The sequence below is a fragment of the Ovis aries genome, chromosome 5 (assembly GCF_016772045.2).
Source record: "Ovis aries strain OAR_USU_Benz2616 breed Rambouillet chromosome 5, ARS-UI_Ramb_v3.0, whole genome shotgun sequence".
In the NCBI taxonomy this organism is placed as follows: domain Eukaryota; kingdom Metazoa; phylum Chordata; class Mammalia; order Artiodactyla; family Bovidae; genus Ovis; species Ovis aries.
In genome coordinates, this window is record NC_056058.1 from 6,553,193 (window position 1) to 6,614,140 (window position 60,948).

The 60,948-nt window shown below is 51.7% G+C and overlaps 2 protein-coding genes and 1 non-coding gene across 4 annotated transcripts; 1 reads left to right on the top strand and 2 right to left on the bottom strand.

Moving 5' to 3' along the window:
- Positions 1-11,294: 11,294 nt before the first annotated feature.
- Positions 11,295-11,418, top strand: LOC114115096 (U6atac minor spliceosomal RNA). Its single transcript, XR_003589593.1, has one exon. It is a non-coding gene; the product is annotated as a U6atac minor spliceosomal RNA (small nuclear RNA).
- A 9,138-nt stretch (positions 11,419-20,556) lies between these two features.
- AP1M1 (adaptor related protein complex 1 subunit mu 1) lies at positions 20,557-49,914 on the bottom strand. Its single transcript, XM_027969478.2, has 12 exons — positions 49,766-49,914; positions 44,091-44,247; positions 41,438-41,505; positions 39,666-39,796; positions 38,164-38,311; positions 29,310-29,436; positions 28,221-28,363; positions 27,706-27,777; positions 26,952-27,110; positions 22,366-22,491; positions 21,563-21,638; positions 20,557-21,392 (listed from the first exon to the last, which is right to left on the bottom strand). Exons 1-12 carry the CDS (start codon positions 49,805-49,807, stop codon positions 21,370-21,372), a joined length of 1,272 nt encoding a protein of 423 aa, XP_027825279.1. The 5' UTR covers positions 49,808-49,914; the 3' UTR covers positions 20,557-21,369.
- A 5,191-nt stretch (positions 49,915-55,105) lies between these two features.
- Positions 55,106-60,542, bottom strand: FAM32A (family with sequence similarity 32 member A). Of its 2 annotated transcripts, XM_004008450.6 has the most exons (4): positions 60,447-60,542; positions 60,187-60,328; positions 55,602-55,655; positions 55,106-55,359 (listed from the first exon to the last, which is right to left on the bottom strand). In XM_004008450.6, the coding sequence occupies exons 1-4, from the start codon at positions 60,518-60,520 to the stop codon at positions 55,291-55,293; spliced, it is 339 nt and encodes a 112-aa protein (XP_004008499.1). In that variant the 5' UTR covers positions 60,521-60,542; the 3' UTR covers positions 55,106-55,290. The 2 variants fall into 2 exon arrangements, with proteins under 2 accessions (XP_004008499.1, XP_012033120.1); XM_012177730.5 differs by lacking the exons at positions 55,106-55,359; positions 55,602-55,655 and adding an exon at positions 57,654-58,271.
- Between the last annotated feature and the right edge of the window lie 406 nt (positions 60,543-60,948).

Below are 60,948 nucleotides of genomic sequence, written 5' to 3' on the forward strand. Positions count from 1 at the left end.
GCTCTGCCTGCCTGCTGGACCTTGCGCTACACATGCCCCCCTCCAACAACCAGCTCCCAGTCCCCTCACAGAATCCTCCTAAGGGCCATTGTGAGCCCATTTTCCAGATGATGGGTTGAGGCTAAGATTCCCTTGGTCACCCAGACAGATGGCAAGCAGCCGAGTCCCGGTTGTTCTCAGGTCCAGCTGGCTCCAGCACTGTGTGCTTGGTATACCTCCCCAGCCCTCACTTTCGGATCTAGGGTCCCTCCCTCCCCCAGGCAGCGGTATGGTGGGGGCTGCAATGTGACCATATGCCTCCACACACACCCACTCACGTGGCTGGACTCCTGCTGCCCTGGGTCTTCTGGGAAGCCGTGCCAGGTGCAACCTGTTTCTCTTGGAAGGGAGCAGAGCCAGAAGTGGGATGGGAAATGCTCTCAGCACCTGATTGCAGGCGGGGTGGGGGATGGGCTCTGCGGGAACTGCTTGGGGGAGCAGCTGGGAACATTCTGAGCTTCGAGGGAGGAGGGCCAGGGCAGCCCCTGCTGGGTGAACACCAGGCACAACACTCCTGCTCTCCAACCTCAGTTTTCTGCCATGAAATGGGCTTTATGAGAGCTACTGCCTCTCAGAGCAAATCTGAAGGATTACTGTGGTTTAGTTGCTAGTTCGTGTCCGACTCTTTACAACCTCATGGACTATAGCCCGCCAGGCTCCTCTGTCCGTAGCATTTCCCAGCAAGAATTTTGGATCCTCTTCTCCAGGGGATCTTCTTGATCCTGAGATCAAACCCATGTGTCCTGCATTGGCAGGTGGATTCTTTACCACTGAGCCACCTGGGAAGCCCAGTGTGAGGGATGGATGAGACAACTAGGGGTTCAGGCAAGGGGGAGCCCTGCGTGGCAGGTGAAAGTTGGGACAGGGAGGACTGTTTGGATCCTAGATGGGACAAGCGAGAGACACTCTGGGCTTCAGATGGTAAAGAATCTGCCTGAGATGCAGGAGACCTGGGTTCAATCTCTGGGTCAGGGAGATCCCCTAGAGAAGGGAATGGCAACCCACTCCAGTATTCTTGCCTGGAGAATCCCACGGACAGAGGAACCTGGTGGGCTACAGTCCATGGGGTCGCAAAGAGCCGCACACCACTGAGCAATTAACACTTTCCCCGGGGGTCTTTGGTTAAAACTGCACTTCCACTGCAGGGGCCAGGGGTTCGATCTCTGGTCAGAGGAAGTTCCGCATGCCTCACGGTGCAGCCAAAAAGAAAAAAATAGCAAACAGTATGTTTTGGCAGTTCCTCAAAAAATGGAAAATAGCATTGCAACAGATGAATTGATAAACCCAATGTGGCATATATGTTTGATGAGCTATTATTCAGCCTTTAAAAGGAAGGAAATCCTGACACCTGCTGCAGGTGGAATGAACCGGGAGGCTGTTACACTGAGTGGAAGAAGCCGGTCGTGGAAGGACAGATACCGTGTGATCCCACTTATGTGAGAGCCCGAAGGTAGTCACGTTCGTAGAGACGGAAGTCAGATGGGAGTTGCCAGGGAAGGAGGGAAATGAGGGGGGTTAGCATTTAATGGGTACAGAGTTTCAGTTTTGCAAGACAAAACATTCTGGAGATGGACAGTGGCGGTGGTTGCACAACAGTGTGAATGTACTTAATGTCGTGACCTGTGCTCTTTAAAATGGCTAAGACGGCAGGACGGCCCTGGGGGTCCAGTGGCTGGCTGTGCTCCCCATGCAGGGGCCCGGGCTCGGGCCCTGGTCAGGGAACTCGATCTCACGCGCCGCAACCAGGAGCTCCCACGCTCCTAAACCAGACGATTCTGCATGCCACCACGAAAATCGGAGATGCCACATGCCGCAACGAAAACCTGGCAAGCCGAACAAATAAATGTGCATGGCGCGTGCGTGTGTGCGTGCTCTGGTCGCTCAGTAGTGTCCGACTGTGCGGCTTCACGGAACGTAACTCCTCTGTGCATGGAATTTTCCAGTCAAGAATACCAGAGTGGGTTGCGATGCCCTCCTTCAGAGGAATCTTCCCAACCCAGGAATCGAACCCTCATCTCTTGCATCTCCTGCGTTGGCAGGTGGATTCTTTACCACTAGTGCCACCTGGAAAATTTTTACAAATTGGCTAAGCTGGAGAATTGTACGTGTCTTATCACGATTTTAAGAAAGAAGGAAAGAGCCCAATGATCCCTCCTGTTGGGGCTGCTCTGGGCTCAGACTGCACTAGAGGAAGTTACCAGGTTTGTCTCTCTGAGTAGAAGACCCCCAAACCATCTGCCTGCCAAGCTCCAGCTCATCCTACAAAGCCCAGCTCAAACGCCCCTTCCTCCAGGCAGCCCTCTCAGATCTCCCAAGGAGATCCTGCTTTGCCATTGGGCCTCCCAGCTCTTCCCTTCTTCTGGCTCATCCCTGGCCTCTCTGAGATGGGGTGTGTGTGTTTGGCTAGTGGAGGGATGAGGCAGGACTGATGAGGAGTTGGGGAGGGAATCCTGCTTTGAGGATAGGAGACCACAGGGCACCAGCACGGGAGAGGCTCGGGAACCAAGACCATTTGTTCAGTGGACGTTGGCCGCCCCCACACACCTGCCCTGTGCCCTAAGGAGCTCCCACTGTGGGGGACAGAGCAGGACACAGCGTGTGGTCAGGACTGGGCTGGGGCTGAGCGGCAGGGGGGGCCCTTTGCCTCAGTGACTCCAGCACCTGGCCTGGCCCTGCCAGGGGGAGCTGGAGGCCCTGGCCGGGAGAGAGAGGGGCAGAAAGCGTTGTCCCTTAAGGGCTGGGTTGGAGAGGGTGAATGCGTGCCCGTGTCCTGCAGGTGTGAGCTGAGTGTGTGTCCTGTGTGTCTGTGTGCAGGTGTGTCTGTGTCTGCCGTGTGTATAACTGCTTTGCATGTGTCTCTGGGTGTGTGCGCATGTGTGTGTGTGTGTGCACATGCACACGTGCTTATGTGGCAATTTTGAGGAAGTGCCTCCCCCGCTCAGAGGTGCTTGCTGCCCAGAGACTGTGGGAAGCCTCTCCACGCCGTCATCACCCCCACACCCTCCGCATCCCACAGTCCCGTGTCGCCAGGCCCTCTTGGCTCTCGGGCCGCACTCCAAATCCGCCCTCTCCTCTCCATCACCCAGCACCTCTGGCCTCCCCACCTCCCTCCTGCCTGGGTTCACTGCTCTCCCATCAGCCACCAGGGGAAAACCTCAACCTCTCTGGGGCTCCCCATCCCCTTCTCCGGGGGCTCCTGGTCTTTGTCCTCCCTACCACGCCCAGCCTCGGCCTCTGCCCTGAGTTCCCTGGGGATGTCTCCCCACCCCCTGCCAGGCTGAGGCGTCCCTGCCCTCACACAGCCCCCCACATGCTGTGAGCATGGAGATAACTGTTGTCCCTGCCCCCTACCTCAAGCTCTCCAGAGTAGAGGTTTTTTGGTCTGGTACAGTTGCCTCTCTGCATCGAGAATGAGGTCTGGTACACAGCAGGTGCTCAATAAATGCCCAAATGAATGAATGAGTGTGGGAGGAGGGGCAGGAGAGGTCAGAGGAGCCAGATCCAGTAGGTATGCACCTGAGGGCCTAGGCGAGGGACCGATGCCGAGAAGCTATCTGAACACCTAAGGGGGACCACGCGTGGTCTTAGAAGCATCACTTTGCTGTGGGTTGGACAAGAGGCAAGTGCCAGGTATGGGAGGCTGTGTCAGGAGCGTGGCTCGTCCGGTGGAGATGGTGGAGATGCAGGGGCTTAGGCTAGGTGGGGATGGGAGGTGAGGGGAGGAGCGGGAGAGCTGAGATTAGGGAGGTGAAAAGGGCAGGGCAGTCAGTGATACACGCTCCTCACGTTCCTGCTTGTGCCTTGAGTTGGCTGGGCAACTGCTCACTCAGGCCGAGGAGGCAAAGTAGAATGAGTCTGTGGCCACTTCCTGTGAGGAGGGAGGACCTGGAGACTTTGTTTCCAGATCAAGCTGAGATAGAGGATCCCCTGAGGGAATGGAGAAGAAACACAGGTAGACAAAACACAGAAGGAGATGGTGGCCTGGAAGCCAAGGACAGAGGCCCCCCAGCCTTCAAAAATGTGGGTGTGGTCTGCACTCCTGTACTTCCCAGAGGGGAGCTTGGCATAGAATCCAGCAGGCAGGGACTTCCCTGGTGGTCCAATGGCTGAGACTCAGGGCTCCCAGTGCAGGGAGTCTGGGTTTGATCCCTGGTCAGGGAACTCGATCCCACATGCCACAGCTAGAGATCGTGCATTCCGCAGTGAAGATCAAAGGTCCCGTGTGTCTCAGCTAAGGCCCGGAGCAGCCAGATAAGTAAGTATATTAAAAAAAAAAAATCTGGTGGGCACAGAGCCCCAGTGCAGTGGAGTTGGAACATGCATGAACCACAGCCCCACCTGCAGGCATGAAATGGAAAAGACTGGTCCCTAAGTGCTGGTGAAGACACGGAGCAGATGGGACTCTCACTCACTGCTGTGGGAGGTAAAATGGTCCAGCCACTTTGCAAGACGGTGTGGCAGTGTCCACGGAGCATAGGTCTCCCCCTCCTCTATAACCGAGACGTCACACCCTTGAGTATTTACCCACAAGAAATGAAGACGTGCAGCAGCCACAAGACCTGGGCACACGTGCTCGGAGCGGCTCAACACAAACCAAACGCCCAGTGACCGGGGTGAGCCAACGAACCGCAGAGTTGTTGATATCCCACAGTTGTGCTGTGGGATAGTATACCGCAAAGAAAAAGGATAGGGGGAGGTGGGTGAGTCTTGAATTCATGATGATGAGCAAAAGTGGACAGATCCCAAACAGGACACATGGTGTGAGTCTGTGCATCTGAGGTTCAAGAACAGGCAAAATGAACCAATGGTGTTGGCCAACAGGATAGTTCCTTCTGGGAGATACTGCTCAGGGGATGGAAGGCTGTTATGTGTTGATTTGAACATCCACAGAGTGAAAAATGCATCAGCCCGCACACCTCAGATCTGAGTATTTGGCACGAATTTCTGTGTATCTCTCAATCCAAAGGTAAATATATACAGCCATTAAAAACTCAGATGGTAAAGAACCTGCCTGCAATGCAGGAGACCCGGTTTCGATCCCTGGGTCAGGGAGATCCCCTGGAGGAGGAAACGGCAACCCACTCCAGTATTCTTGCCTGGAGAATTCCATGGACACAGGAGCCTGGCAGGCTGTAGTCCCTGGGGTCGCAAAGAGTCAGACATGACTAAGCACTCACAGGCAAAAACAATTTGAACAGCACCTGACATACACGAGATTTGCTGGGGTAAGGAGGCTGGGCAGTGACTACTGAAAAGAACCTGCTGGAAATTTCCAAGCATGGTATTCCCAGTTTGGCCAAGAGCCATGACCTTTTAGTCTTATAAAAAAAACCCAATTGAATGCCTCAAAAAAACATGGAATTACCTTATGATCCAGAAGTTCCAGTCCTAGGTACATAACCTAAAGAACTGAAGGCAAGGATGCAAATAGATATTTTCACACCCACGTTATTAAGAGCACAATTCCCCTTAGCCAAAACGTGGAAGCAACTCAAGTATCCGTCGACAGATGAGTAAGTCCACCCAGTGGAGTATTATTCTGCCACGGAAAGCAGTGGCACACACTTCAGTGTGGATGTGTCTTGGAAGCAGCATGCCGAGTAAAAGCAGCCAGACACAAAAGAGACCACCCGGAGCGTGATTCCGTCTAGGTGAAATGAAGAGAACGGGCGAAGCCACAGAGACGGGAAGCAGACCGGTGGCTGCCAGGGCCTGAGGGCGGAGGGCGGGAGTGACTGCTCACGGGGACGGGTTTCCACTTGGGGTGGAGGAAGTTCTGGGATCCGACAGAGTCTGTGGTTGCACAAAGTTGTTCGCCTCTCACTCTTTGTTTCCTCTAGGTCCTTGTTGGCTGTGTCAGTGTCCTTCCTCATCGCTTATGAGATTCTTTAAGGGCTATTTCATCTGATACGAGAATTGCTATCCAGGCTCTTTTGAGCTCCGTTTGCAAGGAATATCTTTTTCCATCCTCTCACTTTCAGTCTGGATGGATCTCTGGTCTGAAGCTCCTGTCTCCTGTAGACAGCATATATATGCATCTCATTTTTCAGCCAGTCTGTGTCTTTTGGTTGAAGTGTTTAACCCATTTACATTTAAAGTAATTATTGATATATGTGTTCCTATTGGCATTTTCTTAATTGCTTTGGATTTATTTCTGTAGGTTTTTCCCCCTCCCTTATGTTTGCTGCCTACAGGAGTCCCTTCAGCATTTGTTGTAAAGCTGGCTTGGTGGTGGTGAATTCTCTTAACTTTTGCTTGTCTGTAAAGCTTTTCATTTCTCCATCAGTTCTGAATGAAGTCCTTGCCAGGCAGAGTAATCCTGGTTGCAGATTTTTCCCTTTCAGCACTTTGAATATATCCTGCCATTCCCTTCTGGCCTGCAGAGACTCTGCTGAAAGATCAGCTGTTAATCGCACAGGGTTTTCCTTTTATGTTACTTGTTTCTGCATAGTATTGTGGATGCACGAGATGCCATGGGATCACCCACGTCAAAAGGGTTGTGTGAGTGGCGACAGGGCATGTGGATTTCACCTCGGCTGAAAAAACAGCACTGCCTGCCAACGCAGGAGACTCAGGTTCAGCCCCTGGGTAGGGAAGATCCCCTGCATGAGGAAACGGCAACCCGCCCCAGTATTCTTGCTTGGAAAATGCCATGGACAGAGGAGGCAGTAGCCCTTGGTGGGCTACAGTCCATGGGGTCGCAAAGAGTCAGACATGACTGAGCACACAGCACACACACACACCGTGAATTGGCAACACCAAGGTCTTACACCTTCTCAAAGGACCTTGGCCCCTAGGAAAGGGCACCGAGTCATTCCTACTTGGTGGGCAACAACCTAGAACTCGCTTTCTTCTAACAAAATGGCATATAGAAGCTCCATGTAGTCATGGACACAGGCCCAGAGAGGGTCGGGAGTCTGCTTGAGGTCACACAGCAAGGCTCGGCTTTGGACTGGGGCTCCCAGGTGAGCTTGAATGAGGCACAGACCCAGTTCCCCATCTGTTGAATGGCTGGAAGGAAGCGGGTGAGGGGTACCCTGCCCACTCTCCCCCAGGAGCCCCCCATCCCCCCAGGGGGCAGCAATGGGTGTAGGGGACATGTGCAGTCCTGGTGCCCTGGGGATTGCTCCAGCCTGTCTTTGGGCCTCAGTTTCCCCATGTGTACAGCAGGGCTGCGAGGTTCAGGCAGGTACTGGGCCACCTACATGAGCTAAGTTCCTCTGAGTTTGGGAGAGTCAGCCTGAGCCCTTGGTGGCCCTGACTTGATCCTTCTAGCCAGGACAGGCTGCTCAGTGGGTATCACAGGCACTACCTGAGATCAGAGTCCCCAGCGACTCTGCCCATCCTCCATCCATCAGGGGCTGAGAGGGCATAACCAGGCAATCAGGGAGCAGTCAGAACCTGAGACCTTTCTGCTGCTGCTGCTGCTGCTAAGTCGCTTTAGTCGTATCCGACTTTGTGCGACCCCATAGACGGCAGCCCACCAGGCTCCGCCATCCCTGGGATTCTCCAGGCAAGAATCCTGGAGGAAATGGGTTGCCATTTCCTTCTCCAATGCATGAAAGTAAAAAGTGAAAGTGAAGTCACTCAGTCCTTAGCGACCCCATGGGCTGCACCCTACCAGGCTCCTCCGCCCATGGGATTTGCCAGGCAAGAGTACTGGAGTGGGTTGCCACTGCCCTCTCTGCCTGGGACGTACCCAAGCCTCAGTTTCTACGTCTGTCCTGCTCAGGCTGAATGAGAATCCCCCATACAGGATAACAGGTGTTTGGGGGCAGCTCTGTGCTCAGAGAGGGCCTGATCCTTCCCATCCCCAGGGCCTTCCCATTCCCATTCCCATCGCCCACCTTTCTCTGTGGCCTTGGACCTGCCCTATTCAAAGGTACCCAAGCATTTACTTATGACCTGTGGTGCCTCCTGGTGGTCACGACTGGCAGAGCTTTGTGGGAGTGTCCACAGGCTTGAAACAGCTCAGCACTGCCCTGGACCCTGAGGACACAGCAAGGATAAACCAGACAGGGGATCCTTCCCTTCAGGGGGCTTCTAGGCAGACTGGGGACACAGGAAATGTGGAACAAAGAACTACTGTTGCAGGAACAAGCTGGCGTGGCTGGGGGAAGTTGAGATTTGAGTTAAGCTGTGTCAGGAAAGAGGCGGCCGAGAGACGGGTACGCAAGGCAGAGGGACTAGCGAGCTCACGGGCTCCGAGGTGGAGACAAACCTGAGGCAGGGATGCGGGGATGGGGAGAGCACAAGGGAGGAGGGCAAGAGTGGGCATCTAGACGGAATGGGGCCGGACACTCAGGCCGAGAGGGACGGTCTCACTCTGAGGGCACTGGGGAGCCAAGGCAGGATTGGCAAGGGCGGGTCATGATCTCAATTACAGTCTTTACTGAGAGTGATCTCAGGGGCCTTCCCTGGTGGTGCAGTGGATAAGAATCCGCCGGCCAAAGCAGAGGATGTGGGTTCAAGCCCTGGTCTGGGAAGATTCCACATGTCAAGGAGGAATGTAGCCCCTGAGCCACAGCTACCGAGTCTGCTCTCTGCCTTTCTCGCAACTACAGAAAACCTGTGAGCAGCAACGAAGACCCAGCACAACCAAAAGTAAATTTTTTTTTTTAAAGAGTGATCCTAGGCTTGTCACAAAATCACTGGTGATAGTTTAACATGTATGCATCACTGAGCAGAAGAAATAAAACTTGACAAGTGCAGTCGAGGTTCATGGTCCCCAGCTCAGCCCTGGACACTCCTCTCCCTGCCCCAGACGGTGCTGTTGTCTAGAATTTGGAGTTAGTCTTTCTCTTGTGTATGTTAGTCGCTCAGTCGTGTCTGACTCTTTGCGACCCCATGGACTGTAGTCTGCCATATTCCTCTGTCCATGGGATTTCCCAGGCAAGAATGCTGAAGTAGGTTGCCATTCCCATTCCATTCCCTTCTCCAGGGGCTCTTCCTGACCCAGGGACCCAACCTGGGTCTCCCGAATTGCAGGCAGGTTCTTTACCATCTGAGCCAAGGAAGCCCCAGTCTCTCCCTTGTATGATTTTGCATTTTATTATATACTATGTGGCTGTAAGGGCCTCCCAGGTGGTACTGGAGCTGAAGAATCCGCCTGCCAGCGCAGGAGACGTGGGTTCGATCCCTGGGTCGGGAAGATCCCCTGGAGGAGGGCATGGCAACGCACTCCAGTATTCTGGCCTGCAGAATCCCATGGACAGAAGAGCCTGGCAGGCTACAGTCCACGGGGTCGCAGAGAGTCGACTGAGCACATGAACCAGTGAACCATGTGGCTAGCAATGCTGTAGTGCTGCTTTACGTGATTTTAAACTTTGTATGAATGGGCGGGGGGCGGGGACACATCCTCCTGCGGTTTGCTCATTTCATCAACAAGGTGGATAGATTTCCAGCTGTTAGTATTTTCCGTTGGTTTTCAAGCTTGGAAAAACCGAGGTGCAGCACGTGTACACCAAGTGTTTAAAGTGCACGTCTTCAGTGCACGTGAGCTGCCTGCCCGTAAGCGGCGCCCAGGTGACTATGTGGAAATGCATCTCCCATCATTCCAGAAGGTTCCGTCCGGTCAGTGGCCTCCTGGCCCCAGCGGCTGCTGCCTCTGCGTGTGGGCTGGTTCTGTGATGCTGTGGGTGGGCTCCTGTGGCTTTGCGTTCCTGCAACTCTTCCAGCGTGTGGCGCATCCACCCTTGCGCTTCTAGTCTGAAGCTGTCGTGTGCCAGGCTGCTGTGAACTTTGGAGCCCCTGTCTTTTGCACGCTCACTTGTCTGGGGTGAGTGCCCAGGGGTGGAATGGCAGAATCCCAGGCTGGGCAAATGGTCAACTTTGGTAAGACTACTGGGCGGAGCTGAGAGGTGTTTTAGCATTCCCAGCCCTGGGCCGTTCACTGAGTGAGCAGAATATTCGCGTGGATGAATTGACAACTGTTCTGCCATCATCCCACTGGTTCCCATTTAATTGTTTTCCACTGTTAGCTCTTACAGAGCCGTGGTGAGTGTTCTTGGACCGTTTGTGCTTATGTGAGGGGTATGGGGGGCCTGAGATGGAGTTTGGGCCTGGGCCAGGGGAAAACAATGGCATCATTACTTTAAGTTAATTAAAATTAATGAAAATTCGGGCTTCCCAGATGGCTCAGTGGTAAAGAATCAGCTTGCCAAGCAGGAGATGCAGGTTATATCCCTGGGTCAGGACAATACCCTGGAGGAGGAAATGGCAACCTGCTCCAGTATTCTTGCCTGAAAAATCCCACGGACAGAGGAGCCTCGAGGGCTATAGTGCATGTGGTCGCGAAGAGTCAGACATCACTGCACTCAGCGACTGAGCATGCAATTAAAATTCAGCATTTCTGAGCCAGGGCTACGAAATCTCAAAGGGCTTGTTGGGGTATTGATTCCTGGCCCTTCCCTGCTGTGAGCTCTTGCCAGAGAAGGCCATTAACGCAACTTTCCTTCTGTGCCTCAAGAAGCAAAGAACCTCCGAGGACCTCCAAGATGAGCACTCTCTGATGTGCGTGTTTGGATGCTCAGTCGTGTCTGACTCTGTGACCCCATGGACTGCAGCTCGCCAGGCTCCCCTGTCCATGGGATTCTCCAGGCAAGAATCCTGGAGTGGGTTGCCGTGCCCTCCTCCAGGGGGCTTCCTGACCCAGGGATGGAACCCACATCTCTTATGTCTCCTGCGCTGGCAGGTGGGTTCTTTACCACTAGCGCCACCTGGGAAGCACTTTCTCACGCTTGATGGTGAATGGGGCTCCTTTGTGAAGGGGAAGTAGCTTCTGACTACTCCTACACCTGTTCCTGTTATAAATGTCTGTTGTATCTAAGTATTCCTTTCCCAAATTTACTGATGTGGTTCAGTTTGGTGGTGGGATGAGTTATGTGGCTCAATTAGATTCTGTGGAAAGATATTTTCCTAAGAGTTAACCCTGCTTAGTCATGTTGTAATACTGACCGCCGCTCAATTCTGATTGCTAATATTCTATTTGCAAGCTCTAAACTAAGGCTCGTCTACAGTTGCCTTTTTTGCTATCTTTAACTTGTTTTGAGTGTTCAAGTGCTGGCTCCTTCAAAGAATGATTGGGGAGCTTCCCACCATTTTGGTTGCCTGGAATTAGAGTCATCTGATTTTAATACATTAAATTGGGGGGATTATAATATTGTACTTGTAACGTTCCTTTAAAAATGTACAATTTAACAGAATTATGAGGCAGACAGCTGTGTCACCACCACCCACTTGAGAAATAGAATATGGTGTTGTATGAAAGGAAAGAAGGTTAGCACTCTTTAACAAGGATGGAAGAGGCCCTTGGGCCTGACAACATCCATACCGTTAAGGCATTGCCTCCTACTTCCTGGCATTTACCCACTGTTTTCATTGGACCTGATTAAACTTAAAAGTTTTTGCACAGCAAAGGAAACCATAAACAAGATGAAAAGACAACCCCCAGAATGGGAGAAAATAATTGCAAGTGAAGCAACTGACATAGGATTAATCTCCAAAATATATATAAGCAGCTCATGCAGCTCAATATCAGAAAAACAAACAACCCAGTCAAAAGGTGGGTAGAAGATCTAAATAGATTTTTCTCCAAAGATGACATACAGATGGCTAATAAACACACGAAAAGATGCTCAGCACCACTTATTAGAGAAATGCAAATCAAAACCACAATAAGGTGTCACCTCACACCAGTCAGAATAGCCATCATCAAAAAATCTATAAACAATATGTGCTGGAGAGGATGTGGGGAAAAGGGAACCCTCTTGCACTGTTGGTGGGAATGTAAACTGATACAGCCACTATGAAGAATAGTACGAGATTTCTTTAAAAACTAAAAATAAAATGACCACATGATCCAACAATCCCACAACTGAGCAAAGTCCAAGAAAACCATCACTGAAAACGACACATGCCCAGTGTTCACTGCAGCACCGTTTACTGCAGCCAGGACGGGAAGTGACCTAGCTGTCTGTCTCCAGATGGATGGATAAAGAATTGGTGGTGCATATACATGATGGAATATTACTCAGCCATGAAAAGGAATGCATTTGAGTCAGCCTGAGTGAGGTGGATGAACCCAGAGCCTGTTATTACAGAGTGAAGTCAGTCAGAAAGAGGAAACACAAAAATCCTGTATTAATGCATAGATATGGAATCTAGAAAAAATAGTACTGATGAACCCATTTGCAGGGTAGAAATAGAGACTCAGATATAGAGAAGAGATTATGGACACAGAGAGGGCAGGAGAGGGTGGGACACATTGAGAGAGTAGCGCTGAAATATATATACATTACTGTATGTAAAATAGAGAGCTAATGGGAAGCTGCTGTATAACGCAGAGAGCTCCACCCGGGGCTCTGTGACAACCTGGAGGTGTGGAAGGTGGGAGGGAGGTTCAGGAGGCAGGGGACATATGTATACCTATGGCTGATTCATGCTGATGTAAAGCAATTATCCTGCAATCAAAAATAAATTAAAAAGGAAACAGAATACGGCCAGCATCCCAACCCACACCCTCTGGTCCTTCTCCTCTCCTCCCCGCTCCCCCAGGTAGCTGTGCTCTGACTTGATCTTCATCCCACTCTTTAGGGGTTTCCCCTTACCCTAGAAACATCCCTGAAGAATATAGTTCAGGTTAAGCCTGTTTTTAAACTTCATCCCAAAGGAATCACACTGTCTATGTTGCTTTGTGTCTGAATCACTGCTCACTGAGTAGGTCTTGAGTGAGTGAAGCCGCTCAGTCGTGTCCAACTCTTTGCGACCCCATGGACTGTAGCCCACCAGGCTCCTCCCTCCATGGGATTCTCCAGGCAAGAGTACTGGAGTGGGTTGCCATTTCCTTCTCCAGGGGATCTTCCCGACCCAGGGATCGAACCCAGGTCTCCTGCATTCCAGGCAGACGCTTTAACCTCTGAGCCACCAGCGAAGCCCGAGTAGGTCTTAGTGCCCAGCTAAGAAAGCCATCCCATCTTATTCTCTTTCAAGATTCCTCTTCTTGGCCCTTTGATCTTCTATGTACATTTAGTCAATTTTTGGGTGCACTGGGCTTTCTTCAGTTGCTGCAAGTGGGGGCTCCTCACTAGCTGCATAAGTGGGAGCTTCTCATAGCAGTGACTTCCTCGTTGTGGAGCACGGGCTTTACAGTGTGTGGGCTTCAGTACTTGTGGCCCGTGGGCTTGGTTGCTCCAAGGCAGGAGGAATCTTCCCAGACCAGGGATTGAACCCATGTCCCCTGCGCTGGCAGGTGGATTCTTGTCCACTGGACCACCGGAGAAGTCCTTCTATGTCCGTTTCCGAATTCGTTTGCCAAGTATCACGGAAAGCTGACTGAGATTTTATTGGGAAACGCATTTAATCTGTAGTTCAACTTGAGGAGTGTATTAGTTTCTTATTGCTCTGGTAACAAATTACCAGCTTCAAACAACACAGATGGGTGAACATAACAGTTCTGGAGGTCAGACGTCTAAAATGGGTCTTACCAGGCTAACAAGCAAGGTTATTAGCAGCAAAGTATCCTTTCTGGGGTCTCTAGAGGAGAATATGTCTCCTCAGTGTTTCTAGCTTCTAGAGGCTGCCTGTGTCCTTGGCCCCTTGACCCCTTTCTCCATCTTCAAAGCCCGGCCACACTAGGCAGAGTCCTTCTCACACTGCCACTTTCTTCCACATTTAAGGACTATAATTATGTTGGGCTCACCTAGGTTATTCAAGGCAATCTCTCTACTGAGGTCCGCTGATTAGCAATCAAGCCCATTGGCAAACTTAACTCCCCTCTGCCATATAACTTAACATATTCATAGATTTGATGGATTAGAACGTGGGCATCGAGTCGGGGCGGGGGAAGCACTCTTCTGCCTTCCACAAGAAGTGTTGCCGTTGCTGTTTAGTCGGTAAGTTGAGCCCACTCTTTGAGAACCCACAAGGGTGTTGGTGTGTTTGATATTTCGACTCTATACTTAGGGTATATCCAACCACGTGTGTGTGTCAGTCACTCAGTCGTGTCCGACTCTCGGCGACCCCATGGACTGTGGCACACCAGGCTCCTCTGTCCATGGAATTCTCCTTGCAAGAATACTGGAGTGGGTTGCCATTCCCTCCTCCAGGAGGTTCTAATGACCTGCGCGAAGTCCCCATGCAGATCTTGGATGGTTCTTTCAATTTAACCCTAGGGGCTTCATTTTTCACTGTTGCTTAGCTGCTGCAGTCCATGGGGTCGCGGAGTCGGACACGACTGAGCGACTTCACTTTCACTTTAGCTGTAGTTTGCTTCGTGCCTGTGCTCACTCGTGTCGGACTCTGTGACCCCAGGGACTGCAGCCCACCAGGCTTCTCTGTCCGTGACATTTCCTAGGCAAGAGTACTGGAGTGGGTTGCCATTTCCTCCTCCAGGGGATCTTTCCGACCAGGGATCGAACCCGCGTCTCCTGTGTCTCTAGGTGGGTTCTTTACCACTGAGCCACCCGGGAAGCCCTGTAGTTTGCTTAAGGGTTGTTTATTCATTTAAATCATGATGTTTAATTTTATCAAATACTTTACCTGCACCTACCTACTGAAATGATCACATATGCTTTCCTCCCTTACTTTTTTTTAAGACAGTGGATGGATTTGCCAGTATGAAGCCAACTTTGCCTTCCCAGGACTTAACCTGAATTTAGTCAAAACGCTATGCCCTTTCTATACAATGCCAACTCTATGCCTGCCCCCAAGCCCCTGGAATTTTATTTAGGATTTCCACATGTCTACGGTCACATCTAATCTCACTAACAGAGATTATAATTTTCTTGTCTTATATTGCTTCAGGGACATGCTAGTCTCATAACATGAGTGTTTTGTATTTATTTATTCTTTGGGGGAGTTTGTGAAATTCTTGTTTTTTTTTCCTTGAATGCTTGGTAGAACTTTCCCAATAAAGTCATATGGATTTGGAGTTCTGACTAGCTTAGTTTCTTTAGTAGTTATAGGACTATTTAGATTTTAATTTCTTTTGAGCTCCAGGAATTCATCCAAGGTATCTAAAATGTTCAAGTTTGCTTGCATAAAGTTGTTCATCGTCTCTCTTTATCCAGTGCTCTTCTTGCCCGTATGGCTTAATTCAGGAGGATCAGAAAAACATACCTCCCCAGTGTGGAGGAAGTCTGAGCCGGGCACACAACTTGGTGGGCAGAACGTGGACTGGGTGTCTTTGTGAAGTGGTACATGCCTGCGCTTGTCTTTTTAAATAGTTTTAAGCTGTAATAATGCTTCTCCCCCATTCCCAATAATAGCCTTAGTGCCTTTATCGTGCTCAAAATTTCCGGAAGATCTTCAATTTTAAATAGCCAACTTGTCTTGTTGATTCTCTTTATTGAAAGCTTTCTATTTCCCTCATATCTGTTCTTTGTTATTTCCTTTCTCTGCTCATAGGTTTATTTTACTCTTTTTCTAACTTTTTGAGATGGATGCTAAGCTCATTCTTTTCAGTCTTTCTTTTATATTTTATATACAGTGGGCTTCCCAGGTGGCTCAGTGGTAAAGAATCTGCCTGCCAGTGCAGGAGACGTGGGTTCAATCTCTGGGTCGGGAAGATCCCTGGAGAAGGAAGAGGCACCCATTCCAGTATTCCTGCCTGGGAAGTCCCATGGACAGAGGAGCCTGGCAGGCTACAGCCCATGAGGTTGCAAAGTCTTCCTTTTCCATTTTATACATAATGTCATAGTATACGGGGATCCCAGGTGGCACTGGTAGTGAAGCACCTGCCTGCCAGTGCAGGAGACGTAAGAGACGCCCTTCAATCCCTGGGTTGGGAAGATCCTCCCTGGAGGAGGGCACGGCAACCCACTCCAGTATTCTTGCCTGGAGAATCCCATGGGCAGGGGAGCCTGGCAGGCTACAGTCCATAGGGTCACAAAAAGCTGGACACGACTGAGGTGACTTAGCGTGCAGCATGCATTATGCTACATATGTGCAACATACATGACACAAACATGTATTGTAACGTCTAGTATTTCTAAACGTAAGGCCACACAAATTTCCTTCAAAGTGTTGGTTTAGCTGCATTGCAGGAGTTTTGAAATGCAGTATTTTCATTACTTTTCAGTTCAAAATCCGTAATTTTCCTAGAACTCCTTCCTCGATCAATGGATTATTTAGAACTGGTTCCCAAAGAATGGAGATTTTTCTCATTACTGTTTTTAAAACTGATTCCTGACTAAGCAGCATTTGGCCAAGGGACTATTTCCTTCAGTCTTGCTTTAAAACACAGTGTGTGCTTCAAAGGAAACTGTATTCTGTAGTTGCTGAATACTATGTTCCACAAATACAGGTCCATTAGTTAAAATTCATTACACCGTTCAAATATTCTCTTTACTTCTTTGGGTTTACTTGTTCTATCAGTTGCTGAGAGAGATGAATTTAAATTGCTCATTTTTACTGTGGACTTAACTATCCTTGTAGTTGTGTCAATTTCTGCTTTATGTATTTTGAGACCATGTTATTAGGGTCACACAAATTTTAAAAACTTTTATATTCCTAACGAAGTAAATCTTTTATTATTTTTATTATGATGTCCCTCTTTATCTCCAACAATGATTTTGTCTTAAAGCATATGTTGTCTAATATTAACTTAATTCCAGCTTTCTTTTGGTATTTCTATGGTTATTTTCCCCATCCTGTTATTTTTAAATTGTCTGCATCTTAACGGTTTTGATGCATCTCTTATAAATAACATAGAGTTGGAATTTTAAGAAATCCAGCGTGACAAACTGACCTTTAGCTGGAATATTTAGCCTGTCTACATTTAATGGAGGAACTGATCTGACACGTAAATCTAGGTTTAAATTTACTGTATTGTTTTGTTTGCTGTTTCTTCCCCTTAAGTTGTGTGTGTGTATGTGTGTGTGTGTTGGGGGGGGCGGTTTAAAAAAATCATTGCTTTCCCTTGGAACATTTGGAAATTGCAATTATTTTATTATTTTAGTGATTCCCTTAGCAAATATAGTGTGCTGTGCTTAGGTTCACAGTCGAGTCCGACTCTTCGCAACCCCATGGACTGTGGCCCGCCAGGCTCCTCTGCCCATGGGATTCTCCAGGCAAGAACACTGGAGTGGATCGCCATTTCCTCCTCCAGGGGATCTTCCCAACCCAGGGGTTTAGGTCTCCCACATTACAGGCGGATTCTTTACCAGCTGAGCCACAGGGGAGCCCTTAGAGACAATAATGCATGCTTAAAAAATGCAGATTCCATCCATGCTTTTCACTGTACTCTGTCAATCATGTACTGGGAAACTTTAACTCCATTTACTTCTTCAGGACGTGTGTTTTTTTCTTGTGTGTATGTTAATTCTATCATTTTTCTTAACTTCAGGAAACACTGTTTTAGGCAACCTAGGTTTACGTTTTCAAACATACTTTATTCCTTACTCCTTCTTGCGTCTGGACCTGCCATTACTTTCCTCTTGCCTGAAGTAATATAATTTAATATTTTCTTTACTGTGAGTTGGCTGCTGGCAAACTAATGGGTTTTGCCTGAAAAAGGTTTTATTCCAACCTCAGTCTTGAAATGTTTTTGCTGGGTGGGCAGTGTTCTTTCAGCACACTGAGAATGCCACTTTGCTTTCATCTGGCTTCCTTTGTTGCTGATGTAAAGTAAGCTGTTTACCTCACTGTCACACTTTTGAACTTAATATTTTTTCCCCTGGCTGCTTTAAAGGTTCTAATTTTTCTGTAAACATTTTACTGAAATGTTATATACAGAAGAGTGAGTAAATCATAAGTTGTTGATGCATTTTCAAAAGTAAGACCATTTTTGTAATCTGTATCCAGATTAAAAAAAAATTCACTAATATTTTCTAATTTCCATTACATTTTCTTCTTCGACACATGGTAATTTAGAAGAGTTCTTTAAAAGCTAATTATATTTGGAAAGTAAAAAAAAAATTCATTTGTTGTTAATTCTAACTCAATTCTCTTGAGAATTTCTTGGAGAATGCAGACTCTAAGAATTCTTAGAAATTTGTGAAAACCTTTTCAGGGTCTGTCACACTTTTTTTTTTTTTTGCCTGAGGTCTGTTTGGTCTGCTATCAATATAACTGCATGAGATTTATCTTGGTATGTTAGCATCTTTCTACTTTTAACTGTGTGGTGTACTTATGTTTTAAGTGTGTATTTGACAAATGGGCTTCCCAGCTGGCGCTAGTGGTAAAGAACCCACATAAAGAGACATGGGTTTGATCCCTGGGTCGGGAAGATCCCCTGGAGGAGAAAATGACAACTGACTCCAGTATCCTTGCCTGGAGAATCCCATGGACAGAGGAGACCAGCGGGCTATAGTCCGTGGCGGTCACAGAGTCGGACATGACTGAAGTGACTCAGCACGTCTTTCATAAACAGGGTGGAGCTGGATTTGGGATTTTAGCTCAGCCTCTCTAACAGCATCTTAAACGAGCAGGCTTCATCTTCTACATATATGTGTAGGACTCCTAACGCGTGGATTTATTTTTACAATCTACTTTAGTTTCTATGGCACAAAATGAAAAGTCGTAGTGCAGTTTTTCTTTTTGGCCATGCTGCGTGGCATGTGGGATCTTAGTTCCCTGACCAGGGATCAAACCCGTGCCCCCTGCATTCCTGCATCGTAAGTGTGGAATCTTGACCACTGGACCACCAGGGAACTCTCATGTGGTGCAGTTCTAAGTGCTATTTATCATTAAGATTCTTAGGATACTTGCATTTATTCTGATTTTCCCATACTTCTCTCTCCTGTTGGTTTGTTAAAATTTTCTTTAAATCCTTTCCCAACCACTGGTTTGGGAGTTATACATGGATACATGGCTTTTTTAGACTTTAGTCCATCTTCCTCCCAAACAGCATAAAGCCACTGATGCCAACCACCTATCTATCTCCTCTATTTTGCAGGATGCTGTGCAGAATTTTAGTTGTACCTTAGATTATTACTCAGACATTACTTGTTCAATATTATGACTGCTTTATATATAGTCAATGATAGTTTAGATATTCCCAATGGCTTCCGAATTTTTTCAGCTTTCCTCGTCTCTTTCCTTCCTCGTGCACTGAATCTCCTTTTTAAAAATAATTTTATAGACCTTTGGCTGTGCCGGGTCTTCGCTGCTGCGAGAGGGTTTTTCTCCAGTTTCGGAGAGTGGAGGCTACTCTTCGTTGCAGTAAGCAGGCTTCTCGCTGCGGCGGCTTTTCTCGTTGCGAAGCATGGGCTCGACAGCACACCCACTTCAGTGGTTGCTATTCCGGAGCTCTGGAGCACAGGCTCAACAGCTGTGGTGCTCCGCAGCATGTGGGATCTTCCCAGGTCAGAGATCGAACCTGCGTCTCCTGCAACGGCAAGCGGGTTCTTTACTACCGAGCCTCCAGGGGAGCCTTTGAATCTCCCTGATGTACACACGTTGTTGAGGGTCTGTTACTGCTGAACGTTTCGTTTTGTTCTTTTGCAGCTTAGCCGGGCACAGAATTGGTCATCTTCTCTGAGCAATCTGAGCGTTGTTGCCATCGTGAAGCCAGCTCTCAGCCTGTTTTTGTCTTCTTTTTTTGTGTTCTGTGTTTTTAACCTTCTTTGCATTGCTTTTATACGCTTCACTAAGTGTCTGATGATTTGTGTTTTGACTGTGATGTTTTTTAGTTATAGACTTAGGTTTATTGATCCTGATTTGGGCTCACTGGTTTCCTGAATCTGAGAATTTAAAGATTTTCACTCATCTGGGGAAATTCTGGCCACTGTCTCTTTGTACGCTGTGGCTCCCCAGTGTCTCCTGGAGGGGGCCGCCAGGGCTTGCTGCAGATGCGGGCATGGCAGTGAGGGGTGGGGCATCAGGGTGCCTATAAGGGCTTTGGCCTGAGCCCTGGGCCAGGGCAGCGTTCTTTCTGCCATGTGGTAGATGATCAAGACTCCACTTGGGTTGGTGCCCAATAGACCTCCAAGGCGGGGCTGGGTGATACGGGAGAGGGAAAGGGAGACACAGCCCCTGCAGGCAGCAGGGGGCAGGCCTGTGACTGCAGTGGGCAGACAAGCTGCCTTCTGCCCACGGCCCTGCCGAGACCCCCCTGTGGAGGGGGCGCCAGGCCGCGGTCCTCAGACTCCAGGGCACGTATGAATCACATGCAGAGCCTGTTAGCCGGTCTCCTGGCCCCACCTCCAGAGACTGCCACGGCGGGTAAAGGAGGGCGCCTGTGAGCCTGCACGTGCGGGGGGACACTGATGCTGCTGGCAGCAGGACCACACTCTTGAGGAAGCCCACTGGGCTGCGGAGGGGAGCAGGCTGCTGGTGGCCCGAGGGCCGAGGGCTGTGACGGTCATCTCAGACGGGACGGAAACGTTTGCCCGTGAGCCCTCCCCTCTGCAGCCCCTCTGGGAGGCCCCTGGGCAATGGCTCTGCTTGCTCATTGCCTGGTCCCGTCTTCCCCAGGGGACATAGGGGCCCCAGGGACTGGTGCCCCACTCAGGTTGGTGTGCGCCTACCCCTCTCCTGGGCACCCAGGAGTCAGCACAACGCTGTACCAGACGGAAGGCATGTTTAACCGATGGAGTTTAATGTACTCATGGCACAAACATGGACAGGGTTGGGGGCGGCGGTGTCCAAGCACAGATGGGGATGGCCTGGGACCCCCACCCTCTGAGGCTGGGGGCCCGCGCTGGACCCCTCTTCCCCTGGCGGGACAAACACTGATGTGGCTGAGTGACAGCATCATGTGGCACGGGCTGGCCCTGAGAAGGCGTCTCTATTCAAAGCTCCAGACCAGGAGCCTCTAGTCGAAACGCCAGGTGCTGAGAGGGCAAACCGGTGTCAGCCTCACTGGGGAGGAGGGCGAGGAAGGGGAAGCCTGTCCTCGCTAAGTGCTGCCTGAGAGCTTCAGGACGGGGGAGGGAGGCACAGACAGCGAGGATCACATACACAGCGACGGCCGGAGACAAAATCTAGGAATGCTCGATAAACCCACGGCATCCAACAGAGTGGCAGCACGAGGGCAGCCCTGCCAGCCTGGCCAGAGCGCGGCCCGGGCGGTGCTTCCCACTCTTTCTGTGACCGGGAGCGGAACAGCACAGAAGGCTGTATTTGACCTCTGGAGGGAAAGATGCCTTTCCTTCTCCCTAAACTGACTCAGGGACTGAGAGACAAGACCTCTTGAAGATGAGCCTCTTCTGGGAAAAGGGGACTTGGGAGGTGAGAGTGGCGGCGGCAGAGCAGGTGCACCTGGGAGGAGGGGCTCCTGGGTGGAGCCTGGAGGGGCGCCAGGGTCCAGGGGAGCCCCTCCCTCCAGCAGGCTGGGCAGGCGCTTCCACCGGGAGCCTCCGGGCTGGGAGGGTGGGCCACCACGGCTGCTCACTGGGTCCGGAGCTGGTAATCTACAAAGAGGGAGGGGGGCGTCCATTGTCTGCTCTGACCCTGGAGGAGGGGCCGCCCCACCTGCCCTGACCCTGAGGTTGCTCCCTGAGCACCACCCTGGGGACAGAGGCACGCCCACCAGGGGCCTTTTCAGCAATCCCCCCCTGCCCCTAGGGCGGGTCGCACGCACCTCCGTTCTGAGTGATGTAGCGAACCCACGGTAAGGCCTGGTAGCCACTCTTCTCGATGATCTTCAGGTAACGCACCTGCGGCACAGGCATCAGGGCCCTAAGCATGCACACGCGGCCCCACTCCTGGCTGCCCACCCAGCCACTCCTCCTGGGGCTGGGCTGAGACCAAGAGGGCGAGGGAGAGGGCGAAGCACATTAGTCTATTTCACACTCAGGCCGGGGGAGGGTGGAGATGCTTCTAGAAGGTGCGGCAAGAGCCAGATGTGCACTCGCAGGCACGACCCTCTAGCAGATTCCTAGAGAAGGGGTCAATCCCAGGGTTTTCTGCCCCATACAGGGCTTCCGTGGAGGTGCCAGGAAAATGGACCCCACAGCGGCAAGTGTGTGGACATTAGTTTTGGGGGCTGAATGCATCTCTGAGCCTGGAGCACAGGTCAGGTGTGAGCAGACCACTGCAGGCCTCTTTCCATCAGGGCCAGGCTGCCCACGGAGACGGGCAGGGCGCCCACGGAGACGGGCAGGGCGCCCACGGAGACGGGCAGGGCGCCCACGGAGACGGGCAGGGCGGCCACGGAGACGGGCAGGGCGGCCACGGAGATGGGCAGGGCGCCCACGGAGATGGGCAGGGCTGGGGAGCAGCTTGGAGTGCTGGGACGAGTCAGCTAGCACCCTTCGCTAACTGGCTGCACTCGTGTCTGTCACCTTCAACCCTCTGAGCCTGGACTGGTGCCTGGCCCCTGAGAGGCCCCGCTGGGCCTGTCCATGTCTGCCCCGGGGCCCCGGCTGCCCTGGTTGCACGTGCCTGGATGCCAGAGGTAGTGAAGTAGGGGATCTCGAACTTGACGCTGATCGGGGGCTTGCCCTCCTTGTCCTCTGCCTCCACGCTGGGCAGGCCAAAGTGGGCCCGCATCAGGTACTCCTTGCCGCCCTGCGGGAGCAGACCACAGAGGAGATGGTCAGGCGGAGGCCCTGGCAGGTCCATCCAACAGCTGCCCCTGGAGAATGCCAGGCTGAGGGCCTGGCCAACGAGTCCCTTCCTGCACGGTCTGTGGCCACCCTGGGCCTCGGCTCCTGCAACACACTCACACTTACCTTATCCTCTAAGCCTCCTGGGCTGCCCACACCAGCCCCGCTAGGGAAAATTCATCCTCTAATTCTGAGGATGAAGAGAAACTGCTACAAGTTCCCAGGCACAGAAGCCTAGTTGCGTCGAGGAAAAGAAGAACACTAGGCCTTGGGGAGGAAGGAGGGAGAGGAAGAGCGAGCGCTGGCACGGGGCGACAGGGCTGCCTGGGACTGACGAGCTGGCCCTAGGTCTCCCCCTGGAAGGGAAAGGCTCTGGCCCTGGAAGCGGACTCCAGAGCTGGGACTTGTAGCGGGGGAAGGAATGGCTGCCCTGCTGGTGCAGTGGTAAAGAATCCACCTGCCAATGCAGGAGATGCTGGTTCGATCCCTGGGTCAGGAAGATCCCCTGGAGGAGGAAACGGCCACCCACTCCAGTATTCTTGCCTGGGAAATCCCATGGACAGGGGAGCTTGGCAGGCTACAGTCCACAGGGTAGCAAAGAATCGGACACGACTGAGCGACTGAACTCTCAGCCATGAGGGGTCAGGAGTCCTGGCCTGGTTGTCCCAGTGCCTGGTGAGTAACACAGAACTGCAGAGAGCAGTAGGAAATGCAGCTCTCATCACACCAGGACACGGAGGGTTTTGATCCTCAGGCCTTTGGAAACAGGAGTCACTGCTGACCAGGGCTGCCTCTGCACGGCCTCGGCAGAGCAGCGCAGAGCTCTGCCTCTCCAGTGCTGTGCTCACCCTCCCCTTTCAGGGATGAAGTGAGAGGTCAGGATCTGCTCATCAGTGCAGGCGTGTGGACTCTGCCTGACTTGGTGCTGTGTGCTCAGTGAAGATTCTGGGACAACAAGGGGAGAATAATGCAGCCTCAGCAATAGACAAAGCAGGGCTTCCCTGGTGGCTCAATGGTAAAGAGTCTGCTTGCCAACGCAGGAGACACAGAATCGATCCCTGATCTGGGAAGATCCCACAGGCTGTGGAGCAACTAAGCCCATGCTCCACAACTGAGGAACCTGTGCTGTGCAGCCTAGGAACCGCAGGTACTGAGCCCACGCACCCCAGAGCCTGTGCTCCATGGCGAGAGGAGCCGCTGCGTGGGGAGACCGAGCACAACTGGAGAGTGGGCCCCACTCCTGTTTACCGAAACCAGAGAGAAGTCCACGCTGCAGTGAAGACCAGCACAGCCCAGATTAATAAAATTATAGTCAAAACAGACAAACAGGCAGCAAAGGAAGAAAACCAGCTCCATCAGTGTTTGCATGAAACAGTAACCAGACCAAAACCCTAAGCTTCAGAAAAACCAAGTGGAAAATGAAAGCAAAAGAATGCGTAGAGGTAGGCCCTCCCCGGTGGGTGGCAGAAGTCTGCAAGCCTACCTTGTGTCAATCAGGTCCATGTAAATGGGTTTAATTTCCTCTATTAATGAGACTTGGAGACTGGCTCACAGACCAAAACCCAACTCTACACTGTAAAAGCAGAGTCAGAAAGATGAAACCAGTAGCGAGAAAGGGTGAAGGCATGCCGGCCAAAGTCAAACAAAGCAGAGCAGGGCTGCGCTTCCCTGCGGTCCCGTGGTTAAGAATCTGTCGACCAATGCAGGGGGCACAGATCTGATCCCTGTTGGGGAAGGTCTCACATGCCGCAAGGCAACTGAGCCCGTGTGCCACAACCACTGAGCCCACGTTCTACAGCCCGCGAGCTGCAACTCAACTACGGAGGCCTGTGCACCCGAGAGCCTGTGCTTTACAGGACAGAAGCCCCTGCAACGAGAAGCCTACGCACGGCAACTAGAGGGCAGCCTTCGCTCACCATAATTAGAGAAAGCCCATGCATAGCAATGAAGACCCAGTGCAACCAAAAATTTTTTAAAAAAAGATTTAAAAAAAAAAAAAAAAAAAAGAGCAGGACTGCTGCCACAGGGGAGAATTAAGGGCAAAGAATTCCAGGTGCAGAGGACAATTTTCACAGCCTGAAAGGCTGCTGTCCTACAAATCCACAGGGAAGACACAAGAGTTATGAGCATCTATGCACCAAGTGACACGGCAGCAACTTCTGTTAAGCAGGCGCTACGAGAGATGAAACAGGAACCAGAGGAGCCAGAGAAGGCAGAGCGACCCAGCTCCCTGTGTGGCTGATGCCGCCACGGCATCATAGCATGCTCGTGCCAAGGTCTCTACCCCAGTTACAGGGGCCTTATCTTCTCAAGTACATATGGGATATTCACAAACTTTGACCTTACATTACAAACAGTGAATACTTCAATAAAGCTTATAAGCAGAATAGCACAAGTAACCTTCTCTGACCTCAATGCACCAAACTCAAAGTGAAGATAAAATGGAAAAGAAAAGGCCCTTAGACCAGAAAAACAGAAAACAAACAAAACGAAAAAATACTCATTTGATTACAGAATTTCTAGATAATAGTATCAAATATTACGTGCCCGTTCTATGGGTTATATAGCTAAGGCAGGCTTCAGAAGAACATCTGTGGCTTAAATATTTATATCAATACAAATTTTAAAAGAAAATAATAAAAGTTTAAAAACTTGAAAGTCAGGACAAAGGATGAAGAAATTAAAGACTTATAAAACTGGAAAATATGACAAACAAACTAAAAAGTGAATCTGGAAAAAAAATAGACAAACCGCTAGGTAACCGTATCAAGGAAAAGAAGTAACAAAAATGCCAAACAAGGTATAACAAGGGAGAAGTCACTGTCGTAAGAGAAGGGGAAAAAGAGCCCCCTTTCTACAACTCTGTGCAGGCAGATTTGAAAACCTGGTTAGGATGGATAATTTTGTAGGAAAATACAAATTTACCCAAACTGACTCCAACAGAAATAGAAACTCGAAATGGCCTAATTTCCACAGATGAGTTAGAAAGAGTAACAGAGATACAGATGGCCACACACAGCCAAATCTATCAATCCTCTCAAGGCCAGATGATCTCAAGGCCACTTTAAAGCTGTTCTGCAGCGTGGAAGAGGGAGACAAAAAAAAACTATGAAACAGGTACAATATTGATACCTGTTGAGACAGAGGTACCAAAAAAAAAAGTCAGTCTCAGTCATGAATCTCAATGTAAAAATACTACGTACACTGTTAACCAACAGAGTTAATGGCTCATCAAAGAAGACATATCATGACCAACTGGAGCCTGCCAGAATGCAAGGATGGTTCAAGATCCATCCTGTGTTGATATCCGAACTGACAGACATTTAGCATTTGGCTAAATTTGTTGCTGTTTTATGCTAAAAACACAGCCAAGTAGAACTGGAATAAATTGCAGCCCAAAGCAGCAAGACACTGAAAAAGGGAAACCCTAGCAGTTCCGGCTGGAGGCAAAGCCAGGAGGTTGCTCTCCACCACCACTTACAGGCATGGAGACAGCAACAGAAGCAGAGAGATGCCAGGAGTCATAAGGTGCCCAAGAATAGGAGAGGAAAAAGGGTAACTGCAACTGCCGCAAACATATGAAAGAGTATCTAAGAACCCATGAGAACTGAAAAAAAAACTACCACAATCAAAAAGATTACAAAGCGAAAATACTCCAGAGGCGAGGCTGAAAGACAAACACCAAACTAAGGAAAACCATTTGCAACTGCTATCAAAGAAAAAGTACTCCCCTCGCCCACATGCAAACAGCTTTTGGAAACCAGCAAGAGAGTGACCACACTTGACAGAAAAGTGAGCAAAAGGACAGCTACTACAGCTTCCAGAGCAAGAAACACAAGCGGCCCCGAGACAAAGCGAAAAGGCGCTGCGTCTTTTCCCCACGAGGAATGTGCGGTCCGTGCAGCCTCGTTCCTGCCTTCCAGTCCCTGGGCACTCTGCCCACAAACCCAGACTCCAGTGCTCCAAACCCTGAACACCAGCCAGGTGCGTGGATTTTGTAAGAATTTCAACCCTGGATCAATCCAACTGCTCCTTTTTCCCACGCCAGCTTGTGGGTCGGGCAGCAGGCGCTCTATGTTCCTGGAGCCGGTGCTGCTCTGGCCCCAAGGCAGGCAGTCTGCACCCCTGGAGGCAAGCTGAGCTCCAAACAGGAGTGGCAGGCAGAGAGAGAAGGGCAGCAGGAGGGTGGGGCGGGGGCGCTGTGCTGACTCTGCACACACAGGAGGAAGCTGGAGCACCCCCACCCCACCCGGCCCTGTTCTCCACCCAGCCTCCCTTCTGAGCCTCCCCGCAGCCCCAGGCGGGGATCCCAGCCCCGGGCCTGAGGGGCCCACAGCGCTCAGGCTGCCACGCTGCCCGGGACCCAGGGAGCAGGCGGGTGGGGGTGGGGGTCTGGGGGCGCCCTGCCGAGAGGGTGCTCACCGGGAAGGACTTGATGGACCACACGATCTCACTGTTCTCGGGCACCCACTTGACGCTCCCCACTGTCGTCTTGAACTTGGGTGAGTCGGCATCGTTGGGCACAGGGATGTGGATTTCTACATTGTTGGCTGTTGATCGCCGCTTGAACTGGCTCTTGGCCTGGAGATGAGGCAGTGCCCCAAGGGTGCAGAGGGAGAAAGTGAGCCCAGCTCCCACCCAGCCTGCTCCCCAAGGGCCACAAACCCCTTAGCCTGGCCTGTGGGATTCCCCCAGCCTATCCTGCCCTCTGAGGTTTTCTTTAAGCTCAACTTTGGAAGGTCACCTGCCCGCCTGTCTCCTCAGCCTTTGGGGCTTCCCATCCTTCTCTGCGGTCCTGGCCTCTGGGGACAATGTCTGCATCACCCAGACTGGCCTGGGATGGATGAGGTCCCTGGTGGCCGAAGTGCGCCACCTGGACACTCAGCCACAGCCCGCTTCCACAGTGGCTGCACCTAGGGCCTGGGCGGTGTGTCCTGTGTCCCAGGCCCACTCTCGGCGAGCTCACAGGGAAACAACATGGATGACAGCCACAGGCTCAGCCCCGGGGAAGGGGGCACAAGAGCCCCAGTGTGCCCCCAGTCCTGCATTAGGACCCTGTGTCAAAGGCACTGGGCAGGCCAGAGAGTCCGGAAGGCCCGTGCCAGGCGGGGCCGGCCCTGTCCCCCTCTTATGCCCTGCACATCCGGCTGATGCTGCGTGCAGGACACACACGCACCTTGATCATGTACTCGATGCGGCTGTGGGAATGCTTTTCAATCACGGACTCGATCCAGATCAAGGGCTTGACCTGTAGGGGAGGTGGAACACGGCGTTCTCGCCTAGTCGTTTTACAAAGCTCCCTTTCACAGAGGGGAAATAGGGCAAGTGACCACTGCGCCTGGTGTGAGCCCAGCACCAGGGGCTCCCAGGAGAAGCCAAGCCGGTGCCAGGATGGGTCAGAACAAGAGAGAATGCAGAAAGCATCACAGAAGACACTCTGGGGTGCTGCTGGGGAAAGGGGGCCGTGGTGCCAAAGGGTCTGCCCCACCAAAGTTTGGAGGCTCGTGTTGACAAGCAGGCTCCTTGGAGCCCGGGCTGCCCCTGGGGCGCTGTGCCCATCCCACAGGTCACTTCACAGACCCGAGACTCCCCATGGAAGAGGCGGCTCCCACCCAGCAGGGAAAAGGGGTGCTGCCGGGGCGAGGCGGGGGTGGGAGCCTGGGGCCCAGGCGCTGGCGACTGCGCACTCACGTGTGTGTTGAGACGGTAGGACATGAGCTCGAACTCGCCGTCAGGCGGGATGAAGGAGATGGTGCGGTCGTTCTCAAAGCGCGAGAGCCGCACGCACTGGTGGAACTTCACGTCCTCCAGCTCCACGGACTTGCTTTTGCCACCTGCAGGGAGCGGGGAGGCGAGGGCGTGACAGGCAGACGCCAGGTCCCCCAGGCCACTCTCAGCAACGGTGCCCTGCTGTCTGGGGCCCACCCCTGCAGACCAGAGCTGCTTCCAAATCTGTGAGCGCGTCTTGGGCCCCGAACACCAGGGTGGCCTGCCTTTCTTCACCCCCAGGAAGCCCCATCACATCCCAGCAATGGGCTGAGGGCAGAGCTGGTGGGCCGGTTCACTCTGAGCCCCCAGCCTGGGGTGCTGCCTGGGACATGTTTGCTGAATGACGAACAGACCCCACTGGACGTGCTCAGGGATGATTCGGGGTCCCCTGAGGGCCCTGGGCCTGTCGTCCCTGGGATCCCATCTCAGTTTCTCAGCCCAGAGAGGCTGAGGGTCGAGCCCAGTCCTGGGAGGGGAGCTGTTCTGCTGGGTGGATGTCTGAGAGGCCCTCACGAGCACTACTGCTGATGTCACTATGACAACCTTCCTGTGGGTGGGAGGGGAGGCTGGAGGTCAAGCTTGGGAACACCAGAGCACCAGCAGCCCTGGGCTTCTGAGGCCACCCCGGCTGCCACACCATAAAATGTTAAACCCAGGCCAGGGAGGGTGAGCTCGAGCCACTGTGTGTGGTTTCTGCACAGCTCAGCCCCAATGCCAGGGGTGAGGACAGAAACTGGGCCCAGGAGGAGAGCGGCCCTGCAGTCCCTGAAGGAGGGCGGGGCTGAGGACCTTCTGTGTGACCATCGAGGTTCCCATCTGCACCTCTGGCCTGAGAGCCGACACGGGGACTGGACTGGAGGATTTTCACTCCCCCGTGTCCTCCAGGCCCAGGCGTTAGCTGACTAGTTTTCACCGTTGAAAACAACGCGACAATGTTTCTAAGGCAATATGCCTAAGGTGAACGTGTTGACCACTCAGGTGGACGCTCCTGGGCCCGGGCAGGGTACTCACGGCCCGTGTTGTCGAAGAGGACCTTGTCGTTGAGGCCCAGGCGCAGCTCGGGCATGCCGGACAGGAAGACGCGCATCTTGATGGAGCCTACGATCTCACTGCGCAGGACGTTCCCGTTGGCACTGACCTGGGGGTTGGGGGGCCCGGGGGTGAGGGGAGGCCCCGCGCCCACGGCCACTGTCCCCCACCACACTGTGTGACCCTCCCGGCCTCTCCCACTCTCCCTTCTCTCTGTGCCCTGAGCTGAGGAGGCAGTGTCAGGGCAGACCCCGAAGGCAGATACCCACGGGCCCCGCCCTCTGGGTCTCAGGCCACAGCAGGCTCCTCCCACTTGGATGGGCCAGCTGATGCTGGCGCCTGCAATCCCTCTGAGGGCTGACCCCTCTGAGGTGCCCCTAGAATGCCCAGGGCAGACCTGGTGGCTGGAGGCTGTGTGCTTGGCTGGCCTGGGCAGGGATTCTATCAGGGTCTGCTCATCCACTGGGCTCTGTGAGGTTTTCTCGGAGCAGGGTGGACTCACTTTCCGGAAATCTATTTCTTCATGTGAGGCCAGGTGAGGCTACTTTATGCTCTAGGTGAGCCTAGGGCTGGTTGAAGATGGAGCTGCCTGGGTGCTGCTCCCAGGGCTGCTCTGAGGGCTGATGCAAAGTAACAATTACACTTAAGCAAATACAATCCCAGCTCTAACACTGCCTGGGCAGTTCCTGCTTGACTGGGCAGGGCTGTGACTTGGGCGACTTTTAACTCCTGTGCAGACTGGAAGGCATCTGAGGGTGCAACTGAGTATCACAGCACATAGGAAACAGCCTTGTGGACACAGTCGGGGAAAGAAAGTGTGGGGTGAATGAAGACGGCACACAAAAGGGAAACATACACCACCGTATGTAACACAGACAGCTGGTGGGAATTTGCTGCATGACGCAGCGAGCACAGCCCAGTGCTCTGTGACAACCTAGAGGCGTGGGATGGGGAGGGCGGTGGGAAGGAGGCTCGAGAGGGAGGGGACAGATGAATTCCTATGGCTGATCCACAGGTATGCACATGTATGGCAGAAACCATCACAATATTGTAAATCAATTATCCTTCAGTTAAAAATACATGCATTTTTATAAATAAATAAAGTAAAAATCACAGCAGGATGATGGGGAAACCCGGGGGCTGTCTTGAGGGAGCTGGGCTGCTGCAGCACGTCTCCACGGCCCCATTTTAGAGATGAGGACACTGAGGCACGGAGCAGCTGGCAGAGGTTCTGGGGCTGCAGCCTGGCCCACCACCCCACAGTGCCATTCTGTGAGGATGCCCATCCACACCGGCAAGCAAAACAAACTCAGAGACCTGAGCCTACGGGCCACTCTTTGGAGGCCCGGACTTCCTGATTTCTGTGGAGAAGCAGGAAAATCTGTCCAATCTTTAACTCAAATATCTGGAAGTGCCGTGGGCAGGCATGGAAGACCTTCACCTCTGAGGGAAGTGACTCAGAAAAAGGCACAAAACAGCACGGAAGGCCCTTCCACCTCCCGTCACTCACCATGCTCTGACCTCGCTGGCCTCTCGCTGACCTTGATTCAGCAGGCAGCGTGTGACCTGACCCCCATCTGCCTGCCCATCCACCTCCATCCACACTCTGGTGAGGGGTCGGGTCGGGCTGCTCACTGCGGGGTCCAGCATGAGGATGGTGCCTGGGGCAGCACGTACTCGTGAGTCCATGCAGACACGGCCCCTCGCCCCTGAGCTCTGGGCAGCTGGCATGCCCACTGCCTTACTCTGCGGGTTCTCAGTGCCCTTAGTTCTCCTCCTCTGGGGGGCTATCTTCCCTGGGGGAGGGGGGCTGGGCAGCCCTCTAGAGCTGAACAATGGCAAAGGAGGCTTGGGAAGTGGAGATAAAAGCCACGCAGCCTTTAAGGCCAATGCTGGAGGAGGCCCACAGCCGGTGCCGTCCCAGGGCAGGCGTGGAGATGAGTGTCAGCAATACGGCTGCTAATTATACCCGTAGAACCAGATTTTCAGAATCTGGAGGCCAGTGTTGATTTTGGAGGCCGCCAGCTCTGCAGTCAGACTCAGGAAGGCGTGCTCTATCCTGCCTGGGACGTCCACACTGCCTCGTGCTGCCTCTTGTATGAGAGGACAGGGCTCCCTGGACAGCGCCATGTGTGCGGACACAGGGGCCGGGGCAGCCCTGAGCTCCCAGCGCTCTCCTGGGCAGCTGCTTACAACTACTCCTGGGATTTGCCTCTCCACCTCAGGACACCCAAGAACATGTCTGGGCTCAGTAAACAATCCAGATGAAGGTCCTCAGACAGGAGGGGAGCACAGGGAGCCACAGTCACCTCATGGCTTAGAAAATAAGATGGCAGATACATTTACATTCAGTCCACTGGAAGAATTTTTTAGAAAGTGCTCTCATTCAGAAATTCCATGCCTGGGCACTCAGCCCAACAGAGATCCTGCCCAGGCAAGGGAGATGCCCCAACACCCAGGAGGATGAGCGATCATGCTCGTTTCTGCACTGGCTGGAACAGCCAAAAACGGGCAACCCAAGGAGCCCATGTGATGGGTTTGGCCCTGGTCTGCCCAGGTACTGGGAGTGAGGTCTTCTGTGTGGAGGCAGGCAGGCTGCAGGTATGTGATGGGTTTGGCCCTGGTCTGCCCAGGTACTGGGAGTGAGGTCTTCTGTGTGGAGGCAGGCAGGCTGCAGGTGAGATGGAACTGGTTCCCATCGCCTGTTCTCTGACACTGACCACAGCTATAAAATCTGGGCAGGGGGCTTCCCTGATGGTTCCGTGGTAGAGAAGCCACCTGCCAATGCAGGAGACGCGGGTCGGACCCTTGATCTAGGAAGATCCCACGCAACTAAGCCCATGCGCCACAACTGCCGAGCCAGTGCTCTGGAGCCTGGGACCGCGACTGCTGAAGCCCACGCACCCTGGAGCCTGAGCCCCACGACGAGAAGCCACTGCAGCAAGACGCCTGTGCGCTGCAACTGGAGAAAAGCCCAAGCACTAACAAAGACACAGCACGTGAATTAATTCAATAAAGTCAGCAACAACAAAGAACCCGGGCAGAATGCATGGGCAACTACTGGGAGACCAAAAAGGTGGATCCAGAAGAGCTGGCCGAATGAGCAGTGTCTCCCACCCGCCACAGTGTGAGATGCAGCAGAAGCCTGGAAGTGGAAGTGAGCAGTGGGGTGTAGCCAGAGCTTGCAGAAGCCTCTAGTTCTGACTTCAGGGCCAGAAGGGGAACTCCTGCTGCTCGGAAGGAATACGGAAATCCCCCGTTTCTCCCTCTTTTCAGTTTTCTCACGGCTGTCTGTGGCCCAGGCAACTGAGCTGCTTTTCCAGGGGTGGGGGTGGTAAACCTAGGATTCCAGCCCCAGTGCAGACCAGCACAAGAGTGGGGATCTAGAGCCCTAAGTTTTTGTCTACAGATCCAAAAAAGGAAGCCCCAGGCAGCCAGAGAGCACAGGTATACAGCAGACAGTGAAAGGTTCAGGAAAGCAACCTCAGGAAGTTGTTTATGTCTCCAGACCTCTCTAGAACCAGGTGTGCACAGACAAGATCCTACGGCCAAAGGCCTTGAGAACCAAACTGTTCCCAGGCCCGATGAAATGCTGGGCACTGCATATTTGGAACAGATGCAAATAGCAAAGGGCACAGAGGCTTTGAAAACTGAACTGATACTCATGGCTCATAGACTCGGGGTTGAAACTTATGGCCTGAACCTAACCAGGTCAATTGTCAGCTAAAACAAACCAAAAAAATCAACATTTTCTGTATAATTTAAATAAGACCTAGAATCCTACCCAAGATATAACCTAAAATTACGTAGCATACAAAGAACCATGAAAATGTCAGCTCACATGCAAATACAATCAATAGACACCAATACTGACATGGACGTTGTGATTCTATGAAGAAGACTTTAAACCGCTATGGGAAAAATCACAAATACTGTTACAACAAATGTCAAACTGGAAAGTCTCAGGAAAGAAATGAGACTATAAGGAGAAAGATCAAATGGAAATCTTAGATCTGAAAAATACAGTAACAAACTAAAAGCTCACTGGATGGGCTCAAGAGCAGAATGGAGATAACATAGTAGGAAAAGGGTCAGTGAACTGAAAGCTGATCAACAGGAATTATCCAGTCTAAGCAACAGAAAGAAAGATGGAGCAGAATGAATAGAGGCTCAGAGACCCTGGGGACAATCATAAAAGGTCTAACATTTATGTTACTGGGGTCCAGAAGGAAGCAAGAGTGAAATAGTAAAAACACATTTGAAGAAATGATGAATGAAAACATCCCAAGTTTGGTAGAATACAGAAGTCTGCAGATCCAAGGAGCTCAACAAAACCCAAACAGCAGGAACTCAAAACTATCCATACCGAGACACATCATAAACTATCTGCTGTAAACTAAAGACAAAGGAAAAATCTGAGAAGCACCGAGAGAAAAACTGCACATTATTATTACCTACAGGGGAACACTGATGTGAGTGACTGTGGATTTTCATCAGAAATCACTGAGCCCATAAGGAAGCGGTACAACGTTTTTAAGGTACTAAGGGAGAACTGTCAACCCAGAATCTGATACCCAGTGACAGTATCCTTCTGGAAAGAAGGTGAGATAAAGACATTCTCAGATGAAGGAACACCAAGGGAATTTGCAGCCTGTTGCCCTGTTCTGAAAGAACTGATACAAGAAGCATTTTAGACAGAAGTAAAGCTGCACCAGAAGGAAAGCTGGAAAACTGGGAGTGAAAGGAGAGCAAGAGAAACAGTAAATACCTGGGAAAATGCGGCAGAGAGGCTTCTTTTCCTTCTCAGTTCCTTAAAGCATGCTTGGCAATTGAAAGCAAGAATATTTAACACTGACTAACATGTTTTTCAGTATAGAGAGAGAATTAGGACAACTCTACAATGGGGTAGTAGAGTTTCTAAATTTCAGATGAAGTGGTAAAATATTAACTCTAAGCAAATGATAAGAAAGTATGTATTTTATAGCAACCACTAAAAAATATATACAAAGAAAAAATGATAGAGTGAAGAAACAAAACGGAACACGACAAGTGTCCAAGTTTAATTGGTATTTACAGAACACTCTATCCAAAAAGGGCAGAGTGTACATTTTTTTCAAATGTACATGGACATTCACCAAGACAGATCATATTCTGGATCATTAATCTTAACAAACTTTAAAGAACTGGCAGTAATATAAGCTATATTCTCAGACAATAACAATTAAATTAAAAGTCAATGACAAGATAACAGAAAAATCTGTAAACATTTAGAAATTAAACAATACACTTTCATTAGGTAATTCATGGGTCAATGGAAGTCTCAAGGAAAATGTGAAAATATTTTCAACAAAAATCAAAACCCAATGTTATCAGCGTAGAATACAGCTAAAGCAGTGCTTAGAGAAATTTATAGCATTAAATGTTTGTATTAGAAAGAAGAAAGGCTTCAAACTAGTATCTTCAGTTACAACTTTAAAAAACTGGCAAAAGAAGAGCAAAGTGAGCCAAAATCACAATGAAGACAAAAGCAGAAATCAGTGTAATTGAAAACAGAGAGACAATAGGGGAAATCAATGAAATCAAAGCCGATTCTTTGTGTAGATCAACGAAACAGATAAACCTCTCATAAGAGTGACAAAGAGAAAAGAAAGACAACATAAATCACCAATATCAGAAATGAAAGAGCGGTATCAGTACGGACCTTGCACATATTAAAAAGCTAATAAGGGAATGCTATAAACAACACTATGCGTACACACTCAGTGACTGAAATGAAACAGACCAATTTCTCAAAAACTGCAAACTACCCAAACTCACTCAAGATGAAATAGAAAACCTAATCAATTCTATAGCTGTTATATAATTGAAATCTGTAGTGAAAAATATTCTGAAAAAGAAATCTCCAAGCTCAGATAGTTTTACAGGTGAATTCTCCCAAATAAAATTAAAAATAAGCAATTTGCGATAGCTTCCCCAAAATGAAATACTTAGGTGTAAATCTAACATGAAAATTTGTACATGGTAAAAACTATAAAATGTTGATGAAAGAAATAAAATATTACCTAAATATATATAGAGAGACATATATTTCTCATGGATTGTGAGACTTAATATACTAAAAATATCAAATCTCTCCAAATTGATTTAACAGAGTTATTTAACGCAGTACCAATCAAAATCCTAAGACAAGCAGATTCTAAAATTCTATTAAAGGAACTAAAGAGCTAAACAATTTTGAAAAACGAGACTGTTAGGAGAATCACATTATCTGGTTTTCAGACGTACTATAAAGGTACAGTTATCAAGACTGTGTGGTACTGGTGAAGAAACAGGTACACAGATCAATGGAAAAGAACAGAAACCAGAAACAGACTTGTACAATATAGCAAATTGATTTTTGACAGAAATGCAAAAGCAATTCAATGGAGAAAGGATAATCTTTTTTAAAAAATGAGGTGAATGAAACTGAAGCCGATTATACAGAGTAAAGTGAGCCAGAAAGAAAAACACCAATACAGTATACTAACACATATATATGGAATTTAGAAAGATGGTATGCGAGACAGCAAAAGAGACACAGATGTACAGAACAGTCTTTTGGACTCTGTGGGAGAGGGAGAGGGTGGGATGATTTGGGAGAATGGCATTGAAACATGTATAATATCATATATGAAATGAGTCGCCAGTCCAGGTTCGACGCATGATACTGGATGCTTGGGGCTGGTGCACTGGGACGACCCAGAGGGACGGTACGGGGAGGGGGGAGGGAGGGGGGTTCAGGATGGGGAACACGCGTACACCCATGGTGGATTCATGTTGATGTACGGCAAAACCAATACAATATTGTAAAGTAATTAATCTCCAATTAAAATATATAAATTTATATTAAAAAATAAAAAATGATGTTAGAACAAGGAAAAAAATTGTTCAACGTGCAAAATATTGATATAAGCCTCATACCTTACATAAAAGTTAACTAAAAATTGATCATAGATCTAACTATAAACCTATAATCTTTTAGAAGAAAACTTAGGAGAAAAATCTGTGACCTTGGGTTTGGCAATGAGTTCTCAGACATGGCACCAAGAGCATAATCAGTTTAAAATTTTGATATTTTGGTTTTTTTCCTGAATATTTTTTTCTGTGGACCACTTTTAAATCCTTTATTGAATTTGTTATAACACTGTTTCCGTTTTGTTCTGGTTTCTGGCTGAAAAGTATGTGAGATCTTGGATCCTCAATCGGGATCAAAGCTGTACCCCCTTCATTGGAAGGTGAAGTGGTAACCAACTGGACTGCCAGGGAAGCCCCAAAATACTGGATATGTGGACCTTCTCAAAAACCTCTGCTCTGTGAAAGACAACGCCAACAGAATGAAAAATGACAGACTCAGGAGAAATATTTGCAGATCACACATCACATTGGATAAAGACAAAAAAAAAAAAAGACTTTATCCAACACAAAGAACTGTCAAAACTCAACAATCAGAAAACAAACTCAACTTAAAAATGATCAGAGACATGAAGAGACACACCTCCAAAGATATATGGATGAGAAAGAGGCATACAGAAAGATGCTCAACATCATTAGCCATTAGGGAAATGTGCATTAAAGCCATGATGAGATGCCTAGCAGAATGGCAAAAATAAAACCGTTGAGCAAGGCTGTGGAGCAACTGGAATTCTCACCCACTGCTGGTGAAAATGCAAAAATGTTACTGGAGAGTAGATGGACAGTTTCCTATAAAGTCAAACATACACTTACCATATGACCCAGCAATCCCACTCCTGGGTATTTGCCCTAGAGAGATGGAAACTTCTGTCTACACATAAATCTATACAGAAATGCTCATAGCAACTCTTCACAATTGCCAAACACTGGAAACAACCCAGATGTCCTCTGATGGGTGAATGGATAAACCAACTGTGATTCAGAGTATAAAATAAATGAACCAAAGAAGACATAAACTTTGGATAAACAGAGCAATTTGGATGAATCTCAAGGCCATATATTGAAAGAAGTCAGATTCAAACTGACACACTCTGTTCGACTCCACTCATCTGACAATCTCAGGAAGACCAAGCTGTGACGGAGGCCGCAGGAGCAGCTGCCAGGGGCGGGAACAGGCGGAGGGCGTGGCTGCCGAGAGGCAGCATGGGCGAGGTGTTTGAGGTGATGGAGCTGTTCTGATGCCCGGTTATGATAATGGGTACAAGTCTGTACACGTGCTAAATTCACAGAAGATGTGGTCAGTTACCAACTAACAATAACTTAATAAACAAAATGAAAGAAAACAATAAGAACCAAACCCCAAGCAACTCCAAAAGCCAGCTGTAGAACTACACCTTACGTTCTCAGTTTTCCACAAGCAACATGTCTGTAAACCTACAGCAGGAGCGGCCGAAAGATGACAACGAATCCTTCTGTGCTGTGGCCTTTCTGATTGCGGAGCCCTGCGCTTGCTCGCTTTCTAATTATTGCTTCACTTTTGCCTGGAGGCATGCAGGATCCTAGTTCCCCAACCAAGGTCGAACCCAGGCCTCCTGAAGTGGTAGCATCGGGTCAGCCGCTGGCCCACCAGGAAGTCCTGGAGCCCTTGGCTGTCTAACCCTATACATTTCTTTTTTAATGATATGCATGCATTCATTCTAAATAAGGACAGAAACGAACGCAGGTGAAACAAGCTCGGGTTGCAGTGAGCAGCCCTGACCGAATCCCGCCGATCTGCTATCACACAGAAACTGTTTCTCAGGGCCTTGCTAATTTTAAAAGTCAAGTTGCTTTTATTTCCAATCACGAAGAAGACAACATTTTTTAAAAAACAAAGGAAGCCTACCAGGAGATTGACGGACTCAATGACATCCAAGAACACCTCGTTCTTCCGGTACTTGATGCCCTCCGAGCGCCAGGACACTGCGTTGGTGACAGTGGCTGGGGGCCGTGGGGCCCCCGTTTCCAGCTTGTGGCCTTCCTGGGTGATGTACCTGTGGGCCCGGGCTCAGAGTTAGCTGGCTCAGGCACTGCCATATTGAAAACAGCCCCTCCCTGTAGCAGGCGCCAGGAGAGGCAGGCTCTGGTTTCACCTGGGGCCATTTAACACAACAAGATCACGATTTCCAAAACCCCAACAAACTCTTCAGTTACTATGAGGACAGAGATCTCAGTCGCAGGGCAGCAAGGAGACAGCGCTGGTGAGGAAAACAAGTAGTGGGCATGAAATGCTTCCCCGCTGGGCATGAAATGCTTCCCCGCTGGGCATGCAGAGACCACCGACCTCCCTGGGAGAGTAACCTGGTGACCCTGATTCCACTCGCTGTTTAGTCAGAAGTCACGTGCCACCTGACCCTGTGGACTGCAGCCCACTGGGCTCCTCTGCCCATGGGACTTCCCAGGCCAGAACACTGGAGAGGGTTGCCATGCCCTCTTCCAGGGGATCTTCCCAACCCAGGGATCAGACCCATATCTCCTGCATTGACAGGTGGATTCTTTACCACTGAGACACCTGGGAAGCCCGTTTGCTTCCACTTGTGGAACAACAGATATGGGGTGTGCTTAAGTCACACGGCCTCTCAGAGAGTCCCTTCCCCTGTAAGATGGGAAGACAGCAGCTCTGACTAACTGAAATGGAAAAAAGTGCTCACAAGAGGCCTGCTTCCCCAGACGTGCTTAATCAACGGTGACCATTATTTGGTGCCCAGGATTCCAAAGGAGGGAGACTTTTCATCACAATCTCATTTATGACAGTAAAAACAAAGGCAGTGGGACTTCCCGGGTGGTCTGGTGGTTGAGAATCTGCCTTCCAATGGAGGGGACGCAGGTTCGATCCCTGGCCGGGGAACTAAGATTCCACAGGTTATGGGGCAACTAAGCCCATGCCCCTTTACTAGAGAGCCCTCGGGCCGCAAACTACAGGGCCCACTGGCTCTGGAGCCCGCATGCCACAACTAGAGTGGAGCCTGCATGCTGCAAGAAGACCTTGCGTGTGCTAACTGGAACCCAAGGCAGTCAGACCTGAACAAACGTGTTGAAAAACAAAAGCAGAACAGCAGCAGGTGAGTCCCCAGAAACAAGGCACTGAGCGCACTTCTGTGGATGGAAATGAAGGCCCAGCAACAGCAGGCACGCTCACGCCAGGCAGTGATGCTGAGTGGGAAAGGAGCCAGAGCTGCCCCAGGAACTTAGAAAGCTTCTGGTGGGCTGGAGACAGGCAGGGGACCAGCAACGGGAATGCACATCTGCCCCCTGCACCTCCAGACCTGCGCATGACTTCAACACAGTGACATCGCCTGGCCTGACCCCCGCTCAGCCCTGTCCCCGGGCCCCACGCCACCCACTCACTCCTGCAGGATCTTGCTGTCTGTGGTCTGGGGGTAGCCGAAGTCCATGAGCTCGTCCAGCAGCTCGTAGATGATGACGAAGTTGTCTCGAATGCTCTCCTCCTCCAGCTCCTTGAAGTATTCTGAAAATACCTGCAGTGTTGCCGTGGGAGGCAGATCAGTGAGAGGAGGGATGAACGCCTGTACAAGTTCATTTGCACTTCGTGCCCCGAGGCCCCTGCCAACAGCCCTTCTGTTCATAAGCTGTGTTTGCCTGGTTCCCAGGAGTGCTCGGACGAGGTCTTGGGCTCAGGGAATGTGGGCAGGAGGACAGCAGTGGCTGCCTGTGACGCGGGAACCAGACTGGGGGTGTGCAGGGGTCCTCTGAGACCTGCTCAGAAGCCCGAGTTCCCACCCCTGCAGGCCCACTATCCTTTCCCTGACAAACACCTCCAGGCCTGGGACCCCTTCCCAGCTTCTCTTTCACCCTGACCCTTTGCCTCTGAGTCAGGGGTGATTCAGATGAGGGACAAGGGCCCCTGCGGACAGGACAAGTAGCTCTTTAGGCCTCTCATGACCTCCCTGAACCCCAGTCCGTACCGTTGTGCCTGCAGATAAGCCTGCCCCATTTCAACAGAAAATTCAGAGGGTGAAAGCAGGGGCACCGGGGGAGCCAAGAGGAAGAGGAACTCGACAGAAGGTCTTTCAGGAGCATAAACACGGAAGAAGGAAGGCAATGCCAGTCACTGCAGGGAGGAGAACCTTCCTCCTTCCCGCTTCCCCATCGCTACACCCCAGGACCGCAACTGCTGGGCCGCCCCTTGGAAATCACAAACAGCGCCAACTGGCCCACGACAGCTTGGGGATGCCGGCTGCCCCTCAGCCTGCACGTCGGGCCTCTCCTGCCCCATGTCCTCACCGCCCTGCCCCCCACTGTGGAGCGGAGGAGACTGCTGAGCAGGCTGCACATGGCACCATCTGGAGTATGAAAGCTTTCCCGGGTGCACCCCAAGCCTCCGGGGTCGGACTGTCCACTCTCAACCCCATGAAGCCCCTACTTCAGCCAGGCCCCTCCATCTACCTCCTCCCTGGCCTCCCTGCTGCCTTTAGGTTCTTTTCCTGTTCAGCTGCCAGAGAGGATCTTAAATCAGGTCTTGTCAGTCTCCTGCTTAAAGGCATCCCCCTCTCATCAGACTTGTAACAAAACCTAAACGCCTCACTAGGCCCTGTGCAGGAAGTCCCACCCTGAAGCCCAGCCCAGCCACCCTGCTGACAGCTCCACCCTCTGTCCGGGAACACTGGGCACCACAGGCACTTCTGCCCCAGGGCCTTTTCACATGCCGCTCTGTCTCCCCATCTTGCTGGCAGCTGGGCCTGGCATGTGTCACCCCTCTCTAAGGTGGGACCTCAGGCCACTGTGCCTTTAGAGGCCCCCCAAGGAGATTCTGAGCAGAACTTGGCTCCACCCTCCTCCTGCTTAACCCACCTCCCTAATCCCTGACTCAGCGGGTCACTCTCCAGCCTTCCACAGCCAGCTGGGGGCACACCTGTCCCTCTTGGAAGCAGGGCACACCCCTGGCCTGAGCCTCGCCTCCTGTCCATTTCCCTCTCCTCACCAGGCAGAGGGGCGAATAAGGCCGGGGCATCCCACTCACGGGTCAGGTAGAGCTCCCTCAGGCTTGTTCCTGGGGTCCAGCTCCCCCAGGGACGCTGCAGCCCTCGGGTGGCCGAGATGGGGAGGCACCTGAAGGGCCAGGGCGACGGACGCCCTTCACGGCCCGAGCCTCAACTCACCTGCACCACTTTGTAGAGGAAGGAGAACACCAGCGACACGCACGCGTTCTTCTTGGAGGTGGCGACCACTGCACGGCGGCCACAGTTAAGGAGCGTTCAGACGTGGCGCTGCCACCGCCCAGACTCCCGTGCCCTCCGTGTTTTGGCGCTGCCCCCAGTCACTGACTCGGCCCTCAGGGTTCCCCAGCTCCTGGTCTGAGCCAGGCCTGGGCACCGTGATCATAGACAGGGGCAGTCCCGGCTCCCAGGGAGCGCTCAGCTGACAGAGGGGCAGCAGGGGCACAGGAAACCCACCCCAGCGGCCAGGTGAGGGGCACTGCCCAGGGGAGGCGATGCCTGAGCGGAGGGCTGAAGCCCGAGGTGTGGCAGAGGGCACTTCAGTAAGGTGAGCAGCCCCAGGGGAGCAGCGGGACTCATCCTGGAGCGGAAACCAGGAGCACAATCTGCCCTCCTCCAAAGCCCGTCGCCTACAGGACCCTCCTGAGGTTCCCAGCTCCCCAGCCTGTTTCGACTCTGGCTCCAGCCTGGGTCCTTCCCCCTGAAGCAAACCCTCTGAATGAAGCCTCTATTTTCTCACCCATGGGCTTCCAGGTGGCTCAGTGGTAACAACCCACCTGCCAGGAAGGAGCTGTGGGTTCGATCCCTGGGTCAGGAAGATGCCCTGGAGCAGGAAATGGCAACCTACTCCAGTATTCCTGCCTGGGAAATCCCATGGACAGAGGAGCCCGGCAGGCAACAGTCCATGGGATCACAAAGAGCCAGACGTGGCTTAGGAACTGAACAACGATATCAACATAATAGGGGCCTGGGAGTGGAGTCACCGAGGTGATGTGTGTAAACTGGCACTCACTCCAGACATGGGGACGTGTCCCCAGCTCCTGGGGTCAGTGTGTACTGGGAACTTCCTGTTCCTCTTTCCCTAAGGGCTTGATCACCTGGGAGAACCGTTCCTTTGCACTGCACCCTGGCCACCCCAGTGCCAAGCTGTGGGCTCCAGGAGGGAGAAAGGGGCCATCTTCACCCCACTTCCAGCTTCATCCTGGCCCAGCACAGGGCCCCAGGAAATGGATGATGGGCCAATCAGGGGAGTGCTGGCTTCCCTAGTCCAAGCAACACGGGTTCCAGGTGCTTTCTAAGGAGGGGCAACGGGCACCTCCAACCCTTTGGCTGGGCTTGGAGACTGCCACCTGACGATGGAACTTGGGCTGGAGGTGAGCAGATGCCCACTCAGGCAGGGTGCGCTGAGCACTGGCATCCAGAGGGACGAGCCCTCGCTGTCTCCTCACTGGCTGCCCATGCATGGACACCAGGGCCCCACTGGGAACTGGTCTGACGGCTCCTGCTGAGCCAGCACTGCTACTCCCCCACCCCCCACAGCTGGGCAACCATGCCCAGACCCAGGGCAGCTTCTCAGACAATCTCTTCCTGGCTCACGGGCTGCCTGCCCCACTCTGCAGAGCTGTCCCCTCTAGAGAGAGGTGAAGAAACAGAGGTGCACTGCAGGGAGCCAGGCCTCAGGGCAGCGGGCAAGCGCCCCGGGCCAACGCCTCCCACCCCGCAACGTGCACACACGGCATGAGGGACGGCCCTGCTCTAATGCAGCTCTGACCTGGCAGGGCTGTACGGACCCAGGATTCTGCATTCCCAGCAGACTCCCAGGGGATGCTCTGGCCCGTGGACCACATCTTTGCTAGCAAGGTCGCGTCTGTCTCCAAGAACATGGAAAAGAGGACAGAGCCCGTGGTGGCTGGGCGTGATGCACATCCACAGCTCGGCTGACGCAAGCAGCGCTGCAAGGAGGGGTCACGGCTGTCACTGGGCCAGGCGGAGGTGAGGACCTGCCTCCAGCCACACGGCGACCGGAACATGGGGCTGTGGGCTGCAGAGCCAGGCTCTGCCCGCAGCAGTGCAGATACCAGAATGCACCCAGCGGGGTTGACCAAAGCCACGGGATGGCTGGTCAGACCTCCTGGATGGGAACTGGCTCAGCCAGGCCTCCCCATGGGCCTGAGAGCAAGGGGCTCTGAGATCTGGGCAGGGTGGGGAAGAATCTCTCCCCTTCTCTGTATCCCACCACCCCTCACAGTCCAGGCTTCTGCCCACCCCCACCTCCTATGTCTACTTCTGATCCCTGAAATCCGGTCTCCACTCAGCAGCCAGAGAAAATGCAGAAAATGCAAATCAGACCGTGTCAGCCCTCTGCCTGAAACCCTCCCAAGACTTTCCAACACACTTCATTCAGGTGGTTGCCTACAGGGCCCTGCAGCGCACACCCTGCTGACCACTGGGCCTCGCTCCTGCCATGCACCCCACTCTAGGGCTCCAGTCACCCCCACTGCAGCTGCCGAGTGAGACTTCACCCAGGCCTAGCATGCCTCATGCCAGCAGACACCTAAGGCAGACACCTGGCCTTCCTGCAGGTCTCCACTGGGATGTTCCCTCCCCAAGCAACCCGTCCTGGCTCCTTGGACCTCTATCCCACTTGTCATCCTTAGGCAGCAGGGAGCTCCAGAAGACAGGGCTGTGCCTGATGGCCCCCTGCTAGCCTGATCCAGCCAGCCCTGGGGACAGCAGCTCTCAATTGCACGTGTGTGTGTGTGTGTGTGTGCACAAGCCCACACAGGAGCCATCCCCACCCCCGACAAAGGGATACGATACAGGTTGTTGTGCTTGATCCACATGAAGCGGACGCCCCCGTGGGCCAGGATGGGCGACAGCATGCCCTCCTCCTCCTTCTCCATCAGGATGGGCATGAAGTGCTCCACCTCTGACATGTCCACATCGCCGCGGTAATTCCGGCAGATGAGCACCTGGGCGGGTGGGAGAGAGGGAAGGCACTTTTACCTTGAGTTCCACCACCCTCCGGCCCTCCTGGGAACCCCAGTCACGCCTGTCCATCAAAGGGCCATTCGATCTCCACGCCCCAGGGAATTCCTCAAGGAAAGCTCTTCCCCACGTGAACATCTACTGGGGCTACTGAGAGTCCTGTATGGGGGCCCTGGGAGGCGGCTGTGGGGCAAGAGTCCAGGACTGAATCACGGGGAGACGCCAGGTTGTGTCCGGCAGGCTCTAAGTGCAGACCTCCTCCACGCTGTGCTCATGCACCTGCCCTTCTGGCTCTGTCAGGAGAGGGGCACTGCTGAGTGTGCACACCTACTAGATCCCACCTGTGACCTGAAAAGAAACCCTTCTCGCCTCTCTTATGGGTCCCGGCGTGTGGCATCACTGCTGATGGGAATGTGAAATGGGACAACCACTTTGGTAAAGTTTGACCGGTTCTCAGAAAGCTAAAATCAGCTTATAACCCAGCCATTCCTCTCTCAGGTATTTATTTATCCAAGAGAAAGGAAACCACACGTCCACATGAAGACACATGTGCGGATGCTCACAGCGCATTATTTGAAGTAGACTCAGGTTGGCGAGAATGCCAATATCCTTCAAAAGGTGAGTGGAGACAAGAATTGTGTCCAACCACACTACAGAAAACTGCTCAGCTACGAAAAGGAATGACTCCTGACACCGGCGACAGCAGGAGGGAATTTCAGGATCACTGAGCCAAGGGAAAGAAACCAGACGATGGAGACCGGAACTATGTGATCCCACCTAAACAAACACATCCCGGGAAACGGTAACAGAAAATACATCAGTGACTGCCTGGGGACAGGCTGGACAGGCATGGGTGTGGGGAACCTTTAGGAAGAGACAGAGTGTGTGCCCCTGGTTTCCTGGATGTATACAGTGACTGAACTCATCAAACGATATGCTTTATATGAGCACAGTCAGTTACACGTAACTCACTGAAGGAAAGAAAAGGAGGCGTGAAGCTACACCACGGTGAGCAAGGCTCTATGTGGAGATGCTGCCCAGGGCAGCTGCTGCTCCCGTGCATCCCTGAGGCCAGCCAGCTGCAGGACGCAGCTATGTGCAAAGAATGGCACCACTGCGCCGACCAGCCTGGGAGCCGCCTGCCTCAGGACCTCTGGTGGCGCATGCTTGCTAAGTCCTGCCCGACTCTTTTGTGACCCCCACGGACTGTAGCCCGCCAGGTTCCTCTGTCCATGGGAAAATACTGGAGTGGGTTGCCGTTTCCTTCCCACAGTATCTTCGTTTCATAAAATACGTTGTCTTACTGCTGCAAGCCAGAGAGAGTGGTCGAGTGACCGAGAAAGAACCCTCCTTTCCTAGTTTCTCCTTTGTGGCCTACGGGCAAGGGACCCTGTGCACTCATTGCTGTTCAGAAGGCCTCTTAGAGACCCAGCACCCAGTGGGTGAGCTTGTGGGTGCCTGGCCCAGGGACTACGACATACCCTCTCATATGTTCTTTGCCAGGAATATATGCTGCCTCGTATAAATCCCACCCACTACAAAGTGGACTGATATTTTTAAAGCAATGAACAGTGATGTCTGGAGAGGTGGCACCACCCGCCTGAGGTCATACAGTGAACAAAGGAGAGCCAGGTTCTAACCCCACTTCTCACTCCCTGCAGGGACACTTCCACTCGATAAACATGGCTCTCCTGGGCTTCCTAAGCCCACCTTCTACTCCAGGTTATCCAACTTTGGAGGATGCAATTGGCACGGAGCCCCTGAGGCCCCAGTATATTCTGAGGAAAGAGCAGGGAGTTATGTATTTTGCTCGCCTTCATCACACAGGCTGCAGAGGCCCACTCACTCATGCTCTCCGCCACACACTATGCGGGGCCTGGGGACACCAGGGTGACCAAGACAAACAGGGTCCCTGCACTGAGCTATTTGCTTGAAGGGAGATGAGAGACTCTGCAAGGGTGAGACCGTCAAACTGAGCCCTCAGGATACAGGTGGGATAGAGGCAGAGGGGACAGTGGAGCTAAAGCCATGGGATGGGAGGCAGAGCCCACGGTGGGTACCTAGGAGCACTGGTTAAGTACAGTGAGGGCAGCCTCGGATCCTGGCCCATAGCAGCTACTCAGTAAATGTCTCTGCAGTGAGCGTGGCAGTGAGGCAAATAAGGGCAGGATAATGCCCAGGTCTCTAAATGGGCACCTGTGTGGATGGCGGTGTCACTCCCCGAGAGGGCAAGAGACAGCAGGGCTGGGGGCTGGTGCGGAGCTCATCTGGGGAAATGCCGAGTTTGTGACGGCTGTGAGACCTCCAGGGTGTCCTGACGGCCTGCAGATCTCCAAATGAGTGCTCTGGACTCTGGTACAAATTCAGGGGTCATTGGCACAGTGACAGAAATCAAAGCCTGCGCCTTGGGACTTTCCTGGCATTCCAGTGCTTAAGACACTGAGCTTCCACTGCAGGGGACACAGGTTCAGTCCCTGCTCGTGAAACTAAGATCCTGCAGGTGGCGAGGCACGGCCGAAAAATAGGAATGAATGAATGAATGAGTCAAAGCCTACCCCAAGCAGAGCAACAGTACGTGAGGCATGCCAGGCCCAAGCAAGAGGAGCCCACATCCGAGGGGAGGGCAGGAGAGAAGGGGCAGCAGTGAGAGAAACGGGGAACAGGGACACAGCAACCCCGAGGCCAGCGGAAGCTGCCGAGGAGCAGAGTAGTGGTGCCAGAAGCCGCAGAGGCGAGAGAGAAGGGCAGCGAAGCGTCCTAGAGGGCTTTCCATCAGCTCAGTGTGGCCTCGCCAGTTTCCCTGGAGATCAGAGGTGCTGGCTGGCAGGCAGACGTGTGGTTGTGAATTTCCTTGATGTCCCATTACCTTCCTTTTTTATTGAACGCAGTTTCTGCAGAAGGCAGACTTTCAAAACACGAGGTCCAAGGGGCGTGGAATAATAAATGTGGCATGGTCAGGGAGGATGGGAGGCAAACCCACCCACGGCAGCCTCCTCTGAAAGACACATATAATCAGGCTTCTCCCAGGCTACAGTCTCCTCATGGCGGCTGTTCTTTCTTGGGATCAAAGTGGTCTCCTCCCGCTCTCCCCTCTGGACCCCCTTCACCCACGGCCCTCTGGGTCCCATCCTCCAGGATCCAGCACTACCCACGACTACCCTGCCTCAGAGGGCTGCCCCTCATCTGTGGGCCTAGTGTGACACCTCCGCGTCCACCTGACTGCCACCTGGTCGCCTGCCCAGCGCTGGCATCTCCCTCCTCCAGGAAGCCTTTTGTAAGCACTTCTGCCAGCCCACACTGAGGTTGGGCAACTGCGTTCCCTGAGGGCCTCAACCTTGCCGTGGTAGCTAACTGATCACCTGGATCCAGCAGCTGCTTGGATCCGTCAGCTTCCACGCACCTCCCCTACAAGACCTCAAGGCCCATGGCGACTGTGGACCAGGGCTGGTGCTGCACTTGTCTCGTGTGTCTGCTCGGCAAGTTTCCACGCTTGCCTGAGGTCATGCAGCTGAGCAGCAGGGGCAGGTTCTGAGCTCAGCCTCCGACCTGCTGCATGCAAGGTGCTCATGAAATGTTTGCTGGAGGAATGAGTGATCTGAGGAGGCAGCCTGTGGGACCTCTGGTGACACGGTGGCCAGGGAGGAAACAAGAACAGACGCTACATGGGGTGGGGGGTTGGAGGTGGGTGGGAAGTTCAAGAGGTAACAGGTGTATACCAATGGCTGATTCATGTTGATATATGCAGAAACCAACACAACACTGTAAGGCAGTTCTCCTCCAATTAAAAATAAATAAATATTTAAAACTAAGAAGAAGAAAAGAACATGCTACAAAAACTCAGGGAATACTGGACCGTCCCACCCCTGGGGTGTCCTGTGTCTTTCCTTGCCTCCAAGGACTCAACCTTCTCAACCTCCTGTCCTCAGAAGGGAGCCGAGCACAGGGCCTCACTAGTTGTTGACTTTGGGTGGCATCCAAGGAAGGCAACCCACTTAAGAGAGGTTTGGGAAAGTACTGGGGGTAGGGAGCGAGGGAGCGAGGGAGCAAGGGGCAGGTATTTCAACTCTTCACTCCCTACTGCTTCTGGGCACACTCCTGCCCACTCCACCTGGGACTGGCCCCCATGTTTCCCTCACTCACTGATGTGGGGCTGGTTAAATGTTGTTGGCACTGTCCCATCATTGGAAGCCCTGGTGGCTCAGTGGTAAAGAATCTGCCTGTTCATGCCTGCCAATGCAGGAGACATGGGTTCGATCCCTGTGTTGGGAAGACCCCCTGCAGGAGGGCATGGCAACCCACTCCAGTATTCTTGCCTGCAGAATCCCATGGACAGAGGAGCCTGGTGGGCTACAGTCCACGGGGTCGCAAAAAGAGTCGGACAGGACTTAGCAACTGAACGACAACAAACTGTCCTACTCTTGTTACTCCTCAATGCAAGAGACCAGATACTCACTTGCCCTCTAGCCAGGACAGACTTGGGGGAAGGCAGCAGGCCACTTCTGAAAGGCTTCAAGATCCCTCATAAACCCCCCCAGAAAGGTCCCCTAGGAGCGGGTCCTAGGGTTCTACTGCTCCTTCACGTTTCAGCCGGTTTGTCACTCCCCCTGGGCAGTGCTCCCTTATCCCCAGTGGAGGCTGACTCTATTAGAGCCTCACTGCTCCACCACAGCAAGTTACATTTATTTGTGCTTTTTAAGATGAGTGTCCCTCCCACTCACCAGACGTGGGCTCCAGAAGGACAAGGTTCAGGGACTGACTCTGGTTCCGCTCACCAAAGGCAGCCCAAGGCTTAGCACCCTGCTTGGCATTTAGTAACTGCTCCTCAAATATCAGCTAAATGAATAAATGACTCTGGATTCAGCTTCTAGAGCCGCCACTTTTCTGTGACCGATGTAACCGTGGGCACTTTGTCTGTGCCTCGGTCTCTCCCTCTGCGAAAATAGCACTCCCGCCAACCACCTCACCTAGCCCTTGTAACTCAGTGTCACCGTGAACGTTAAGAAATTGCTTCAGGGACTAATACACAAAAATGGCTGGATAAACAAAACGGGCCGAGCTCCCAGAGGGCGGTACTGGCCCGAAGGTACACTGTCCCCGACACGCTTCACCACCGCTGGTAAAGGGTCGCGCAGCCCCTTGGCGCCAGGCTTGGCTTCCCAGCCGGCTGCGGCCCGCGCTCTCCACCGCCTCGCGCTGCCCCGGTCCTCCACAGAGGCCTAAAACCCCCAACCCACAGACGTGGGGATGAGGGTCGTGCAGCCGGTTATCTGGCAACTGCGGCAGCCCACCGCGTTACCTAGCAACAAGGCAGGCCTCGCAGACCTAAGACCCCTTCCTGGATACCCAGCAAAAGGGTGGAGTCCTCAGGTGAGGCCAAACGGCTTCCTTGCCTAAGACCAAGGTGGCTCCCATTGGACGGTTACCTAGCAACAGGGTGGGTCCCCGAGGGGCGAGGCCCCCGCCGGTTGCCTGGCAACGCGGAGGGTTGGGAGCCCTTGGTACCTTGCCCTTCAGGTCCAGCACGTAGACGGCACTGGCGGACATGGCGGCTGCGGAAAGCCTCGGCAGAAGCCGAGGGCGGCGGCGACAGCGGGGACTGCCAGGCGGTGAGCCGGGCCGGGCGCACCCCGCGACACTTCCTCTCCACTTCCGGTCGGGGGAGCCGCGCGCGGACCGTTATGTCCGGCCGAGGAGGAGCGGTCAAGAATGCGCCGGCGCAGGGTGCACTGTGCACAGGCGCAGTTTGTCCGATGTGCCCTATTTCCCGCTCCTCCCTCAAGCATCCCGGAAGTAAGCCCAGAGGGGCGGGGCCGGGAGAGGCCTGGAGGCGGCGGGCGGGGCCAACTGAAGCTGGGCTCTGTAAGGTGCCAGGCTGGGTGAAGCCATAGCAGCTGGAAACTCCCACTTTGCAGGCCAAATTAGGTGAGAAAATCCTGGTGGTGGAACCCACCCAGAGCCATACGGAACTCACAGTCTGGTGGGGAAGTCTAGGAAACAAATATACAGTCACCAATTGTGACACCCTTTATCAGTTCAGTCACTCAGTCGTGTCCGACTCTCTGCGACCCCATGGACTGCAGCACGCCAGGCTTCCCTGTCCATTACCAACTCCCGGAGCTTGCTCAAACTCAGGTCCATTGAGTCAGTGATGCCATCCAACCATCTCATCCTCTGTTATCCCCTTCTCCTCGGGCCCTCAATTTGTCCCAGCATCAGTGTATTTTCCAATGAGTCCCATCAGGTGGCCAAAGTATTGGACCTTCAGCTTCAGCATCAGTCCTTCCAATGAATATTCAGGAGCGATTTCCTTTAGGATGGACTGGTTGGATCTCCTTGCAGGTCAAGGGACTCTCAAGAGTCTTCTCCAACACCACAGTTCAAAAGCATCAATTGTTCAGCCTTCTTTATGGTCCACCTCTCACATCCATACACACATGACTACTGGAAAAACCATAGCTTTGACTATTTGGATCTTTGTTGGCAAAGAAATGTCATTGGTTTTTAAAATGCTGTGTAGGTTTATAGGAAGCAGTAAGATGGTTGGATGGTATCACTGACTCAATGGACATGAATTTGAGCAAACACGCAGACACTGAAGGACAAGGAAGCCTGGTTTGCTGCAGTTCATGGGGTTGCAAAGAGTTGGACATAACTTAGGGACTGAACAACATCAACAAAGCGGGTGGTTACTTGGAAAGAGGTCAGACAAATTCTCTTAATGGCCCTAAGTTGAGTCTTATCAACAGTGCCTGTCACCTGTCAGTGTTAACACTTGTCAGTGAACAAGTGTGCCAGTTTATTGCCTGAACTGATCTCTTGAACACCACACCCCACTGAACATAGGCAAAAATATGTGATTACTATAGTTAGCAGTTACTGTGGGTAATACAGATTGTGATTCCTGATTAATTCAATTATGTCTCTTTTGCTTTATGAACACTGGAGAAATGCCTGCATTTTATCCCAATGAACCATCACAGTGCCCTGGGCCCAGTCCATCAGTGTCAGAACCATTTACCCAGGCTGCCTGCCTCTCACTTATCTTTTTATCTTCCCTATTACCTCCATTTGGGGTTTTGAAAGAGAGTTTTTGCAACTCTGTGATTATATATACTATACTTGGGGTAGAGATGTAATTACAAGAAAATCCAGAGGAGAAAAGTAGAACTGATGCTGAGCAGGGCCCTGTGGGACCCTGGGGCATGGAGGTCCTTTTGTCCCCCATTCCTTGTAGGCAGAGCTCTTGGCCTCCATGACCTTCTCTAAGTTCCAAAGGGCAGAAGAGTTGCTAATCAAAGAAGCAGCAACAAAACCACCCGAGAAAGAGACTCTTCAAGATTAGAAGCATGAACCACGTAGGACCCTGCAGAAGAAAAAATACAGGACTGTTACTGCCTTGATCCTTATCACATACTCAGCCAATGTAACCTTTCCCTGCTCATGGGGGCAGATGGTGGTGGGGCGTGGGACACCATTCTTGAGATGCTGGCAGACTGTGCTCCCCCTTTGCCTGGCAAAGTAATATAGCCAGTCTTTCTTTCTCCTCCATAACTGTCTCCGTATTCCTGTTTGGCACTGGTAATGCAGACAGCCAAGATTTTGACGACAAATCTTTAAAGATTATCAAGTGAATCCTGGGCTGGAAGAATTCTTGCACAATGCAGACAAAGTCTGCACCAACTGTCTTAAGAAATCCTATATTACCTGGCCTCATTCTTCCCTTATTTATTGCAGTGTTTTAGAAAAACATGTCTCTTTTCTAATTACAAATATCTTACTGAGGAAAAACTGAGGAAATGACAAAAGTGTAAGACAAAAAGAAAAACCATAATGGGTAACACCTCCCATTATGAAGCATTTCCTTTTCAGGCTTGCTCTGGGCTGACAAAGGTCCATACAGTCAAAGCTATGGTTTTTCCAGTAGTCATATATGGATGTGACAGTTGGACTATAAAGAAGGCTGAGCACCAAAGAATTGATGCTTTTGAACTGCGGTGCTGGAAGTCTCTTGAAAGTCCCTTGTACAGCAAGGAGATCAAACCAGTCAATCCTAAAGGAAATCAACCCTGAATTTTCATAAGAAGGACTGATGCTGAAGCTCCGATACTTCAGCCACCTGATGTGAAGAGCCAATTCACTGGAAAATTCCCAGCATCAGCCAATTCCCTGATGCTGGGAAAGGTTGAAGGCAGGAGGAGATGGGGGAGGCAGATGAGATGGTTGGATAGCTTTATCGACTCCATGGATAGCAGTTTGAGCAAACTCCAGGAAATAGTGAAGGATAGGGAAGCCTGGTGTGCTGCAGTCCCTGGGGTCACAGAGTCAGACAGGACTGGCGACTAACAATGGCACCTGGGCATTTTAGATGTTTAATACAGTGTCAGCAGGGCTAGGAGGACAAAATCTTTTGAGGAAACAGACTTCTAGGTGCCAAAAGTACTGCCACAGTATGTGTGCTGTTCTTAGTTGCTCAGTCGTGTCTGACTCTGCAATCTTCTGTTGGTGGGACTCTCCAGGCAAGAATACTGGAGTGGGTTGCCATGCCCTCCTCCAGATCTTCCCACCCGAGGGACTGAACGCAGGTCTCCCACACTACACTGCAGGTGTTCTTTACTGTCTGAGCCACCAGTGAAGCCCTGAACACTATACATAAATTACTTGTAACCTGCTTTTCTCCATATTTGGAGGAATTTGAATCACACCTGAATTTCATCCTTGGCAGTAAATGTATAGGACCATAGTTGCTCAGTTGTGTCTGACTCTTTGTGACCCCATGGACTGTAGCCTGCCAGGCTCCTCTGTCCATGGAATTTTCGAGGCAAGGATACTGGAGTTGATTGCCATTACCTCCTCCAGGGGATCTTCCTGACCCAGGGATTGAAACTGGGTCTCCTGCACTGCAGGCAGATTCTTTACTGTTTGAGCCACCAGGGAAGCTGCAGTCAATGAAAAGCCCTCTGTGACATCTCGAAAAAGACCATACTGATTGTGCTAGACCGGAATCTCTCACTTTCCTGCACACTGGGGTCACCTGGGGAGCTCTGAAAAACCTTCACAATGGAAGCCCACCCAGGAGGCACCGGCGTGTTTTTTGATTCTTGCTGCCCTAGGTCTTTCTTGCAGTGTATGGCTTTCTGTTGGGTGTGCACACTTCTCTAGTTGTGGCGCTTGGGCTTAGCTGCCCCAAAGCATGTGGGATCTTAGTTCCCCAACCAGGGCTGGAACCCATGTCTCCTGCACCGGAGGGCAGATTCTTAACCACTGAACCACCAGGAAGTCCCAGCATCAGCGGTTCTTAATGCTCCCCAGGGGAGCCTACCATAGATTCTGAGAACCACTGTGGTAGACTGTCGGCCCTCAGTAAACCACATCTCCTGGTTGTCCATGCCCTGTGTAGTTCCCTCCCAGAGAGGGTTTGGCAGTGACTTGTGTTGGCCCCATGGAATCAGTTACAAGAAGAGAGATTCTGGAAGACCTCTGGCACCATGCAAGTCACTGTAACTTATGTGAAATAAACTAAACCTCATGAAGCAGAACCTCCCAGCTGAGCTTGGTCAACCCACAAAATCATGAGAGAAAGCCCACTGTTTTCAGTCTCTATTTTGGAGTGGTCTGATGGGCAGGGAGAACTGGAACAGCTGTCTTCCCCACTGTCAATGCACGATTTTCACAGCACCACCACATCATGCTTGAAGACCCCAGCTACCGACTCATGGGTGGTAAAGGCCTGAAAGCGCCTTCCAGTCAATGGGGGAATCTGCCCCAAGGAGCCACTGCTAATGAGACAGTACGTCACCTCCCGTAGGTGGGCTGCAAACCACAGGTGAAAACGTGTCATCTACTTTTTCCAAATTGAGGGATAGTGGTTTTGTAGCATGGACATTCTCTGTGAGTGATAATACAAGAGGCAACATTTCTAGTGGTAGTCAAACAGTCTGTAATTAAGCTTCTCAGACTTATATTTAATAGCTTTTTTGTTTTATTCTGCATTCCACATGTGGCAGTCCCCAAACCCAATACTTGGTTTTTCTTCCCTTTCTTATTCTTTCAGCATCTCTGTCAACACACTTTCTCCCAATTGCAAATGCAACTTGATCCTCATCTGGTGGGGACACAGAGACCCTCGAAGATCCTGGCTCTCCAGCATGGGGACCTGAGTCCCTCCTTTCAACTGTGTGCACGTCTGTCTGTGCTGGAGCTCTGCCTTGGTGAATGCCAAATGCGTAATGTAATGTACCAACTCTGAATAAATACAGGGGGCTGCTTGGAGCCCAGGGTTGAGGGTAAGATGGCAGGCTGTGTCTGACTGGGTTCCTTTACAAAGAAAGTTGTGTTGACTGGCAATATCTGCCATGGTGACACCCGCTAGACCCATGTCTGGAATGGGGATGCTGGGAGAAGAGGCTACACGCTGGCCACAGGATCAAAAAGGGACAAGGTGTTGTTCCATCGGTGCCTTAGGTGCTGGTTCTGTTTCCCAGGCTGTCTTGCCTCACTGGCCAGGTGGCTGAGGAAGCAGTCTGAAGGCTATAGAGCTCCAAGTGGCTTCTCCAGGCCCTAGGAGAGCACAAGACCCAAGCTAGAAGGAACTTAGAAGCACAGGCCGTGCAGGGCTCTACAGGGATGTACATGCTCAGGGCCGCGACGACATCAGCTCTTTGTTCTCTGGAGTCAGTTTTATCCATGCAAAGCCAGCTGGCTGGCTGTCGAAGAGTCAGAGGCAATTTGGGGTTAAGAACACTTTTCCATGGCACTTACCCAGAAATAACCTTCATCTCTGGATAAACTTTTCAAACTAAAGAGGTCTCTCGTCTATGTGCTACTGAGAAATCAAAACTGAGGAAAAGGACAGTCTTACTTTAATCAAGTTCCAGAATGAGGACACACAGCTTTGAAAAGCAGTGTCTCAGCAGAAGACGCAAGGATGTGTGCACAAGAACGTTTCTAGAAAATACCAAAGGCCCCAAACATAGCCGACGTTGCCTTCTGCTCCTCCTTGATGCCACTTGGTACCCAGGGTGGGCCTGCTACTTGGTCCAGCTGACTTTGGGAATGTCATAGTGCTCCGTGAGCGTGTCCAGGTGTCTGTTGAAGTCCTGGGAAAGCCGAGGGGAAATGCCACGTCAGCAGTGCCCAGTCCCCTTTCTCCACGTTTTGTCTCTCCTCAGTGAACCCCCACCCGCTCTCAAATCCACCCTGCCAGGCCTTCTGGATGCCCTGACCCTGGGGAGGTTGGGTAGATCTGCCAGCACTCCAATGCTCCTCTGCCAGGCTCCCAGCCTCGTGGCCCAGCCTGGCCCCTAGGTGGCCCAGTCTCCCCCACCAGCACGTGACTTACCTCTACTCTCTGCTTGTGAGTTTTGGATGCTTTCTTCAGGATCCTTTCCATTTGCTGAAGGGAGGAGAGAAGTGGAGGTGAGTTCACATGCCTGGTGCAGCCCAGGCCAGCACCGGATGGAAGACAAGAGCCCGGGCCAGCCTGGCTCTCACACTCAGTATGGCTGGAGGTCTCAGGATATGCACCCCGCCCCTCCCTCGACTCCACTCAGGAGGGTGCAACAGGGATGCCTGGCCAAAACATGCGCCACTAGGAACTCACATCAGCTGCCCTTTGGTCTTAGTGGTGGGAGACATACTACCACTGACTTAATGAGAGACTGGTGGGAGCTGTATATATGCTTCCTGCATCCTTGGGCAATTGACTGCTTTCCCAGTTTGCAGAAAAAGAAAAGTCTCAGAAGAGGTCTGAAGAAGGATGATAAATGAGGAAGGTAAAGGGCCTGACACACAGTAGGAGCTTGAGTGACAGTGTGTGCGTGCTCAATCGCGTCCGACTCTTTGCGACCCCATGGACTATAGCCCACCAGGCTCCTCTGTCTATGGGATTTTTCCAGGCAAGAATACTGGAGTGGGTTGCCATTTCCTTGTCCAGGGGATCTTCCCAACCCAGGGATCGAACCCGTGTCTCCGGTATCTTCTGTACTGGAGGCAGATTCTTTACCACTGAGCCTCCTGAGTGATGGTACACAGTGTCAAGAGGGCTACAAGGTCCAGATCACCTTGACAAGCATAATTCTGGAACATCCATCCTGTAACCACCATGCCCTACCCCATTCCTTGCTTAACACCAGTGGTACCTGGTATGAGTTAAAAGCATGGGATACAGAGTCAGACTGACCTGGGGCCACACCCGGCTCTCACTTACTGGCCAACTCACTGTGGTGCTCCCCCACCTCCCCTGCAAATGAACCCAGCTGCCTGGTACTGCTGCCCTGGTGCAGTCCCCTACCATGCTGACTCTGGACTGGTCCTGTGACACAGTTTACCTAACAGAATTCAGTGCCAGTGCTGAAAACATAAGAAGAGGTCTTAGAAGCTAGTCATCATGCGGGCAGTCTGATGACCTTCCTGGAAAGAACGGACCTGGAGAATGAGATGATGTGTGGGGAGGAATGTCCTAGAAGGAGCACCAAGGTACCAGACACACCATGGTGAAGCTACCTCGGATGTTCCAGCCTGGCTGGGGCTCCAGCTCCAGCTGCCATCTGGCTATACCAGGTTCCCAGGGAGGCCAGCAGAAGCAGCACCCAGTTAAATCCAGCCAACCCAGGGAAGCTTGAGAGATACTGCAGGCTGCCGCTGTGCCGTCTCCTTTGCTGCCTCCTCATCTCCCTCTGTATCCAGCTGGCGCCCACCTAGCTGACTCTCCCTCTCTCTCTCAAGTCTCTGCTTTGTCCATCCCTGCCTCTTCCTGCTGTGAGCCCAGTGGGGTCCATGTCTCCTCACAAGAGGCCATGCTGACTTGGCCAGCTGTCGCCAATGCCAGGCACTTGGCGGGGGTCCGCCCTCCCTCCTCCCACTCCATGCACCAAACTCACAGGCTAGCATGGGTGCTGCCACATACCCCACTTCACAGACGAGAAAAAACCAGGACCAGAGTGAAGAGTGGGTGATGGAGCTGGAGATGCCTTGACCCTTTCCACCAGGCTGGAGCCTTCCTTCTAGGAGCTGTCCAGCCTATAACACCCACTGTGCTCAATCCAACACTCTTTCATGAGGGAATCCGCATTTCCCAACTGTCCTCGCTTTGCCTGCACCTGCTCCCTGACACCCCTCTCCTCCGTCAAACAAAACCCTCAGGAGTACTTCATTTCCAACAACAAAAATTTCACCTTGATCTTCTACCCCTCCAGCTGGAGAAGTTTCTCCATTCCCTTTGACAGCAAATCTCCTGAGACTTGTTTCAAATCCTTGTCTCCACCTCTGCCTTTCCCCATCCCCATTTGGATCCACTCAAATCAGTCTTCCTCTCCTCCCCATCACAAACGCCAACTAACGCCTTGGAGTGCAGTTGATCGCTTCTAATTAAAAAAAATTTGTTTTAAAGGAATTCAGGGTAAATCAGATTTATTTATGGCTGTGTGAGGGTGGGCTCTTAATGGTGGTGTTCGGTCTTTCTCGCTAGTTGTGGCAGTTGGGTGTAGCTGTCCCACAGCCTGTGGGATCTTAGTTCCGTGGCTGCTTAACCACTGGACCACCGGGGAAGTCCCGCTTCTTCCTCTTGGAACGCTTTCTCCACTCAGCTCCTACGAACATGCTCTCTCCTGGTATCCTTCTGGCTTGTGCTCCTTTGCAAGCTCCTCTCTCCCACCCTCTGAGCGTCACAGGTCTGATCCTAGACCTCTCCTGTCATTATGCCTCCTCGAGGGATCTCATGCAGCCGTAGAACAACTACCCAGACCTTTCCTCCAAACTGCAGGTTCAGGTATCAAAGAATGTCCATGACAATTCTCTACTTGAATTTTTAATGGGCACTCAAATTTAACTTCTAAAACCAAGATCTTTTCTTTTTTTGGCTGCACTGGGTCTTTGTTGCGGCATTCGGGGTCTTCACTGCCATGCACGCTGCCTTGCTGCACACAGGCTTAGCTGCTCCAAGATACGTGGATCTTAGTTCCCTGACCATGGATGGAACCCACGTCCCTTGCGGAAGGCAGATTCGTAACCACTGGAGAGAGAGAGAGAGAGAGAGAGAGAGAGAGAGAGAGAGAGAGAGAGTGTGTGTGTGTGTGTGTGTGTGTGTGCACGCTCTGTTGCTCAGTTGCCCCATGGACTGTAGCCCATCAGCCTCCTCTGCCATTTTCCAGGCAAGAATACTGAAGTGGGGCAATAAGAGAAGCCACTTCAATGAGAAGCCCTCACAATACAAGGAAGAGTAGCCACTGCTGGCCACAACTAGACAAAAAGCCCTCACAGCAATGAAGACCCATTACAGCCAAAAATAAATAAAATTATATATATATATATAAATATATATAAAGAATACTGGAGTGGGGTGCCACTTCCTACTCCAGGGGATCTTCCTGACCCAGGGACTGGGTCTATGTCTCCTGCATTGGCAAGTGAATTCTTTACCACTAGTGCCACTTGGGAAGCCCAAGAAGTCCCTGAAACTAAGATCTTGCTCCCCCACTTTATAGAAACCTGCTTTACTTACAGTCCTTCCAATTTCAGTAAACCAGTACCTCCATTCACCCAGCTTCTCCCAGCAAAAATCTTGATCATCCTTGATTCCTCTTTCCCAACCCACACCCAACCCATCAGCGTATCTGGCTATTCTTCCTTCAAAACCTATCCCAAACCTGATACCTTCCATTACTTCCACTATGACTGCCCTACTCTGAGGGGCCATTATTGGTCACTTTGACAGTTGCATGAGCCTCTCTCTCCCATCCCATCCCAACTCCAGCAGTAAAATCCCAGCCCTGCCTCTGACTAGAACCTTAAGGAAGCAGCTTAAGTACATTCACTTGTTAAATCCTCACCACAAACCTACAGGTTTGAGGTTGGGACTTGAGTCCATTATAGAGATGAAGAAATTAAGGTGTGGGAGGTAAGCCAGCTCGCCCAGAGTTACATCATCAAGAGCAGCAGAGACAGAATGGGACGCAATCTTGTCAAAGCCAAGTCTCTTTTTTCTCCTATGACTCAATTAGGCCTAGAAGGAATGAGTTAACTTTTGCTGATATTACTGGACCAAATCACCAAGACCAGGGTTAGTGTTTCTCAGCCTGGGCACTAATGACATTTTGGGCCAGATCAATCTTTGCTGGGCGTTGGGCGGCGGGGGGTGGGGGTGGGGGTGCACACATTGTCTCAAGCATTAGCAGCACTCCTCCCCACCCCTCAACACACCCAAGTTGTGAAAAAAAAAAAAAAAAGTCTGTAAACATTGCCGAATTGTCTTGAGTGGGGAGGTGGGGGAGGAAACAGCATCTTGCGGGAACCACGGGACCTAGACTGATTACTCCCTCCCCCAAGCATAATGGGCAGAACTTATCTATCCCACGCTGACCTATCCTTTCGTCACCCGAATTTATTAAATATTTAACATGAAGAGAATTCATTCATCAGAGCTTGAAAATACAACATATTTGAAGCTGTCAGAGTTGTCATGGAAACACTTTGCGGTGACTTACAGCAGTGAGTACGCTCATTTAACGTCAACTGCGAACAACTGAGCGCTGACTTTATGCCAGACTAAGTGCCATTTATCCACGTCACCTCATGCAAAGTTTCCATCCCTCTCAGGAGACAGCATTATCCTGACCCTTATATTTGTGGAAACTGAGGCACCAAGAGGTGAGTCACTGACCCAGTGTCACGGGGCAAATGAGCGACAGCGTTGGAACCTAAACCTGGGTCTCCGTCTCTCCCCTTTGTGGTTCACTACGGCCGAAGAACCTTCTTGTCCTGCCCCCCGTGAACTCTTCCTCTCTTACTCACGCACTATCTTCTCCCCGGAATTAAGGTTCTCTCTACCGCGCTCCCTCCCCCGTGCGTCCCGGGTCTTGCCTCTGAATCCATCCAGGGAGACCCCGACCCGCGATGAGAGGCATCCCGGGGCTTCCCACCCGCCTTACCCGCTTCTCCTGCATCTTCTCGAATGCCGCTTGGGCCGGTGTCCGCTTGTCCAGTCCGCGCCGCTTCTCCTCCTCGTTCTTCTTGCTCGTTCCCATCGCTTCCAGGAGTTTCGCCTTGTCTTTGTCTTTCTTTTTCTTCTTCCTAGAAGATGAGTTGGATAGGAGAGGTGGATAACGGCGCATCAGAGGACAACACCCAGAGGTCTCAGGGAGAGGCTTAAAGAAGAGAATACAGGGTCTCCTAGGATCTCAGGGCTTACCGCTTAGTCACTCCGAGCTCTGCGACGCCTTTCAGCTTCAGGGGCCCCTTTTGGACCTGCTCGTAAGCCTCCATGGCCTCCTGGAAAGTTCGGGTCGTAAAACGCCACACTTCCGGCTTGATAGCCCCTCCCCCACGCCCGCCTCCCTTCATTTTTATTGGTCATCTAGGCGGTGCGCATGCGGCCTTAGAATCTTGACCTAAGCCACACTTCCGGGTTCCGGGCGGCTGGCGGGGAGAGTCAAGCTAGTCCCAGGCTCTGCATCCTGTCTCCTGCTAATATTGCCGACTTTGGCTCCCGTCCCCGATTTCCCCTGCCTTGGGCGCCTGGACCCGGGAAGCCAATTGAACAGAGCCCGTATTTCCTAAAACTCAGCGTTTTCTTGGGGCTTCCCCGGTGACTCAGACTGTAAAGAATCCGTCTGCAATGCGGGACATCTGGGTTCCATCCCTGGGTTGGGAAGATCCACTGGAGGAGGGCACGGCAACCCACTCCAGTATTC

Bases quoted from the DNA above. Each gene is read 5' to 3' on its own strand.
- AP1M1 (XM_027969478.2), bottom strand. From the start codon at position 49,807: ATGTCCGCCAGTGCCGTCTACGTGCTGGACCTGAAGGGCAAG. The intron at 29,437-38,163 runs GTAGGCTTCCTT...CCCAACCCCCAG, and splicing joins TTGAGTCCGTCAATCTCCTG to GTCAGTGCCAACGGGAACGT. The intron at 27,111-27,705 runs GTGCGTGTGTGT...CCTCATCTCCAG, and splicing joins GCATCGAGTACATGATCAAG to GCCAAGAGCCAGTTCAAGCG.
- FAM32A (XM_012177730.5), bottom strand. From the start codon at position 60,520: ATGGAGGCTTACGAGCAGGTCCAAAAGGGGCCCCTGAAGCTGAAAGGC. The intron at 60,329-60,446 runs GTAAGCCCTGAG...CTCATCTTCTAG, and splicing joins GAGCTCGGAGTGACTAAGCG to GAAGAAGAAAAAGAAAGACA. The intron at 58,272-60,186 runs GTAAGGCGGGTG...CTCTCTCTCCAG, and splicing joins AGAAGATGCAGGAGAAGCGG to TGGTTACGAATCTGCCTTCC.